Consider the following 72,089-nt stretch of genomic DNA (forward strand, 5'->3'; position numbering starts at 1 on the left):
GGTTGAAGCAATGTCAACTTGAACACCCTATCCTATGGATGTGTGAATTAAGATGGCAGTACAGAAGGAGAACAGCCTTGCTTCATAAATACACTTATGTAGCGGTTACCGGTAGCATGACACAATTACCCTGCACCGGCCGATGACGCAACCGGCGAGCGGTCACGTGTCCGGACTCGCCCGGGCATGTTGAGACTTGCCTTTACCGGGCGAACGCTTGCCTTGCATACCACGCCCCGTTGAGAGGCGTGGCTTATCTATTTGTATACCACGCCCCGCCTGAGAGGCGTGGCTTCTGTGTGTTGAGTTTCTGATATATACACAAAGAATTAAGTTAAGCACCCCTACACAAAGAATTAAGTTAAGCACCCCCTAATATATATTCTTTGTGTATATGTATACATTGGCAAATTGCGAAGATGGTCCCTCCAATAGCCAATCTGGATGAATCTGAACTTGCATTACATCGGGAATGGAACAACCTGCCACAGCAACGCATACGACGGCTTACAGGGTCTATGAGACGTAGGGTTGAGTCAGTGATCCGATCACGTGGGTCCTACACACGTTATTGACGCAAAGATCGCTAGAGGTCTTCTCAGAACAATGACTGTACGTTAGAAAACATAAACGTCATCCACACTGTCCGTGATGGACCTATAGCTCCATACTTAAATTGAGGTGAAAATATGCCTAAAATTCCCAAAAAATTTCACCTTAAATTATTCAGAATAAAATATTGAAAACGGCATGATTGTTATGTTTTTATGTGACCATAATATCACTTCTCCAGAAAATATAGCAATATCATGGGTATATTACACTGTTTTGACGACAACAAACTTGTAATGTGCGAGGTTGTAAAAAAACGGGGGGGGTGCTTAACTTAATTCTTTGTGTATATATTGCCGCCCGTTCGATGGGCTGATTCAGTGCTTTGGAGTTCGTTTGAGTGAGCTGGGAATAAATAGCTCAGAGAAACCTAATTCCTGGCGTCGTCCATTTTGTCCGATTTTATCGTGCGAGCACAGCTCCCACAATTGGTGACCCTTTTCTACGAACACGGCGATGGAGTCAGCTGTAGCTTTGAAGCTCCCGGGCTTTTGGGAATCTCACGCGGCCGTTTGGTTTGCTCAAGCGGATTCTCAATTCGCCCTGCGAAACATTACGGAGGACACGACGTGCTACCACCACGTGGTCTCCGCGCTCAACGCCTCCTCCGCTTCCCGGGTTCTGAGCTTCCTACAGCACCGCCGGACGCCGACAAATACGGCGCGCTCAAAGACCTACTCCTCGGTGCGTTTGGACTCACGGAGAACGAACGCGCACGACAACTACTCGACCTCCCGGAGCTGGGCGAGGCCCGTCCTTCCGAAAGCATGGACCACATGCTTGCTCTTCTCGGTGACCACAGCCCGGACTTCCTCTTCCGCGAGCTGTTCCTCCAGCGGCTACCCCGGCAGGTACGGTTAGCTTTGGCTAATTCGCCCATCACGGACCCTCGCGCCCTGGCCAAGGAGGCCGATAAATTTTGCTCGGCCAGGCAACACGTCGGAGTGGCCGCCTGTGACCCTGGACCGACCGAGGCAACGCCCGCGCCATGACCGGTGCCTCCACCGGCCGAGTCAGCGCCACTGGCGGCAGCGGCCGCCGCGACGCCACGTCGACCGAACCCGACGCGACCGCCGGAGCCTCCACCAGAGCGGACCATGTGCTATTACCATGCCAGGTTCGGGCAGAAGGCCAGAACGTGCCGCCCGCCGGGCACTTTCGGCGGGTCGGGAAATGACCAGGCCGGCGCTCGCTGCCTGCCATGAGCGTCGGCCATTCAGGCAGCCTTCTGTTTATCACGGACACGGAGTCCGGGCGGCGTTTTTTTTTGTGACACCGGCGCTCAGCTGAGCGTGATACCTGCCTCGGTGGAGGACAAACAGGCCACGCTTTGCGGCCCCGCTTTGGTTGCCGCAAACGGTTCCTCCATCCGCACCTTCGGTTCGCGCAGCGTCGCATTCTGCTTCGGGGGCCAGCGCTTCAGGTGGGACTTCATCACGGCGAACGTGCCGATGGCCTTGCTGGGTGCAGATTTTCTTTGCGCGCATGGGCTTTTGGTAGACGTCAAACGGCGTCGGCTCATCAACGCGGAGACCTTCAGCTCGCTCGCTTGCTCATTGAGCGGCTCCGCTCCGACCAAGCTAGCCTGCGCGCTCCAGGCCATGGACGATTTCACCCGCCTACTCGCCGAGTTTCCCGCCCTCACGCAGCCGACGTTTTTGGCCGTTGCCGTCAAGCACGGCGTCGGACACCACATCCCGACCACAGGTCCACCGGTCTACGCCAGGGCTCGCCGCCTCGACCCGGCCAAACTCGCTGTAGCGAAGGCGGAATTCGACGCGCTGGAGCGATTGGGAATTGTGCGGCGCTCGAATAGCGCGTGGGCCTGGCCCCTGCACATCGTGCCCAAACCGGGTGGCGGATGGCGACCATGCGGCGATTACCGCCGCCTCAACGATGCCACCACCCCCGACCGGTACCCGATACCACACATACAGGACTTTTCCACCCGTTTGGCGGGGCGGGTGATCTTCTCCAAGGTCGACCTCATTCGGGGCTACCACCAGGTACCTGTCCGGCCGGCCGACGTTCCGAAGATGGCTGTAGTTACACCTTTTGGCCTCGTCGAGTTCCTCCGAATGCCATTCGGCCTTAAGAATGCGGCCCAGGCCTTCCAGCGGCTGATGGACAGTGTGCTGCGCGATCTCACCTTTCTGTTCGTCTACCTGGATGACATTCTCATCGCCAGCACTTCCCGGGCGGAGCACCTCGTCCACCTGCGCACGCTTTTTGAGCGCCTCGGCCAGCACGGCCTCATCATCAACCCGGCGAAATGCCAGTTTGTCGTAACAGCCGTCGACTTCCTGGGGCACCGCATCACGGAGCGTGGGGCCGTCCCGCTGCCTACCAAGGTGGAGGCAGTCACAAGTTTCCCGCGCCCTCGCTCCATCAAGGCCCTACAGGAATTTTGGGGGATGGTAAATTTCTACCACCGGTTCGTGCCTCGCGCCGCCCAACTCATGCGCCCCCTGTACGAAGCCCTCCGGGGCAAGCCGGCCAAGCACGTCATCGCCTGGACCACAGAGATGGACGCGGCGTTCACGGGCACTAAGCTGGCCCTCGCCAACGCGACCATGCTGGCGCACCTGGTGCTCGACGCACCCATCGCCCTCACCACGGATGCTTCCGACTACGCGGTGGGCGCCATGCATGAACAGTGGGTGAACGGAGCTTGGCAAGCGCTGGCCTTCTTCAGCCGGCAGCTTCGCCCTAACGAGCGCAAGTATAGCGCTTTCGACCGCGAGCTCCTCGGCCTTTACCTGGTTGTTCGCCACTTCCGCCATCTTTTGGAGGGCCGCCCGTTCACGGCGTTTTTTTTGTTTGTTTTTTTTGTTTGTTTTTTGTATACTGAATCGAGGCTCGTGAAAGAGCTAACATTTACTTCACAAACAAATCAACCAGACAAACAAAACACACAAAAAGAGGGAGCGGAAAACAAGATGGGGAGAGAAGGGGAAGCACAAAAACACAACATTTGAGAGCAGGGAGATGTGTGGAAGGGAGAGGGCTTGGGGGGAGGAGGCGTGGGAAGGGGGGGGGGTGGAGGGAGAAGTATAAAACACAAGGACACCAAGGACTTCCAGGACAGAAGTTGGTATTTCAAAAAAGTGGAATTGGGGTGAAATTAGCGGGGGTAGAAAAGATCAAGGTTTTGGATGGGGGAAGATAAGAGATGGTGGTGAACAGCAGTTTTAAAGACCTGGAGGGTGGAGTGGGATTGAAGAGAGTGAGGGAGTTTGTTCCAGAGGCGGGAGAAGAGAGGAATGAAGGAGTGAAGGTGAGCAGAGAGTCTTGATTTTGGCAGTTTGACCATAAGAGGGTTGCAGGCAGATCTTGTGCGACCTGTAGGAATATTTGCGGGACAGAGCCCAGAGAGAGCTGGGGGGGCAAGGCCAGAGAGGAGTCGGTAGAAGATGGAAAGACCACCAACCTGCCTGCGGTGAGTGAGTGAGAGGCCCTTGGAGTTAGCTTCATCGCGGGAGATTCCAATGATTCTGAATGCTTTGGTTTCAACAGCGTGAAGACGAGCGAGGTGTGAGGCAGGAGCACCAGCCCAGAGGGGAGAGCAGTATTCCATTGAGCTGCGGATGAAAGCCTTGTATGTGGTGAGGAGGTCAGGTGTGCCAAGGAAGGACTTTGCACGACGGAGGATGCCCAGTCGGCGACTGGCTTTGGAGGCCAGATTTGAAATGTGGTTTTCCCAGGAAAGATCATGGCAGATAGTGAGACCCAAAAGCTTGAGTGACAGAACTTCTTGGAGAGGATTATTCAGAAAGTGGATGGGAGGGTTGTCCAGTCGGTCTTTTCGGAGAGACATCGTAAGAGTGTGAGATTTGTCAGGATTGAAAGACATGTTCCACTTGTTTGCCCAGTCTGTGATTTTGTCCAGGTCTGCAGAGAGTGAGGAGGCAGCAGACTGCCGATCTGAGGGATGAAGAATGGAGCGACAGAGAGTAGAGTCATCAGCAAAGAGATACAGAGGATTTTCAAGAGAGTCAGAGAGATCATTGATGAAGACCAGAAAAAGCACAGGGCCCAGAACACTGCCTTGTGGAACTCCAGCCTGAACAGGAAGAGGAGATGAGAGAAACCCATTCAGGGCCACACGTTGACTACAACTAGAGAGGAAGTCCGCCAGCCAGGCGTGGAGATTTCCATTGATACCAAAAGAGGAGAGTTTGGTGAGCAGAGCGGGGTGCCAGACCGTATCGAAGGCACGTGATATGTCAAGGGAGACTGCTCTAATTTCCTGTTTGGCATTGAGGACCTCCATCCGTTGTTGAGAAAGCAGAAGCAGCATGTCCAGAGTAGAGTGTCCAGGTCTGAAACCAAATTGATGATCAGAGATCAAGCCATTGGAGAAGAGGAAAGATTTGATATCTGAAGCAATGATGGATTCCATGACTTTGCTGATAATTGGGAGAAGGCTGATTGGTCTGTAGTTGCTGGGATCTGTTTTTGCACCTTTTTTGTGCAAAGCGGTGATGTTGGCAGATTTCCAAGCAGATGGAAGATGACCTTGAGCAAAAGAGAGGGTGAAGAGAACAGAGAGAGGGAGTGAAAGAGCGGAAGAACAGGATTTTAGGACCCGTGGGCTGATGCCGTCAGGTCCAGTTGCAGAATCCGAGTCGAGGGTTGACAGAAACTTTTCCACCTTGTCAGGAGGAAAGGACACAGAGTCCAGGAGCAGCTGGGTACGACTGGGTACGGTGGGTACAGAGAGGGATGGGTTTGGGACAGAAGATTTAGAGGCAAACACAGAGTTGAGGCATTCAGCTTTTTCACGCATGGAGTCAGCCGTGTGGCCATTTGAGGTGAGGGAGGGGATGGAGGGGGAACAAACACCAGAAACAGATTTGACCAGACGCCACCAGGATTTGGAAGAGGGAGACAGATAAGAGAGTTCGGTCCTGAGAACGGAGAGATATTGTTTCCTGGCTCTCCTGAGGGTGGACACACACTTGTTTCGGGCTTTGTGAAAGGAAATGAGATTTCCTTCCGTTGGATTTGCTTTCCAGGAGACGAAAGCAAGTTGTTTCTGGGCAATAGCCTCACCACAAGATTCCGTGTACCATGGACGGGAGGAAGGGTAAGACAACAGAAGACGAGATGGGATAAATCTGTGCATGAGAGAGAGCAGTTTGCTTTGGAAGAATTCATAGGAAGAATTTATGTCAGAGGCAGTAGAGATGGGAGACCAGTCCAGATGATTGATGGCTGCTTGAAGACCGTGCCAGTTGGCCTGAGTGAAATGCCAGACTCGTGGACGCTGAGGAGGCTCTCTGAGAATGGTCAGAGAGATGTCCACTTTAACAAGCACATGATCAGAAGAGCCGATTGGAGCAGAAGAAGAGCAGCAGACATTTTCAGGGAAGTTAGTCATAACCAAGTCCAGAAGAGAAGATGCTCCGTTGACTGAAATCCGGGTCGGGAAATTGACAGATTGTGTCAGTCCCAGTGAGTCACAGAAGTCCTTTGCTGAAGAGCCATGGCTGGTGAGAGCGGTACCCACACCCAGCCAACTGGCATGGTGACAGTTGAAATCACCACATATGAGGAAGAGAGAGTTGGGATGGGTAGATAGAAGTTGGTCCATATTCTCAGACAGCGAGATGTAGATGGAGTCATCACTGTTTGGTGGACGGTACAACACACATATGAACAAAAGGTGGGAGCGAAGGGGAAGCCGTAGCCAAAGGTATTCCTGGGGGTGAGGTGGAGAGAGTGCAGTGCAGGGCGAGTGAGGAAGAGAGTTTTTTATAAAGATAGCAACCCCACCTCCAGGACGAGGCTCAGGTCTATCATACCGGAGGAGGGAGTAACCTGGGAGAGATACCAAGGAATCAGAGACATCATGAAGGAGGAAAGTTTCTGTTAAGCAGATCACGTCTGGTTTGTCAGAAGCAACCTGTATGGAGAGATCAGACAAGTTTGAGCGAAGGCCCCGGATGTTTGAGGTCCATACTGTTAAGGAAGAGGAAGGGGGAGCATCGGATACAGAACAGGGGGGGGGGGGCGGTAGGGTAAGATGTGGAAGAGGAGGAAGAGGTAGGGAGAGCTGTTGAAGGTGTGTCGGAGATTACAGAATAGCTTGGAGAAAGGGAAGAATGGGGCAGACAAAAGGTTTGATGGTGATTGGGAGAGGCGCAGTGAGGTGTTATTTGATGAGGGGAAGAGCGAGGCAGAAGGTTGAGGGAGATGAAGGTGAAAGTTGGAAGGGGGAAGAAGCGGGGAGGTCGCTTTGAGGGGGAGGGGTGAGAGGGGAGTCTAGGAGGGGAGGAGCGAGGGAGAGTCTCGGAGCGGAGGGGTGTGGGGGGAGATTTGAAAGGAATGGGTGATTGGGAAGATTTGGAGGGGAGGGGCAAGGTGGAAGATTTGAAAGAGATGGGTGATGGGGATGATTTGGAGGGGATGGGCAAGGCGGTAGATTTAGAGGGGAGGGGTGATGGGAAATGGGATTTTGGGGTGATGGGATTTTGAAAAATGTACGATTAATGGGAAACGAACATTTATTGCAAAATGAGTTTCTTGAGACATTCGAGTCAAAAATACGTTTGAGGACGCTGGAGGGAGGATGGAGTGCTGGAGAGTTTAGGGAATGAATGAAAGATGCACTATAAGAGATGGAATTTTTTTTTGGAATGAATGGATTTGGTGAGCAAGTCGAAAGCATCCTTTTATAGAAGAAGAAGAAAAAGGTGTTATAGAATATGACAGAATACAGGTCTTCAGGGGTCAGATGAGACATTTTTTAACAACGTGATCACAAACGAAACAACGTGGTCGAAAAACGAACGAACGAACAAATAAGAACGAATAAACGAATAAGAACAGAAGGAAATGTTTTTGGGTTTTTTTTTTTTTTTTGAGATTTTAAAACAAGGAAGTATGGGATGAAAAGACCGTGAAAAACAGAGACCGGAAAATAATTGCAGCGCGATCAGAGAACCGCTGAGACAAAAACGAAGCCTCAAGCCAAGGTTGGACACAGTAGCCTAGTACTACACTTAGGCCTCAGAATACGCGATAAGAGAGACCGACGATTCTGTACACAGGTATGAAAAACCAACGCCAAGAATACTATTCAAGACACCCCAATAGGTACATACAAGACCAGTTTCGACAAAAACACAATTGAGAAAAGTTACTTAACTTCGAAAGCGGGCGTGCATGGACAGCTTTGAAGAGACGAGACCTCCAATCTTGCGCATCAGTTTGTGGACTTTGTGGACAAACAGTTTGTGGACCACAAACCCCTGGTCTTCGCCATGGCCATGGTTACGGAGCCATGGTCGGCCCGCCATCAGCGCCACCTCTCCGCCGTGTCCGAATTTACGACGGACATCCGGCACGTCGCGGGCAAGGACAACGCTGTGGCCGATTGCCTCTCCCGGTCCGGCGCGAACGCCGTCCACCTGGGTGTGGACTTCGCCCGCATGGCGGCCGACCAGACCGCCGACCCCACGGTGCAAGCCCTCCGGACAGCGGATACAGGCCTGCGGTTGGCCGACATCCCCTTCGAGGACACAGGCACAGTTCTCCTGTGTGACGTCTCCCTGGGCCAACCTCGCCCCATCGTGCCCACCGGATGGCGGCGGCACATTTTTGACGCCCTCCACGGCCTTTCCCACCCGGGCCGGAAAGCATCACAGAAGCTCGTGGCAGCGAAATTCGTCTGGCACGGGCTCCGTAAAGATGTCCTCGACTGGGCCAATGCCTGTGTCGCCTGCCAGCATGCGAAGATCCACCGGCACACCCAAGCCCCGTTGGCACCATTCGACGTGCCCACGTGGCGCTTCGACCACGTCAATGTGGACCTGGTGGGACCCCTTCCCTCCTCGCGGGGCTTCACCCACCTCCTCACAATGGTGGACAGGAGCACCAGGTGGCCGGAGGCCGTCCCGCTGGCATCAACAACATCCGCCGACGTGGGGCAGGCCTTCATTGGCACCTGGATTGCCTGTTTCGGTGCCCCCTCGGACATCTCCTCCGATAGAGGCTCGCAATTCACCTCCGAGCTTTGGGGCGCAGTCGCCCAGGCCTTGGGGGTCAAGCTTCACCGCACCACAGCCTACCACCCCCAAGCCAACGGCTTGTGCGAGCGGTTCCACCGCTCGATGAAGGCCGCTCTCAGGGCCAGCCTCCAGGACGATGGTTGGGCCGACAGGCTCCCGTGGGTCCTATTGGGCCTCCAAACGGCCCCTAAAGAGAGCCTCCAGGCTTCCACCACCGAGCTGGTCTACGGCCAGCCACTGCGCGTGCCAGGCGAATTCATCCCTGACGCCACCGGCCCCTGGTCCACGGCTCGCCAACGCTCGGTCCTCCAGGAGGCCGCCAGGAGATTTGCCCCCGTGCCCACGTCCCACCACGGCTGCCCCCAACCCCACGTCCCCCCAGCACTTCGCACTGCGGAGTACGTTTTTATCCGGCACGACACACACCGGGGACCGCTCCGGCTGCCGTACGATGGACCTTTCCGGGTCCTGAAGAGGGACGACAAGTCGTTCACCATCGACATCGGCGGCAAGGCGGACCGCATCTCCGTGGACTGCCTCAAGCCAGCCCATTTGGACCTTGACCAACCTCCACTGTTGGCCCTTCCTCCACGTCGGGGCCGTCCCCCGTCAACCAGGCCCCCCGCCCGACCATCCACCGCCTCGCCACCTACCACCCCCACACGAATCGTCAGGGGTCGTTTCGGCCGGGTCATCAAGACCCCTCTCAAACTGACTCTCCCGGTGCATGCTAATTCTGGGGGGGGCACGTGTAGCGGTTACCGGTAGCATGACACAATTACCCTGCACCGGCCAATGACGCAACCGGTGAGCGGTCACCGGGCAGGACTCGCCCGGGCGTGTTGAGACTTGCCTTTACCGGGCGAACGCTTGCCTTGCATACCACGCACCGTTGAGAGGCGTGGCTTATCTATTAGCGTACCACGCCCCACCTGAGAGGCGTGGCTTTTGTGTGTTGAGTTTCTGATATATATTGCCGCCCGTTCGATGGGCTGATTCAGTGCTTTGGAGTTCGTTTGAGTGAGCTGGGAATAAATAGCTCAGAGAAACCTAATTCCTGGCGTCGTCCATTTTGTCCGATTTTATCGTGCGAGCACAGCTCCCACACTTAGTTATAAAAATTGCTAATGTCTTAAATTTTTCATATTTAACTCCAGATTTCGATACTTATTCAATGTACTGGATCCAATCCACAAATCTGAATCCAGATTTCAATGATATGCTTTAATTAATCTGCGAGAGGTCATCGTGGTTCTAAGGCATGTTTGAATAGGCCGAAACAAAATGCTGCCTTAAGAATCCAGCGATGTCACAGAGGTCTGACCAAGATGGTGCACCACCATTTTGGTAAGGCTTATTTTGTTTTTTGTTTTTTTTGTTATGAGCACTCCGTTAACCATCTTTAAAAAGGGTGTTTCAACACACCCAAACACCCAGTTTTCATTCATGCACTCTCTTGGAGTTTGAGAAGTATGCATGCAAAGTTTGGAGCTGCTAGGTTTCATGGTTTTGGAGTTATGGAGGAGACACACACACTGCCTTTTATTTTATTTATATATATATATATATATATATATATATATATATATATATATATATATATATATATATATATATATATATATATATATATATATGTATATATATCCTTTTCTTTTATTTGTTGTTCACTTGCAGAGGAGCAAAGTACATGGAAATGACAGGTGGCAAAAAATGGTACCTGACTAGACCGTCAAAAGATAACATGCAGGGAAGCATCAAATCCTTTAGAAATTAAAAACATAACTCATCAATCCATACCCCTCGTGCTTACTGTTTCGATCCCGAGGTGTACTGTACTTGTAATTTTATTTTCGTTTCAAAATGATTAACTATTCTAATTACATCCACTGTGTTTTAGTTCCAAGTTCTTCAACAGAATTATTTACTCTCCTTTTAAAAACTATAACCAATAGAACCACATATTATGCAAATTTTGTCAACCCCTTCACCTAAAACATATACAACAGACATTATAGAAATGCATCTCCTTATATTAATTCACATTGTATAAGCTACAGTCTGATCATCACAAAGGTCCAGGCATTTTTTCCATATATACAATGAAAAGTTAGGTTATTTACCTTCCTCCATTCATCTGGAAAAATAACGAATACTGCCATGGCTTCTGGCTCATTTTGAGAACAGCCCTGCTTCTAGATTGTGTTTTGGTTAAAGTGAGAATTTGCAGTTACAATGTTACCAACAGAAGTATTTGATAGTGTCACATCCATCCTGATTGTACCCCCCTGGTCCAAAGCAGGTGCTGATGGGTTTTGTGTTGATTCTGGGTAATATTCAGCCTTTTGCTCTGTTGAATTGTCCAAATCTCTTGATTTCTTTCTGGTAAAGTAAAAAGTCACATCATGCAGTTTGCAGCAAATGTCGCAAAGCAAAGATAATCATGATTAACACATATTTACCAGCAGGAAATGATTTATAAAAATAAAAGTAAAACAGTTAAATAATTAAACACATTCAAAATGTCTAATTTCTATTAAATATGGTATGTTTACATTTCTACATATGGCAGCCTTAGTTGATTGTGTTATGGAATTAATTTGGGGTGGAGGGCTTTGTTTTATTTCAAGAATGGGACAGGGGGCTTTGTTTCAATTGGATGCGCCAAGTCTGGCATATTTGTTGAGAGTGATAGGCCAGAATACGGATGTTTCAGAACAAACCGCTCAACAAACTAAAGAGCTTCATAAAATTGTCATGTAAATGATGCAACAGATGATGGTGAGTGAAGTTGAGGGTCAGAAATATTTCAGATCATGATAAGAATGAGCAAACCTGTATGTGAGGTAAAGTAAGCAGGCCATACTGCCAAGGATGAAATATCCCATTGTCAAAGCAGCCAAGTGTCCTCTACATCCATTAACTTTCACAGAGTTCCAATTTCCTGCTTTCCACACAATAAAAAATTAGGTATGATCAGTATATTGTTGCGGTTTTGAGAACCCACACTTGTAAATAAATATCACATCATTAAAGGTTAAAGATAGCACCCCATAGATAGGCCACAAGCAACACGTAGGTCACCATAGGACATCACTTTTCATTAGTATGTGTATAGATAAGGAAAGGGTTTCCAATAGTTGAATCTGCGTTGTGTCAATCAAATAAGGAGTATGTCCCCTCGTCCATTTTGACAGCCTCCCTCTCCAAGCGACGCCATTACACGCCCTCATGTCTGTGCCCCATGGCCCTCCCAATTTGGTGCGCTCCTTGGCCAGCAGCCACAGCCTTAGCTGCCCGTGAGCTTGCTCAACACCGCCATAAGCCACGAGGTGAGGCCCGGAAAAAGGGGGCGGAGCGCCAGGAAGAAGGTGTGGCCACGTCACCCAGCCGTCAAGGGCGGGGCCGGTAAGCCTTAGCCAGCCAACCAGGGCTGAAGTAACATCGCCTGATAGGCGTGGCTTTTGGGCTGGCGGAGCGATCGCTGGTTCACTTATAAAAGCGCGAGCGCAAAGCCCTTTTACAGGACTTATTGGGAGAGCGCACATGTGAAAGGACTCAGTGGAAGGTTGGCTTTTGAAAGGACTGATGAGGAGGACTCTCGCTACTCACTCGAGTGGAAGATTGATTAAAGAGGACTTGTTGGAAGGCCCTTGGTAAAGGACTTATTGGGAGCGCACATTTGAGAGGATTTACTCGCTGGCGCTGATTAAAGAAGGACGGCCAAGGACTGTCGTGATTACGAGGACATCTCCAAACGAAGAACGCGAGAGTATGTGCGCGTGATCAGAGAGGGCTCGCTGGCATTGGGAGTTCAAAGAAGGACATTGGAGATGGGGCGTTTGGCGCGGGTTGTGCGCCTATTACGTACGATAGTACCAGCCCCCCCCCCCCCCCCGTCATTATAACTGTCCGTTCGCATCATGCTACACGCAGAGCTGCCTGCCGGGTTTCGTCCGCTGGAGCGGAGCCTGGACCGAAGCCGGACTGGAGCCTGGACGCGCTGGTGACCATCAACCTACCATCCCAGCAATCCCCGTGTGAGTGCCTGTGTGTGTGAGACGGGCCCGTTTGTCCAGGGAGTAAGTCAAGCCTGTAATTAAGACTGCCCTGTGTGCTTCTCCTTCCTCTTCCTTTCCTGTACATTTCTTTCGTTTCCTCTTCTCCTTCTTGTACATTTATAATAAATTGCTTTGTTCTTCCTATTTTCTTGGTTTCCTCTCCATCCGATCGCATCAGTCTTTTCTCCAATTGGGTAAGCGTGGCACGATCGCAACCACTATAATCGGGTCTAGTCATTTGTTAACAGCTTGGATCGCGGATTGCTATCCGCTCGGCACTTTCCATCCATATCCGTGATTCGAGCGGGAGTTATTCCCTCGTTTCCGGTCGGCATTAGTAATTAGGTAGTAGCGAACCCCTCGGCCTAACAAACCCTACCTAACGCCGCGCCGGGAAGGATGCTATAACTTCCAGGACTCGCGTCGGCCAGACAAGAGGACAAGGGGATTAACCCCCCCTTTATAAGGGGAGAGCCAACGTCGGAGATCCGCAACAATTGGTGTCAGGAGTGGGATTTGGACCCGAACCAAATTTTTTATATTTTGGATAAATCTGGTCAAAATTACGAGCGGCCGAAATTTTAGTAGAAAACCAAATTAAATCGTGCCATGGATAGCCAAGGCGATCGGTTGCCAGTGGGGGTAGAAGAGGAGGAGGAAGGGTTAGAGGCAATCCAGGACCCCTGGGAAGAAGTGGGACAATTGGGAGAGATGAGGAGGAAATTAATGAGGATGCAGCTGTAGGGGTTGCAGGCGCACAAAATGGCGGCGCCTCGCACATGGCGACGAGGGCCGCGCCTGCTGCGCAAATGGGAGGGATGAATATGCAGGACCTCATTGCGCAGCTGCAGGCAGCCATACAACTGGGGTTGGAAAATCAAATTGGGGGATTGAGTAATGAGATCAGGCTGAGCGATTGGGAAGCCAAATTGGGGGATTGAGGAAGGAGATGGGAGAAATGAGGGCCAATAGTGAGGGAATGGAAAACAGAATGGGGGAGCAATTGGGAAGTCAAATTGGGGGGTTAGAAAGTAAATTGGGGGGATTAGAGAACAAATTAGGGGGCCAGTTGGAGGACGTGAATGGCCAAGCCAGAGAAATCAACGAGGGGTTAGCGAGGGAGGAAGCCAGGTATGAAATAAAAGCATTGGGGAAGGATATTGACGGCAGGTCAAGCGGGAAAGGTACAAAGGTATGCGAAGGGGTAACGTGACTTGAGAAGCGCGGGGGAAGCAAGTTGGAGCAAAGCAAAGTCACGTGGACTGGTATAGAAATCGCGACACGGGGGATAGAAAAGCGGACGACCGCAGAATTAGAAAATTTTATTTTATTAGCGCCAGCGGCCGTCAAGCTGAATGAGGAAAAAGAAAATGAAATAATCGTAGTGGAAATTGGGTTTGAAGAGACAGCGGACCTAGAAGAGCAATCGCGGGAGGAAGAAATGGAATATGTACAAAGTCCGTGTTCGCATCATGATGCCATACTTGCTAATCCCAATAAAGATTTGCAGGTGCGTGTGGAGAAGAGGATCCCGAAGGTAAGCCGGGCTGTATATGGCGCGAAGAGGTTTGGCGTGAAAAGTTTTTTCGCGCGCTTGGGATCCCGGCGTCACCTGGGCGCTTGTGGAAGGTCCGTGGTGTGCTGCGTGAGAGCGAATGGCGCGCGTGTAAGAAAAAAGTGTGCACCGAAGATTGAGTGTGAAACAGAGTGTGATAGGGAGAGTGAGAGCGACACAGAGTATGAGATGGATGAGGAGCGTGTGCGGGGATGCACACCAGAGCGGCTGATTGGGTGTGCAATAGAGTGCACACCCATGGTGGTTACGGAGTACGTAACGAGGGAGAGTGCGCCAGGATGTGCGTGAGAGAGGTGTGTAACGGAGTGTGTGAGTGCACCTGAGTGTGGAACGAAAGAGAATGCACGGAGAGAGAGTGCAGTAATAGAGTGCAGGGAGTGTATGGAGATGCCTCGATGTGTGAGTGTAGAACTGGTCGCGAGGTGTGGATGTGAGAATGCGATCCGAGCATCGACGCTGACCGGGGCAGCGCTTAGGCTGACGTATAGCCGATGCAAGCTATCGGGGCGTGGTGCGTTTTGTGTGCTGCAGTGGCCGGCGGGGATCGTTGCCGCGGCGCTCTGGCAAGGAGCGCCGTGCACGATTCGGGCCGGGCCCCGCCCTGTATGGTCGGTGCCGCATCGTAGCGGCGACCGGCACGATTCCGGGGGAGAAAGGCCAGGTCGGACCTTCGCCCCCTGGCGAGTACGGTGCACTGACAGGGGGAGGTTGGGTCATCGGGCGGGAGACCGAAAGGCTCTGCGCCGAGATGGACCTTGGAACCTCGGTCCGAGTATGCCTCCTCCCCAGAATCGAAAATGCCGGATGGACCCAACCTATAGGCAGACCACCATATGCATTGCTTGGCTTTTCGAAGCCGAGCTGTGAAAATGCATTACCGCACCCGAAGAGGCTCGTAGTATAGTGGACGATTGGTAATAGCAGTAGTGATGGATGGTAGTTTTACCATTCACGTTAATCTTTGGGGCGAAGGAGCTATAGGTTTATGGGGTTGGCGGTATAAACTAGCCAGGGAGGGCTTGGATAATCGTTAGGGATCTAGAGATGACTTTAGGAGACTTGAGAGTTAAGTAGTGACATTGTACAAGTATTGGGGACGTAGAGAGATTAGATGGATAATAATGACGAGGGAGTGCTTATTATAAGGGATGACGGGGAGCACTAGTATTAGAAGGGAGTAGATAGCTAGATGGTGCTGTTTGTATGAGCTTGAGGTTTAGGCGGAAATGAGGAATTGAGAGGCAATGCTCGAGAAGGATGTGCGTGTGTAATTGTGGGAACCACCGTGTGCATGGGCTTGAAATGAGGAATTGAGAGGCAATGCTCACGAAGGATGTGTGTGTGTGTGTGTGTGTGTGTGTGTGTGTGTGTGTGTGTGTGTGTGTGTGTGTGTGTGTGTGTGTGTGAAAGTGTGTGTGTGAAAGTGTGTGTGTGAAAGTGTGTGTGTGAAAGTGTATGAGTGGAGTATTGAGGATGTGTGTCATTGTGTATTGAGTGATTGCCTTGCATAGGGTGCAAGTGAATAAATGGTCTGGAATGAATGGTGTGGAGTGAGTAGTGTGGAATACGTGGCGTGGAGTGTATGGTGCGAAGGAGTGGATGGGGGAAGGATGGACCCCTTCACGAATACCCGGGGAGGGTAGTTTAAAGTTAGGTCGAGGGAGTAGGTAAATTTGTTGGATATTGACATCTGTGGTGCGAGTAGTTGCAAAGTAGTGTTTTGTTGGGTGCATACGTGAAGTGGAATGGCTGGGCGTGTGAGCCTGTTAGTGAGTATGGTTATTGGAGCACTCCGCCACTGGTAGTCTGTCGGCCAGGTGAGGCCACAGGTAGGCTCTGGGAGCCAGGTAGAGTTGTGTAGAGTTCAGTGGGGCCCGAGGATCCAGAGGAAGGACCCGAGTAGCCCGATGCCAGAAGGGGCATTCATGGGGTGAGAGAGCCAGGAGGGCCTTCCCCAGGTTAGGGTAGTGAGGAGCTCGGGTGGCGACGTTCAGTGGCGGAGGTGCGTAGGTAAGTAGACCTGCTGGTAGAGCCACATGACCCAGCCCCGAAATTGTGCGAGGGCACAGATGGAAAATTGGGGGGGAGGGAGACCCCAAAATTGGGAGAGCACCACAGTATGGGCAATGGGAATTGGTTTTTAGAACCACATAGTGTAATGATGGCCAATGGATTGGCAGGGCAAGACCCCGGGTAGAGTAAAGAGTTAATGTTATAAGAGTATAGTTAGGAGAAAATCTCTTCGCACCATCCGCATCCGCTCACCGAGGTGATAGAACTCCACACCAGGTTTTGCAAATGTTTGGAATGGAAGACGCATCAGGACGTGGGTGAGACATTGTGTTATTCCATCCCTTCCTTCTTGGGAGGGATTGGTAACGAATTTGGCATTAGGGGAGATATGGGGGACAAGACGGTAGAGACGAATTGGTAAATTTGTAAATTGTATAAATACGGGGAAGGGCAAGGGTAGTGTAGATGGACATGGGGGGTGATGAAAGAGTAGGGATGAGCTTTTCTCAGCTCGCTCTCCCGCGCCCTCCATGTCGCATTGCCTTGTATTGACGTGTACCCTTGCGCCCTTGCCCCCCGCTACCCTCTGCTTGTCTGCCTCCCCACTCATGGACCATGGTCTTTTGTGCGAGGGGAGTGTGCAGGTGCCTGGAATTGTGCGGCCGCACTCTTGCTGCCTGCACCCTTGCTGCCTGCACCCTTGCTGCCTGCATGCTTGCCTGCACTGATGCACCACATGGACCACACGTTCTGTGGCTTGGCACCTTTGGACCACACGTTCTGTGGCCTGGCACCTCTGCTGGGACAGACCATAGCTGCCAGCAGTATCTGGCTTGCGGACCACTGTTTTAAGTGGCATCAATGCCCAGCAGTCGGACCACCTGAGTTGGCCCTGCTGGCCATAAATAAAAAAAGCGGACGTGGTTTGTGCCCTTTTTTACATATTAATTAACATCAAGCAAGAAGACAGCCAAGATACATCGGCCCAGCAGAGAAGCACCAGAAGACATCATTTATTATTTTAAAATGTTTGTTTTTGTGCATTTTTGGTGCTGGTGCTTTTCGTGTATTTTTTTTATTATGGTGCATTTTAGTACATATGGGTATGGTGTATCGGTGCAGTGCATTGCAATGGCATTTTCCTCTTCTCAAAAAGTCTTCTTTTTCCCACAAAAGACAGGTCCTGGGTTGCAGTTTTGTAAATAATTAATAGTAGTCTTGTAAATAACATGCTCCCCACCGGCTTTATGTTTAGTTTGAAAACAATTCCGTAATTCGGTTAATTGTGGGCGCGAGTCAGTTAGATAGGACACAACGCAGCAGGGGGGGCATATCTAGTGTTAAAACTGTCGCACTCAGGGTAGTAGGTTAAATGTAGAGGGAAACTACACCTAAGTGTCACATGTAGAGGTAAAAGATAGTCCTGATGTTTCGGCTCCGGCCGAGCCTGGCAAAAGGAGGGGTGCAGTGTTGCGGTTTTGAGAACCCACACTTGTAAATAAATATCACATCATTAAAGGTTAAAGATAGCACCCCATAAATAGGCCACAAGCAACACGTAGGTCACCATAGGATATCAGTTATTTCATTAGTATGTGTATAGATAAGGCCATGTTTCCAATAGTTGAATCTGCGTTGTGTCAATCAAATAAGGAGTAGGTCCCCTCGTCCATTTTGACAGCCTCCCTCTCCAAGCGACGCCATTACGCAGGTTCCTCCAAGTTAAATAAGACAGGTTCCTCCAAGATCCTCTCTAACGATGTTCTAATCATTTGCCCCTGAGCTGGTGCACCTGATTCTAATTTTAGTTATTTGAAGTAGTGATAAATGTCGGGGTGTACTTACTTTTTCCACATGCGAAATTTGCAATTATGTATATTTAAATTATACAATGGACTACAAAATGTAAATGTTTCATGATATTTGTTATATTATATCACCTTTATCTGTCAATATTGTTGAAATGAAGATCAAATAGCTGTATGTTGAAATATGTTGAAAAGGTCAAAACTTTACATGGGGTGTACTTACTTTTTCACGTGACTGTAAGTGGGCTGGGGGTGGAGGTGAAGGGGGTGGAATGAATGAAGGAAATAATGTGGCTGCCATGTTGGTTTTCTGGTAAGTCTAAGATGTCTTCGGAAGTCTCATATTCACAATTTGAATTATCCTAGCTATGCTATGCACATTATCCTAGCTATGCACATATAAGCAGTGAGCATGTTTTTGCTTCATGTACTTATGCCAGGTTATTATTATTATGGGGGCAGTCGAAGCAGTGGTCTGGCCAATACACCGCCCAAATAAAGGGATGAGCAATTTGTAAACCAAATGAAGATTATTTTTGAATGTAAAAAAAAAAAACTGATGCTGGTAGATGGGACTGGATTAATGTCACATCTGATGTATGGGCCACACATTGATGCAACGCACTGCCTCTGAAGCTCCTGTCTCACAGTTTATAGTCCGGTCGGAATCAAACTCACAAGGGAACTCAAACGTGTGTATATGTTACCTATGAGCTATCCTTACCTTGATCTGCATTGGTAACAGGTGATGGAACACCACCTATCATCGTAGGTTCTACTGTTGTTAAAATGCTCATCCGTTTTGTGATGTCTTTCTGCCAATGAAATCTTGTAGTTAGATAACAATACCGAAGCAGTATTTTTAATTAGTCAAAAAAGGATACACATGGTGCATTTCTTACCTTGATTTCTTTGCTTCCTCTACCACAATGGCTTTCCTGAGTTTCTGTGTAATGTAAAAATCATAACCAATATTACAATGGATGGGTTCACATATAATATTACAGAAAAATCTCCTTTTATCTCAATAACTGCACGAGGAGACATGAACCTTGACTCCAAATTGACTCATTAAAAGAAAATGCATAAGGGTGCTTCATATCTAACCTGGACCTTTTTACATTCATATCTAAACTTATGTTACAAATAAAGTAAACAGCCCCAATTGTGAACAAACTATATTTTATCAATTTGAGACATGAACAGCAATGAAGTAGACTTGCATACATTAATATATCATGTCATGTCCTTTGGTATAAAGTGCTTAAACCCGTGAAGGCAACAAATCAATGATTTTCTGGATGAGATCCTGATTCAGATGTTTCCTAATGTGGAGTAGATTTTGTTGCAGCTCTTGCGTATTGTTTAGCTGGTGTCTGCTTTTCCGCAGCTCCTGATCCATAAGTTCTCGGAGATGTTCGATAGAGTTCATGTGGGAATTGCGGATTACAGGGAAGAAGTTGCAGCCCACTACGTTGCTTCTCGGGAGAGGCGATTCTTGTCCTCTGGATGTATGGTATGTGGCATCATCTCCCTGCAGTAAATTATGTTCCATACTGCAGAGTGCTTTGTGGGTAAAGTGGAAAGAAGATTTCTTGGTTACCAGCAAGGCATTTTGTAATATGGAACACCTTATGCGTCATGAGAGAAAAAAGGAGATGGGCGGGGGTCTGCGAGCGGCAGATGTGATTTGTCGAGATGATGTAAAATTCCGTAATATTTTGTCCAAGTACTGCTAAATGAATGGTTTTGAAAGATATGTTCCACAGTGTTCAAGTATATAATTCAATTGAAATAAAATGACGATTTCGAAGGTTGTAGAAAACACTGTTTTTCGGAAGTTTACCGCCATTGCTGCAACGTCTTTTACACATTAGTTATTCGTGCCTGTTGTTTGTGTCCTTTATGACGTCGCTAAAATAAATGTGTTTCCTGTTTGGAATGATTTTCAATTTTCTTTGACTGCCAGACAGGTAGACATGGTAAAACAAGAATGACTGCACACAACCTGTGACACAAAAATGTATATTTTCGCCTCCTCTGTCCACTCAACTCCCTCATCCTAGCTGTTGAAGGTATTATGCAATTCATCTCCGAGGGTCTTCATGGTTTGGTTCAATATCAATTACGAGTCAGACAGACAGCTTAATCTTGTTTCACACTCCTTAATACATTATGTATCACTTGAAATTCTCCCCTTTCCCCCACTTCCAATCAACACTTGATCAAAACAAAGCCGATGGAAATCTGACGCAACAAACCCAGTCAGTGTATAATCAGCGGAGGCCTACAGGCATGATGTCTTTGGCCCACCAGAAAACCAAGATGGCGGCCATATTATTTTGTCTGGCTGTCATGGTGGGTGGAGTCAGGGACAAATGTGTGTGGGGGCCGGCATCTGTCCGACCAATAGATGCACATTTGAAAAATCGACCCCCAACAAGAACCACAACACCAACAAGTAACAACAACTACCTGGAGATCTTGTAAACCTCGAACACGTCATCACAGGTAAAATAAAATCTCACTCCTCTCTGCTCATGCATGATTGGGACAAATTCAGAGCCAAGATACTACTAAACAATAGGTTCGTTTTCCGATTCATGGTCTTATTTGTGTTCAAAATATAATATTGTTACGTTTATGGGGGTAGGTAAGAGAATACAGTAGGAAAGGTAGAATTGCATAGGAAATAGTATGGACCATGTGACACATAGGAACATTTCGATGTACATAAGTAGGGAAAATGTAGCTTAAGGTTGTGTTCAAATGGTCATCATATGAGGGATGATGATGTGCTAATTAGTAATAGGGTTTAAGGCTAATTTCCCCTGTGCATGAAACCCTCTGTCGTCATTCCAAACATTTCGGCAAAGTATGACACAGCGGCCGTTATGCACGCTCCCTGGATACGATACAGCGAAGACCCACCCAGGATAGGCGGAGCGACCATGATCCGGTGGGGGAAGGAGGGAACAGGGCTAGCAGGTCCTGCCTCCCGCGTGACGTGGGCAAGCTTGAAGAAGCAGCCCCGCGATTGGTTCGGTGAGCGAGAGCGCGAGCGGTAGATAGAGGCTTCACGATTGGCTCTCGCCGGAGAAGGAGAAGTGATTGGTTCTTGCTGGACAAGAAGCTTGAATTGTTTGGTGTTCCTGACGAGAGCGTTTTTGGGTTTGGTGGTGACCGAGATGGGGCTTGTGCTGCAGGACGTGTTTCTTTATCATGCAAAAGAACGGAGGATTTTTGAGTGTTGGACAACCAAAGAGAAAGAGGGTCGTCTTCCCTGCTCGCCTCACCCCCAGGAACCAGCAGCGCCTTCGACGCGCAGCTTTGGCCACCATAATTATCTTTCCGGTTTCCTGCCTGGTGGACCCACATGGTAGGTGGTGGCTGCAGACACCACCATTACCGACCTCACCAACAGGACCCATTTTGGGGACATCTAAGTGCCAGTGTGAATTGTTATTTTATTACTTTTCCCCGTGTGCATGGTTTATGTCCATGTGAGACGATCCTCGAAGTAGAATTTAGTTACCTCAACATTTATTTTCGTCCGCGCCTCATTTTATTATCAATCATTATTGTTGCATTTTTGTTGTCACGTTTCGGTTGAGTTTCGGAATAAGCCGGTGTGTTTTGTGTGGTTAAATGCCTCGTGTCTCTTCCATCCTGCGTGCACAATTACCGCCGTATTGGGAGGTCACCTCGGGAGTTAAAGCCGGTTCGGCTCATCCGTCAAGGCTGGTGTTATCTAGCTACGGACACGACAATATTCAATCTAAATGGAGTAGTTCCTCGATCATAAACTGACGTTTGTGGACAGACAGGCAGACAGACAAACTCAACCAATTGAAAACCACGCTATTCGATTCATGCACGCAGGGCAAAAACAATACCATACTTACATTTACTTTCAAGTATGTGTCCAGCTGAGGTGCCGCGGGATATGAATAAGCACTGTCAGAGTGGATGCTTTCACATGCATCTCATGGAGAATGTATTGGATGTGTTTGTAACCAGTGCTGGACATCATTTTTAATGTGGCCTCATTCCTCAAAAGTTTCTTGTCTGTCTCTCAGGTGCTCTTTAATACATGGACATTATTATAACGCTCTACAGCCAATCATCTGTATATTTCGGCATGCCTGATATTTTGGTTTACAAGAAATATCATAATTATTCGCTGCCCCCCCCCCCCCCCTCCCCTCCTCACTATTTCTCTCATTTTCTGCCATCTTGATATTCAGCAATAGCATTAAAGCATGAAACACTGCATGGTTATGGGTATTGGTTACTATCACTATGAACACTAATTCCAGTAAGCATTATTAATCTATTCATAATTCATTTGCTTTTTATAAACAAAGATCCAGGTGAAATTTGAGTCACCCTCATAAATCAATAATATGCGGGAAGAAAAAGGTGAAGGAAAACCACCTTACCATTCGATGCCGATGCAAACACAGTTTCACTCCAAGAACTCCACAGACGACCCAATTCCTCCCGAGCACGCACTTGGAACAGATGACATGCATTGTTTCTCACATCCATGATCACGTATTTTAATTGTTTTGCCTTCACCTGATGACAGCAAATAAAATCTTACCAAACATCTGAGAGAGGACACTGGCACACACACACACACACACACACACACACACACACACACACACACACACACACACACACACACACACACACACACACACACACACACACACACACACACACACACACACAGTTGGAAAAGAAAGTACCGGAAGAAATTAAATGTCACAGACGTAGCTTCAGAACGATATTTTCAGAACAAGATCCTTTTCACCTTTCCATCTCTCATATTGACAAATGCAGGCAGTGTATATATATATATATATATATATATATATATATATATATATATATATATATATATATACACACATGTATGACTGTATGCATGAATATGTACATGTGCATGTTTATATATGTGTATGAGTACTGTATATGCTCCTACGGTACATTTTCGTTGAGAAAGGTAAGAGCCGTTACGGAACCTCCATCCTTTTGGTATATAGTTTAGGTCCCAGACATTCGCGGGGGATGCGTGTGTTCCTGAAAAATGCCGTGAATGTCGAGGCATTGTGTCAATGGGAAAAAGGCGGATAGGTTCCGGGCGGTTCGTGATTCATAAGGGTAAATTAAAAAAAAATCCGAACACGAATGCACATCACTGCAGTCTCATTTAAAATGCTTTCAAATAAAATAACAATAGCAGGTGCTGTTTACAATTTTTCCTGAAGATATGGTACATACAGCATGAAGTATCTTTTGATGATGATGCTTATTATCTATCTATAATTCCAGTAATCTCTGTGTGTCTGTGTGTGTGTGTGTGTGTGTGTGTGTGTGTGTTTGTCTGTGACCGCTGTTTCTCGACAACTACCGGTCCGATATACTTGAAACTTGCCAGGTATATTGCTGGGGACCTGAGGATGTGCCTTTTCAAGGTTTCATATTAATCGGAGAAGTAGTTACCGAGCTTTGGCGATTTAGCCGTTCGCCGTTCGCTTTGGCTTTGCGAATGGACCAAACCATTTCATGTAAATAGAGGGGGGGGGGTTCTACCGTACTCGCAAGCCGTTCGCTTTGGCTTTGCGAATGGACCAAACCATTTCATGTAAATAGAGGGGGGGGGTTCTGTGGTCGTTACTGCCACGTGGTTTCAAAGTTTTTTTTTGTTGTTGTTGTTTGCACGCATGTTTTTTTGCACCCACGTACGGGCACGCCCTAGTTATTGAAAATCCAATAAACTCAATGAACTCCTCTGAAGAGAACGCAGGTGAGGATGCTGATGTGTCGTCTACCAAATTGAATGTAGGTGAGGTTGCTGATGAAGATGCAGGTGAGGGCACTGAAGGTGTTGAGGTGGAGGGGCCTGGGTGAAGAAAATGAGTGATCCTGAGCTGTTTCGCTGAGTGCTGCAGGTTTCTGTGTAGCTCTTTGTACGGCAGCAAAACATCATCCAACCCCCTCTTGAACCAGAGGTACCGCTCCCTCAATGGATCAGCATCTTTCCACCTGTCAGCGACTGACCTCATATCCCGCGGCACCTCAGCCAGGAACTTGATGATCAGGTTGGGCCATGCCACCTCTTCTTCCTCTTCACTGCCCTCCTCCTCCTCAGAAGCCTTAATGATAGCCTCCAACTCATCCTCAGTGAGCTCCTCACCATGCGAGGTGATGAACTACTCCAATTCTTCAGGCTCCATGTCGTCGAAGCCTTCCGCTCCCACCTGCCGTGCCAACCCGGCAATCGTCCGCCTGTCTTCCGTGGTCGGTAAAGCCCCTGAAGTCATTGACTGCCTGTGGCTCTAGATTGTGCCAGCACGCGTTGATGGTGGAGGCTTTGGCCTCGTCCAGAGAGTCCTTGATGGCGCTGATACAGTGCGCAATGTTGAAGTCCTTCCAACATTTCCCGACGCTAAGTTCTGGGGTGAGCTCAATAGCATCCAAGATGTGATGGAAGGTGTGGCAGGTGTAATACATTTAAACATTGAAATAACACATCGGTCGAATGGTTGGATCAAGGAGCTGAATAATTCGGTCCCTTTTTGGTGTTGGCGCAGAGGAGAAGAGACAACCAACCGGTCCTTCACAGCCTTGAAGCACGATGCTGTCCTCTCTCGCTTTGTTATGAAAGTCCTCGTGGCCATTGTCTTCCAGAAGACGCCGGTCTTGTCTGCGTTGAAGACCTGATCTGGTACATATTCCTTCTCCTCGATGAGCTGCGCAAGTTGAGCAGGAAAACTTTGAGCTGCCTCATGGTCTGTTGAGGTATACTTGCCTGTGAGTGTGAGCTTTACATTGTGAAGACTGCACCGCTGCTTGAAGCATTCAAACCATCCCCTGCTGGCTTGGAAGGGACTGGGGCCACTCGTACCCGCATCGTTGCAGCACCACCCACGCTAGCCAGACGATCATACATTTGTTTTGCCTTTTTACAAATCAGAGATCCACTTAAAGGAATGTTCCTCTGGACGTTGTCCTTTATGCACACGTTGAATGCCAACTCCATTGTTTCAATGTGAACATCTCTGAAATGGGTATTACCACTTTGGTGCTGGGTAGGCTAATGCGCTCACCGCGACACTTTCCTGAATCGCCTTCTCGTTTTTCTTTACTTAGCGCACAGTCGACTTGTTCATGCCATCGTGCCTGCCCACAGATGCCGTGCTCTCACCTCTTGATAGTCGATCAAGCAGCTTCACTTTCTGGCTCAGGTTCATGATTTTTTTTCTGCCTCTTGGGAGCAGACACATCTGCACTACTCATACACTTAGGATCCATGATTGAACGATGTGCACAGACGTTCATGAGCACGAGGAGTCAAGACAGTGGGACCAGTAGAAAAATTGAAACCCAGGACATACTGCGCATAAGTATGTCCTCGTGCAGGTGTTGTGGGTAGATGGAGGATGGGTGGGTTGTGTGACAATTGTTTATGGGGGATGGTGGCGAGGGATGGTTTATGCGCACGTACAGCTGCTTTATGCATGATGTGTGAAGATGCTTTTAGAACTGTTATGTGCACGGCTGCAGGGAAATGGTTTATGCGTGCCTGGAAGTGTTTTTATGCATAGAAAAAGCAGAACCACCTTTAGAGGCCATTTTTCCCCACAGAGCAGGGGTTGGCCTTTTTCGGGCACCGTGGTCCCCTTTTTGAAGCAATGTTTTATGGCCGGATGCCATTCCTGCCACCAACCCTGTTAGTCGCCTCTTGCGACACGCAGGGAATTACAAGTGAACTGGTACTCAATTTGCCGACCTCAGAAGGATGACAAGCAGTCAACCCCCCTGGCGTTAATTCATCGATCGACCGGGATTCAAACCCAGGATCCTAGGATCCCAAGCCGCACCCAAACCGCTGAGTCAACACCAGTCTTCAAGGTTTTTATGCATGACGTGTTGGAGCTGCTTTATGTTTATGGGCTCCTGACAAGTTTTTCTTTTAAATATTTTTCTAAGTACTTTTTAACAGTAATCTAAAGCTCGCAGAGGAGCTTGTGCCATAAATCACATGCAGGACAAATGCATTAGGAGACATCATTGTACTTTCTCATGAATTACATGAACATTCATAGACAATGACAATGAATAACAATGATCGATTCATGAAAATGAACAAACACCTATGGTATCTGGAATTTTTACCTCGGCGCCCAACATTAGGAGCCAGTGCTTCAGATGGGAGCTTTCAACATCAACCGACCAACCCACATTTCAAAATGAAAAACATTATTGATCATTTTGTCAAACTAGTACAAACCTTTTTGTATTCCGTTTCTCCCATCGCTTTGTATTGAATCTGAAATACAAGATTGTATCCTTCAGAAGAACCAGTCCATCTATGTGGGTATTTCCAAGAGAGGCTAATAAAGTTGGTATGCCCATCTTTCACTCTAGCTTCCAACTTGATGGGAGGGTCTGGAATGACTGAAAAACAAGACCGGTAAATGCATGTCTGAGAGAGGGTAGAGGACGTGTTCAACATCGGGTTTTTTACAATTAAAATGGCTGCCGGTCGGCCATCTTTGATCGCATTGTGAAACAAAATGCTGTGCGTATGTATACCATCATGTGTTGTCTTCGTGCCAAGTATGGACAAAATCGGTCCATGCATCTCCGATATATGGTTGCGGACACATGCATGCACAGACGGACGGATGAGACCCAATCCATGAGCTCACGTTTCCGAACAAGTCCAACGGGGGCTAATAATACCAAACAAATTGGCGTGGGATCATCATCTATATATATATATATATATATAAATGCAAGTTGTCTGTGTGTGTGTGTGTCCGCATTTTATTCAGAGATGGCTGAACGGATCTTCATCAAACGTTCGGAGGTTCATAAATGAGTGCCGGGGAGTGTTTTAAGCCCAAAATTTTTTTTTGAAAAAAAAAGTCCGTTTTTATGGAGTAAAAAAAAAAAAAAAAAATCGCTCGATAGTGCCGAAGCCTTTTAAAATTAATGACAGTTATATACAAGTACACATTCGCATGAACATATACAAAACAATCACCAGACATTTGAATACAAATAAATCAAACAAGTCCGGAAGTGTACGAAGTTGGTAGTACGGCTTCTTCTTCTTCGTGATCGGCAACACACAACTCAGAAACGATGAACGCCACATTCACCCACCAGCATATATATGAACCCCCTTCCTCTCCTGCCTCCCTTCCCCTCCCCTTCCCCCCTTCCTCTCCCCTTCTCCCCCTTCCCCTCCCCTGCCCCCCACCCTTCCCCCCCTCTTCCCTCCCTCCCCCCTTCCCTCCCTCCCCTTTCCTCCTCCCCTACACCTCCCCCCCCCCACTTCCTTTCCGCCATACGCCAAAATATGCCATTTGTGTCTCTCTGATGAATTTTTGACGCCAATACATTCTGTCCTTACTTATCCAATCTCAACCAAACTTGACAGGATGACGAAGCGTTACATTAAATGAAGGTTGTAGCGCATTCATTCCCCCTCCCCCCCAACCCCCCCTCCCCTCCACAAGGGGGTTTTCTCCCCCGAGCAGGTTTACCCCACCATTGCCGGCAATGGGTTGCATGTTGAGGTGTATAGCCATATTAAGTTAGCTTCATCGTGGCGTTTTTCCAAGGCCGCTTCGAATAACAAAACTAACCAATGGGTTGCATGTTGAGGTGTATAGCCATATTAAGTTAGCTTCATCGTGGCGTTTTTCCAAGGCCGCTTCGAATAACAAAACTAACGATAATAGCGTAATATTAATGTTATTACAAAACAATATTAATACCAATAATATCCCACCTCCCCAAGGGGTTTTTCTGGCGAGTCAACGTATATAAATAGCTTATCATGGTGTTTTCGTGGGAGCAATGGCCTCTACCAGGGGTAATGAACATTAATGAACAGTAATGAATACTAGTACCCGACTGCAAAGCCGCAATGAGCCGGCGAAGCCAAAGCCTCTTGCCACTATTTTACCCATCACTGTGGCATCAGTAGGTTTGGTAGTAGGTAGCGTCGGTGTAGTAGGTACCGTTGGTGTAGTAGGTACCGTCGGTGTAGTAGGTACCGTCGGTGTAGTAGGTACCGTCGGTGTAGTAGGTGTAGTAGGTGTAGTCGGTATCATTTGCATTGTGGATGTGATTTAAATTGATAAAATTTACTTCTTGATTAATTCGGTGAATTCCGTCTCAACTTCGGATATTTCCGGCTGTGAAAAACTATCCCCTACGGCCGCGAGATTTCTAAAAAACAATTCTTCATCAATTTTAGAATATTTGACGCCGTTTTCAGCGTCCGAAACGCGTAATAAGGTTTTAAAAAATATTTCTCAAATGCTCGAATCTCATTGGTTCCGGTGTTTGGTGACGATTTTCGTTGAAGATAACGAGGTTGGTCTTAACGTATTTTAATTACAAATTAGAGGTGCATTAGATTGTGAATCAAACAAAGACGGGTGAAACAAACTCCTATTGAACTTTTTCACAATTGTTTTATGCAAACTTCTGCATCCGGTCGATGGCGGCCTCCATTGCGTGATTTGGTTTTAGAAATATTTTTTCAAATGCTCCAATCTCATTGGTTCCGGTGTTTGGTGACGCTTTTCGTTGAAGATAACCAGGCCCGTGAGGGCCGAGGTTGGTCTTAAAGTATTTTAATAATACATTGGAGGTGCATAAGATGGTGAATCAAACAAAGACGGGTGAAAGAAACTCCTATTGAACGTTTTTCAATTTGTTATGCATACTTCCGCATCCGCAAGATGGCGGCCTCCATGGAGCTTCGGAATTCTCAAGCCAAGGCATAATCTGGTTTTCGACATAATACGTACGCGTTTATTGCAAACACCGGCTTTGCCGGCTATTATGAACCACAAACACGTATGATTAGCTTTTTAAACAGTCGCTAATGCTGTTTATAACACTAAATGAAGAAATTTGGTGGAATCCCGACATCCGTGAGGTAAGTTTTACTTACAGAACTGAGCGAAGATCTACTGTACTCTATATACCCCATAAGTGTTGTGTTAATAACATGACCCGATCTGCCGCTAACGTGACGTTTTTCGTAGTGAACTTTTGAAACTCGCTGCTGCTATTTAACACGAAACTGAAAGGGAGGGAGCCCGGGTTGTGCTTATTTACCAAGCATCTAGCTAGCTCTGCTTGCCAAGCAAGTCGTGTGCTTGCTCGGATGCTGAAACCACTTGACGATCTCTCCACAATAAACTTGATAAATGAACACACACCCAATGTTCTTGAGACCCCACCATATATCGACTGTAATATATGTACCCCAAAGAGGAATGACCCTTCCTGCCCCTCCCGTAGTTAGCGGGTGTACTAGTAATCTATCTATAATTCCACTAATCTCTGTGTGTGTGTATGCGACCGCTGTTTCTCGACAACTACCGGTCCGATATACTTGAAACTTGCCAGGTATATTGCTGGGGACCCGAGGATGTGCCTTTTCAAGGTTTGAAATTAATCGGACAAGTAGTTACCGAGCTATGTCCAAAAAACGATTCGACCAATCAGAGAGCAGCGAGCTACCGAGCTATGGCGATTTAGCCGTTCGCCGTTCGCTTTGGCTTTGCGAATGGACCAAACCATTTCATGTAAATAGAGGGGGGGGGTTCTACCGTACTCGCAAGCCGTTCGCTTTGGCTTTGCGAATGGACCAAACCATTTCATGTAAATAGAGGGGGGGGTTCTACCGTACTCGCAAGCCGTTCGCTTTGGCTTTGCGAATGGACCAAACCATTTCATGTAAATAGAGGGGGGGGGGGATATAATTTTAGATATATATATAGTACGGGCATGCCCTAGTATAAAGCAATTAAAATATTATCACCTCTTCATTAACTCACCTTTATCTTTCAAGAAAAACCTCAAGGTGTTGCTGGGTTTTGATCCAAGCAAGTTGGAAGCTGTTACGGTGATGATGAAGTTGGTAAAATCCATGTCTTTGACAAGGATAAAGCAGCTGTTCATGTTGTCTATCTTCTTAAAACACTTCAAGGTTTCGCCACTATAAAAATGGGTGTTAAAATGTTTCAATACCATCACAATTCAGCATCATATTGAAAAGTTATTCGCACTTCATTTAAGTTGATGACGTATGTTTATACCTGTACGAAGCATTTACTTGGTATGTTGTGGGAAGATGTGTCTCTCTCCCAGCAGTCCAAGTACACGTTATTACAAAAGGGTTTTTAGCTTCACACGAAAGTTCTGGCTTGTCTGGGTCATCTGTTTGAAAAATATATATACAGTATATATATATATATATATATATTATATACAATTAAATGTTTCATAAAACCCACCTTTCCGCTACTGGAGAAATGAAGAGAGACCATTTCACTCGAAGTACTTTGTCTGCATTAGACAAATTGTGATTTTGGCCTCATTACTTGAACCATTACACTGAATTCATCATAAGTGGTTTCATAATAGATATAGCCATCACTTTCCATAAACAGTCCAAAACTCAAATGCATGTGAGGTGTCCTTGACGTTTCACAGAGTGTTTTGAGTGTAACTTACACGCGATGTGTAACGTCGTGCTGGACAGCATCTCACCGAAGGGGATGGTGTGACAAGTGTACGCACCACCAGAGTCCTCACCGGCCACGAGAAGTGTCAGAATTCCTCCTCTGACCACATACTGATCACTCTCATTTAGCAGTTGGGCGTTCCATTTCCATGCCACTTGTATGTTCTCCGATCCCATACAATGCACTGTGACGTTTGTACTTCCTGCTCTTATTACCTTTTGTGTTATAAACTCGGAACTCATCCATTCAGCTTCTGTTCATGAAACCACACACAGGAAAAAACTGTTAGAGAAACTCCAATATGGTGGCTTTTTGCATTCGAAGCAAAATAATTGATTTGCCTTTTTTTTCTTTTTCTTTTTTTGTGTACAAGATCGAGGCTCGTGTAAGAGCTAAAATTAATCACAAAAAGACAAACTGACACATAAAACATAAGACAAAGGGAGCTAGAGGCAAGATGGGGAGAGAGAGGGAAGCACACAAGTACAACATTAGAGAACAGGGACAACGGGAGATCTGTGGGAGGGAGAGGGCTTGGGGGGAGGAGGCACGGGAAGCGGGGGGGGGGGGGGGGGGGTGGGAGAGGTATAAAACACATGGACATTATTGCTAGGACTTCCAGGAAAGAAGTCGGAATTTCAAAAAAGTGGATCTGGGATAAATTAACGGGGGTATAAAAGATCAAGGGTTTTGATGGTAAAAGTACAAAGTAAGCATTAAAGTTAACAATACCCAGACCGGCATTGCATCATCGAACATGCCGCCATTGAAAGGGAACGCAAGCCGGCAATCTCATCTCCAACATGGATGGTAAAGGTCCCATCCATTGTGTCTTTCACTTGAGGGAGTCTTCATGCCGTTAGGATATCTTACAAATGCCTTGTTTGTTTTACCACATGGCCTTGTGAAGAAGAAGAGTCCTGCAGCAAATATGCTGTGGCAGCTCCATGAGGTTAAACAAATGTTAGATTCTAGTGTGAGAATGAAATACATCTGATGATACATTACCATGACCATGTCTCAACAAACATGACTATAAGAGGTATCACGAAGATGTTCATTAATCAGGACGGTTCGAGTTTATACACAAGTTATATGTTTCGCGAGCACTGTCCCTGCAGAAATATTTAGGCCTGCACAAGAAAACTTAAAACGCAAAGATCAGGCTATTTTATGATAAATAAGGTCATGCCTGGCATGATAAATGGGGCAATGCCCGTCATTGCTCTCCCTTCTGAGCGCACCTTTGGAAGAGGCTGAAGGAGTAAGGTGGGGGTAGTGTTGTGGAAATGACTTGTAGTGGATTAAAGACACTAAATATAGTGTAGTTATCTCCTTATATTGCATGTCCAGCATAAGAGTAAAAGTAATTAAATGTGTTATTAGACATACGTTACTTTTATGTTACAGATAGAGACGTCCAACCCATCCTTATGTTTACAAAAGTCAGACATGCTTGGACACTGTACTTCTGTACTACCCGGGCCTTTCCGAAAGGATTGGCAAGATAGTACGCAGCGAACGGATTGGTGTAGCCGACAAGAATCTATACACCATCCGTAATGTCATTTCTAAGGTGAAGGACACAATGTCAACAAGAAAGAGCAATCAGAGATTGCAAACCCTCGCCAGGATGTATTTTCAGTGGATTTTAAGGCTTTTGTGTTAAAACAAATATGGCGGCCGAACCACGTGACCGATGACGTCATCATTATTTTTTTTCTAAACTCATTTATTCCTACTTTATTATTTATTTCTGTATAAAATTATTTATTCCTGAGACCAAATTATGCTCAAGAAATTTCATCTTGATCGGATGAAGTTTTGTACTTGTCGAATTATGACGTCATAATGGAGGCACCTATAACATCATCATTAACATATTTTATTCTCCATGGAGAGTTCTTTACAACGAGCCATCTCTCAATTTTTTCTATGCAGCGCCTTCGGAGATATTGAGGTGCAACGTTTTTCGGTTTTTTTCAAGATGGCGGCCGAACCACGTGACCTATGACGTCATAATGAACATGAAAACATTCTACAGGTGGAGTTGCACCTATGGTGAAAATTTCCTGTCGATCGGACCAACGGTTGCAGAGAAAATCGTATTTATTCTGTGCGGACAAACACAAACAAACAGACAAACAAACAAACGGACTCAAATGCAATACCTTCTCCTCTGGCGAGGGTAACTAGTGATAAATCTCAATGAAAGGGGGTTCTATGGTAGGAGACCCAGGAGGACCCCACTGCTGAGAGAGAGACATAAGAAAGCCTGACTGGGGTTTGCCAAAACACACCTGAACAAGCCAAAATCCTTCTGGGAGAATGTCCTTTGGACAGATGAGACCAAATTAGAGCTTTTTGGTGAAGTACATCATCTCTATGTTTACAGAAACAAAATGAAGCCTTCAAAAAAAAGAACACCTTCCCTCCAGTCAAACATGGAGGAGGTTCCGTGATGTTCTGGGGTTGCTATGCTGCCTCTGGCACTGGGTACCTTGAATGTGTTTATGGCATCATGAAATCAGGAGATTACCAAGACATTTTGGAGCGCAATGTTCAACCCAGTGTCAGAAAGCTGGGTCTCCGTCCAAGGTCAGAACTGGGAGAACTGGAGCAGTTTGCACAAGAAGAGTGGGCCAAACTACCAGTGGAGGAGAGGTGTAGAAAGCTCATTCATGGCGATAGGAAGCGCTTGACTGCACTTATTTTGTCCAAAGGCCGTGCTACCAAATATTAAGTCTCGGGTGTCAATAATTTTGTCAATGCCATTGATTTTTATTTCCTGATTTAAAAGGACAAGAGAAATACCCGTGCGACGCACGGGTGGGAGGCCAGAAGCAAACAGGCAATGCAGATACGGGGAATGCTAAAGCATGAAACCAAATAAATTCCACATTCCTGCAGCACCTTCAGTCGCACGTCAGACATGGACAGCAAGTTCGTGAAGGACTTCCATGAAAAACGTACCCGTTCGCGAACAAACGGTTGCGTTCACTTAGAGAAACATCGATCGTGGGTCCGTGGCGAATCTGCATATGGCGATGGCAAAATATCAGAAATTGAAGGGTTTTTTTTTTTTTTAACGATTCATATAAACATCCGTCACGCGTCACAATGAACGTAATGCAAACGCGAATGTTATGCGGGAGTCCAAACCTGAGAATGCTGGAGACCAAAGCTGAAATTGGGAAAACTAAATAGCCTATTTTACTCCTGGGGATCCCAGGATTACCCACCCAAAATATCTTTGCGATCGGTTCAGCAGTTTTTATGGTACCTTCGAACAGACAGACAGACGGACATTTGGTGAATTATAGTCAGATGTATTAAGTTCTGAATCAAAAACAAAGATTCTGTAACATTTACAGTGAAATAAAGAATTGTGGAGACCAATTATTACTTTGATCAATTTCAACTTATTTTTAGAGAAAATTGCGAGTTATTTGAAAAAGGTGCAATGGTGCCAATATTTTTGGCACCAATATTACAGAACCAATATTACAACCAATATTACAGAACCTTTGTTTTTTTTTATTCAGAACTTAATATATCCTTTTAAATCAGAAAATAAAAATAATGCCATTGACAAAATTATTGACACCCGAGACTTAATATTTAGTAGCACGGCCTTTGGAGAAAATAACTGCAGTCAAGCGCTTCCTATAGCCATGAATGAGCTTCCTACATCTCTCTACTGGCAGTCTGGCCCACTCTTCTTGTGCAAACTGCTCCAGTGCTCTCAGATTGAATGCAGCGGTTAGGGTGCAGGCTTGGGATCCTAGGATCCTGGGTTCGAATCCCGGTCGATCGCTGAATTAACACCAGGGTGGTTGACTCGGCCTGTCATCCTTCCGGGGTTGGCAAATTGAGTACCAGCTTGCTGGGATGAATGATCCCGGTGTGTACCCCGATTTAGAATGGGTACACCGCATCCCTGCGTGTTGTAAGAGGCGACTAAAGGGTTGGCGTCAGGAAGGGCATCTGGCCATAAAAACATTGCCTCAAAAAGGGAACCATGATGATTGCAACGGGGCCCGCAAGGCTAACCCCCGCTCTTGCAGTGAAATTGGCCTTAAAAAGGGAAATATATATATATATATATCTGCATTTTTCTCTGAAACAAAACATCAGAAAAACTCATTACTCAAGTTGAAAGTTTCACATGTGCAGAAACATTAATATTTAAGCTTTCGTTTCACTTTTAAAGGTTAGCACCAACGTCTGAAGGTCTGACCTTGATGTCACACAGACTATTGTGGTTTGAAAGAGCTATATTTGGCACTCTGAATGTGAGTCATAACTGGACCATGAGTGATGAAACAAAAACTTCCTTCTACTTCTTTCGCATGTAGCACAAATCCGTGGGTATCATTCTCTTTTGGGGGTGCAGCTGTGCCGCTTATGTTGTGCCTCTCTGTAGGTATTAACAGTAAAACTGGAATTTGTTCAGGGTGTCAGCAATAAGTCACCTACTCTTCACGAAGGACAATGTGGGAGGTTTAACGTCCACAAAGGAATGCTGACAGACGAGACAACGTCCATCTGAGGAGCAGCACAAACATTGATTAATTCATCCTGCTTGCGAAACACCAAGATGACCGTTTATACCTGGGCCAAGATTCCATCCCAGGCTGCACAACTTGAGATATTGTGTCCTTGGTTGTGCTTTAGGCCCTTTTTTGGATGCAGTTGGGCCTTCTCTTACTCCACCACCGGTGAGGCTCAGGCATACCGAGCAGGGTGAGTAGACTCTACGTAGCTAGGAGCGGAGCAGCAAGAGAGAACGAGAGCTGCCTCTGCGTTTGTAACTTCCCGTCACAATCCCCTCCGCTCAGGATCATGCCAGCTGACTCCATCACAGCGGCCAATTTTTCCACCCCACGTGTCTGGTAGCAGCCAATGAGGTCCACCATGGTGCGTGCCTACCGGTAGTGACCCCCTGCGCATGCGCACACAGAATCAATCAAAGCCTTGTGTACTGGTGCAGTTCTCCACCAATCGCTCGCCTTTACAATGGGTCGCCACGGAGCAGCCAATCGCATGCCCTCATCTTGCGGCCTCATCAGCAAGGCTCAGTGATGCAGCCATGAAACCTTTACCCCGCCACAAATTAGTTTTAGATGAGGGGGACACCGGTTGGGACATCCTTATCCTGTCTAAGCACTACACTGGACAACAGAATCCCCCCAGCAGTGGTACTAAGGACAACTTCACACTAAGTTTTGACCTTAATACAGTACAGGGAAATGGTGCTAAATCCTCAGCACAAACATAACTGGGGTCTTCGTCTTAATTAGATCTCGGACACCCCCTGCCTCTCGGACAGGACCTCTCGGACACAAGTTATTACTTACGAAAATCTAAGATTTTCAAGTATATCAGTTGGTTGTGTGTTTGCCTGTCCGCTCACTTATACTTGCCTACAGGTCACACTTTTAAACCGATCTTCACAAAACTTCGCCAAATGGTAGATTTCATGCTCCGACAATATCCTATATATTTTTGAGGTCAAAAGGTCAACATAGGCCAAAGGTCAACCACTTTTTTCAAATTTCTAAAATTCTCAATTTTCATCCAATTGACTTGAAATTTGAATAGTATTTACATATCTGATCTGAAATCGACCACCAACTATTTTTGAGATCAACATAGACCAAAAGGTCAACATATGCCAAAGGTCAACAACTTTTTTTCAAATTTCTAAAATCCTCAATTTTCATCCGATTGACTTGAAATTTGAATAGGATTTTCATATCAGCAAACTGAATTCAACCACTAACTATTTTTGAGATCAACATAAGTCACAAGATCAACATAGGCCAAAGGTCAACCACTTTTTTTTTCCAATTTCTAAAATCCTAAATTTTCATCCAATTGACTTGAAATTTGAGTAGGATTTTCATATCAGCGAATTGAATTCAACCACCAACTATTTTTGGGATCAACATAGGCCCAAAGGTAAACATAGGCCATGGGGCAACCACGTTTTTCAAACTTCTAAAATCCTCCATTTTCATCCGATTGACTTGAAATCTGAATTGTACTGCGACTCCTGCACTGCGACTTCTACAAACATTCTGATCCTACACTGCGACTTCTACAAACATCCTTATTCTGTACTGCCACTTCTAAAAATATCCTTATCCTATACTGCGACTTCCACAAACATTCTTATCCTGTAGTGCGATTTCTACAAATATCCTTATCCTATATTGCAATTTCTACAAACATTATTATCCTGCACTGCGACTTCCACAAACATTCTTATCCTGCACTGCGATTTCTACAAATATCCTTATCCTGCACTGCGACTTCCACAAACATTCTTATCCTGCACTGCGATTTCTACAAATATCCTTGTCCTGCACTGCGATTTCTACAAACATTTTATCCTGCACTGCGACTTCTACAAACATCCTTATCCTATATTGCAATTTCTACAAACATTATTATCCCGTACTGCGACTTCTACAAACATTATTATCCTGCACTGCGACTTCTACAAACATCCTTATCCTATATTGCAATTTCTACAAACATTATTATCCCGCACTGCGACTTCTACAAACATTATTATCCTGCACTGCGACTTCTACAAACATCTTTATCCTATATTGCAATTTCTACAAACATTATTATCCCGCACTGCGACTTCTACAAACATTATTATCCTGCACTGAGACTTCTACAAACATCCTTATCCGATATTGCAATTTCTACAAACATTATTATCCTGCACTGCGACTTCTACAAACATCCTTATCCTGCACTGCGATTTCTACAAACATCCTTATCCTGCACTGCGACTTCTACAAACATTATTATCCTGCACTGCGACTTCTACAAACATTGTTATCCTATATTGCAATTTCTACAAACATTATTATCCTGCACTGCGACTTCTACAAACATTCTTATCCTATACTGCGATTTCTCCAAACATTCTTATCCTGCACTGCGATTTCTACAAACATTCTTATCCGAAACTGCGATTTCTACAAACATTCTTATCCTGCACTGCGACTTCTACAAACATTCTTATCCGACAGTGCGACTTCGACAAACATCCTTATCTTATGATGCGACTTCTACAAACTTCCTTTTCCTGTACTGCGATTTCTAAAAATATCCTTATCCTATACTGCGATTTCTACAAACATCTTTATCCTATATTGCAATTTCTACAAACATCCTTATCCTATACTGCGACATCTACAAACATTCTTATCCGACACTGCGACTTCTACAAACATCCTTATCCGATACTGCGAATTCTACAAACATCCTTATCCTATACTGCGACTTCTACAAACATCCTTATCCTACACTGCGACTTCTACAAACATTCTTATCCTATACTGCGACTTCTACAAACATCCTTATCCTACACTGCGACTTCTACAAACATTCTTATCCTATACTGCGACCTCTACAAACATCCTTATCCTACACTGCGACCTCTACAAACATCCTTATGCTATACTGCGACTTCTACAACCATCCTTATCCGATACTGCGACCTCTACAAACATCCTTATCCTACACTGTGACTTCTACAAACATCCTTATCCGATACTGCGACTTCTGCAAACATTTTTATCCGATACTGCGACTTCTACAAACATTCTTATCCGATACTGCGACTTCTACAAACATTCTTATCCTACACTGCGACTTCTACAAACATTCTTATCCTACACTGCGACTTCTACAAACATCCTTATCCTACACTGTGACTTCTACAAACATTCTTATCCTACATTGCGACTTCTACAAACATCCTCATCCCATACTACAACTTCTACAAACATTCTTATCCTATACTGCAATTTCTACAAACATTATTATCCTGTACTGCGACTTCTACAAACATTCTTATCCGACTTCTACAAACATTCTTATCTGAGACTGCGACTTCTACAAACATCCTTATCCTATACTGCGACTTCTACAAACATCCTTATCCTCCACTGCGACCTCTACAAACATCCTTATCCGACACTGTGACTTCTACAAACATCCTTATCCGATACTGTGACTTCTGCAAACATTTTTGTCCCATACTGCGACTTCTACAAACATTCTTATCCTACACTGCGACTTCTACAAACATCCTCAGCCCATACTACTACTTCTACAAACATTCTTATCCTGTACTGCGACTTCTACAAACATCCTTATCCTGTACTGCGACTTTTACAAACATCCTTATCCTGTACTGCGACCTCTACAAACATCCTTATCCAACACTGCGACTTCTACAAACAACCTCATCCTACACTGCGACTTCTACAAACATCCTTATCCCACACTGCGACTTCTACAAACATCCTTATCCTGCTCTGCGACTTCTACAAACATCCTTATCGTGCACTGCGACTTCTACAAACATCCTTATCCTATACTGCGACTTCTACAAACATCCTTATCCTGCACTGCGACTTCTACAAACATCCTTATCCTATACTGTGACTTCCTCAAACATCCTTATGCTAAACTGCGACTTCTACAAACATCCTTATCCTAAACTGCGACCTCTACAGACATTCTTATCCTATACTGCGACCTCTACAAACATTCTTATCCGATACTGCGACCTCTACAAACATCCTTATCCGACATTGCGACTTCTACAAACATTCTCATCCTATACTGCGACTTCTACAAACATTCTCATCCTATACTGTGACTTCTACAAACATCCTTATCCTATACTGTGACTTCTACAAGCATCCTTATCCTATACTGCGACCTCTACAAACATCCTTATCCAGCACTGCGACTTCTACAAACATTCTTATCCTTTACTGCGACTTCGACAAACATTCTTATCCAGTACTGTGACTTCTCCAAACATCCTTATCCAGTACTGCGACTTCTACAAACATCCTTATCCAGTACTGCGACTTCTACAAAGATTCTTAACCTTTACTGTGACTTCTACAAACATTCTTATCGTATAATGCGACTTCTACAAACATTCTTATCCTTTACTGCGACTTCTACAAACATCCTTATCCCATACTGCGACTTCTACAAACATTATTATCCTATACTGCGACTTCTACAAACATCCTCATCCAACAGTGCATTCACAAAGTATTCACACCCCTTCACTTTTTTCACATTTTGTTATGTTGCAGCCTTATGCTGAAATCGTTTAAATTCATTTTTTCCCTCATCAATCCACACTCAATACCCCATAATGACAAAGAGAAAACAAGATTTTAGAAAGTTTTGCAAATTTATTAAAAAGAAAAAACTGAAATATCACATTGACATAGATATTCAGACCCTTTGCTATGACACTTGAAATTTAGCCCAGGTGCCTCCCATGTCTCTTGATCATCTTTGAGATGTTTCTGCACCTTGATTGGAGTCCACCTGTGGTAAATTCAATTGATTGGACATGATTTGGAAAGGCACACACCTGTCTATATGAGGCCTCACAGCTGACAATGCATATCAGAGCAAAAACCAAGCCATGAGGTCGAAGGAACTGCCTGCAGAGCTCAGAGACAGGATTGTGTCGAGGCACAGATCTGGGGAAGCCTAAAAAAAAATTCTTCTGCATTGAAGGTTCCCAAGAGCACAGTGGCCTCCATAATTCTTATATGGAAGAAGTTTGGAACAACCAGGGCTCTTCCTAGAACTGGCCGCCCGGCCAAACTGAGCAATCCAGGGAGACGGGCCTTGGTAAGAGAGGTGACCAAGAACCCGATGGTCACTCTGGCTGAGCTCCAGAGATCCTGTGTGGAGATGAGAGAAACTTCCAGAAGGACAACCATCACTGCAACACTCCACCGATCTGGGCTTTATGGTAGAGTGGCCAGACGGAAGCCTCTCCTCAGTGAAAGACACATAAAAGCCGCTTGGAGTTTGCAAAAAAACACTTATAGGACTCTCAGACTGTCAGAAACAAGATGCTGTGGTCTGATGAAACCAATATTGAACTGTTTGGCCTCAATTCTAAGCGTCATGTCTGGAGGAAACCAGGCACCGCTCATCACCTGCCCAATACCATCCCAACACCAACAGTGAAGCGTGGTGGTGGCAGCATCATGTTGTGGGGGTGTTTTCAGCAAAAGGGGACTGGGGACTGGTCAGGGTTGAGGGAACAATGAACGGAGCAAAGTACAGAGATATCCTTAATGAAAACCTGAAACAGAGCGCTCAGGACCTAAGACTGGGCCGAAGGTTCACCTTCCAACAGGACAATGACCCTAAGCACACAGCCAAGACAACGTAGGAGTGGCTTCGGGACAACTCTGTGAAGGTCCTTGAGTGGCCCAGCCAGAGTCCTGACTTGAACCCAATCGAACATCTCTGGAGAGACCTGGAAATGGCTGTCCACCAACGGTCCCATCCAACCTGACAGAGCTTGAGAGGATCTGCAGAGAAGAATGACAGAAAATCCCCAAATCCAGGTGTGCAAAGCTTGTCATACCCAAGAAGACTCGAGGCTGTAATCGCTGCCAAAGGTGCTTCAACTAAGTACTGAGTTAAGGGTCTGAATACTTATGTCAATGTGATATTTCAGTTTTTTCTTTTTAATAAATTTGCAAAACTTTCTAAAATCCTGTTTTCTCTTTGTCATTATGGGATATTGAGTGAAGATAGATGAGGGAAAAAATGAATTTAAACGATTTCAGCATAAGGCTGCAACATAACAAAATGTGAAAAAAGTGAAGGGGTCTGAATACTTTCTGAATGCACTGTATACTGCAATTTCTGCAAACATCCTTATCCTTTACTGCGACTTCTACAAACACCCGAAGCGACAACTTTGTTTCAACCTTCACCACATCCATCAGATGAAGCACATATAAGGCGTGCCTTGCTCTTTCTCTTCTTCGTTCCATCCACAATAACCAGCATGGTTGACATATCCAAACTTTTGGTTTCTGCACGCATGATGTATCCAAACAAAGTATGACAGTTTCTGTTTTAGCATTCGTGCATCTGATGTACGTGGTGACCTAATTTCTTGAATCATCACAGGTCTATCATCAAGTTTGCAGTCGTTCTGCTTGCAGTCCATGGAATTTTTAACATTCGTCTACAACAACACATTTCAACGCTTTCAACCTTCTTCCTTTCCTCCTTTTTCACTGTACACGACTCACATCCATACTTTGCAAATGGAAAAACCAGAGCATTCACACCAACCTCCTCTTTGTTTGTGTTGTTATTCTTCTTCTTGTTTGTATGCAGCACAAGGCTGAGGGTGTGGCGTCATCGGCTGAGGGTGTGGCGTCATTGGCTGGGGGCATGGCATCATCGGCTGAGGGTGTGGCGTCATCGGCTGAGGGTGTGGCGTCATTGGCTGGGGGCGTGGCATCATCGGCTGATGGTGTGGCGTCATTGGCTGGGGGCATGGCACCATTGGCTGAGGGCGTGGCATCATCGGCTGAGGGTGTGGCGTCATTGGCTGGGGGCGTGGCTGTGGTGCTGATGCAGTACCCCCTGCTGGTTGGAGCAGGAATTTGTAATTTGTTCAGGATGCCGGTGATAGCTCGCCTACTCATCGAAAGGGACACCGTGGGATCTTTAACGTTCACCAACAAATTCCGGCAGACATGACGCCAGTTTAGCAACAGAGTGATGTCATCAGCATACCTTAGATTGTTGATAAGTCTTCCTTCAATCCTGACTTCAGCTTCTTTGTCATCCAGGTTTGATTTTTAATCAACATTTTATAACCACAAATTCATCAGCCAATTCTGTCCGATGATAATGGCATAATTAAGATGGCATAATAATATTATTAATTTAAACTGCGAGCAGCGATGCCCCTGGGACCAAGGAGCCCCATTCTGATTGGACGAGTGTGTGACGACGTCATTGACAACGGTAGTCTGGACAAAGTTTGAACTGAATCGATCGAAACAAAGAGGAGATGCATTTTAGAGGTTTTTCATGAAATCAAATATGGCTGCCATGCCTCGTGACCTATGACATCATCCTTAGGTTTTACATTAAGTCAAGTGGCATACTATAAGTGGTCCAAGTTTCAACTCAATCGATCAAAACATGAAGGCGGAGATGCATTTTCAAGGTTTTAATGAAATCCAAAAATCCCCTTTCACGTGACCTATGACATCATCAATTTTGTTTTATTACAGCGTAGCCCGTAGGGCAAAGCCGTCTAGAACAGTGTTTGTCTGTCCGAATGTCCCCTCAAACATATACCAATCAGAGCTGAGGATCTGGTCACATGACAGGGTCTGATGTGTCATCACAGGGCAGATTACGTCTGATGTCATTACGGCGGTGCAGTGGCTGACTCTCCACACGCCGCCATTTTGATTTACATGCCGTTCAGGCCGAACATATCGTCGAACCTGTCATATATCACAATCGCCATGCTCTACGTTTACGGTTTTCATTCAGTGTGAAACACAAACAAACCGATTGTTAAAATGACCATCGAATATCGAAAGCATTGATGTTATGTCTCTTCCAACAAAATGTTACGTATAGGCCTTGGGCGTTATGCTTCACCTTCGGACCGCTTCGGACAAATTAAGCCGAGGTTTCTTAATACAGTGGCGTATCGTTTCAGTAGTATCGTTTTCGTAATAATAATACAGTAAATATAACCAGAACACTTTAATCCCAATGTCGTGAATGGAAAGTTAATGGATTGAAGCGGTGTAACTGCGGAAGTAAGGAATTGGCCTCGTTTTCACCCTTCAGCCCAAATTGGGCTCAGGGGCATTGTCGTCCGGGCGTCGGTCAACTTTTGGTTTCCATCAATTTCAAGGAGAATGGCTTGTCCGATGAAATCCATTTTTGCAGTGTGTGCTAGGATTGAGTAGAGGAAGGTTCATGGGTGCGCTGCGATTTTTCATGCTGCGTTCATGGCCGCCACGGCATTCATCTTGAAATTGGTTTCCACCGTGCATGGGCTGAGGGGTTAAGCCCGCTTTGCGGTGCTATTTATTTATATAGTAATATCATTTTTGTAATAATGATAATGTAATGTTAATATTAAAATAAATGTAATCATAACACTAATCCCTTCGTAGTGACTGCAAAGTTACTAGAGGTTAAAATATATCTTCGATAAATTAAAGTAGCGGCAGTTTTGTGTCACGTTACGTCATGACGTCTATCTTCAACTAAAGTATAAAAACAAGCCCGGCTACGCCGTTGTTAGACTTTCGGTCTTGTTTTTCATTGCCAGACCATGTGACTGATCAAAAAATAATCATATTCAAGTTCTTATTGATGTGTAGATGCCACAAAAAATGTTTCGTGTTAATCAGAGAAATTGTCCTTTTTTTCCTCCACGTACCTGCCAAACCCCTTCACTGATGACGTCATCTTGAACAACTTTTTTTGCACCATGAGTCGTTGATCATAACTTAAGAACCGAATCGATAGAATTTGCGAATTCGGAAAAAAATGTTTTTAAAGTTTTCGCTTAAATCAAAGTTGGTTACCATAGTGATGGCAAAATCAAAATTCGGAAAAGGATGGAATCAATTTTCATTGGCTCCAATATTCCTGGAAAGTTTAAACTTCATCGGAGCAGCAGTGCCGACGCTTCCACAAAATTCGGCGTGAATAATAATCTATCTATAATTCCAGTAATCTCTGTACGTCTGTACGTTTGTACGTCTGTACGTTTGTCTGTGACCGCTGTTTCTCGACAACCACGGGTCCGATATACTTGAAACTTGCCAGGTATATTGCTGGGGACCCGAGGATGTGCCTTTTCAAGGTTTCATATTAATCGGACAATTACTTACCGAGCTATGTCCAAAAAACGATTCAACCAATCAGAGAGCAGCGAACGATCGCGTGTGCCGAACGTGGAGGACACACTCTGCCTCGGATGGCACATTTGAGAGCGTATTCATTTATTTCACGTTTGCAAACTATGTTGGCGTTAAACTATGTTTTAAAACTAATAAAACCGAATTTGCGATTCATTCGCTTTCCTGCGCGTTTGTGCACGCGATGGCGATTTCTTTACCAAACTCCGGAAGCCGTTCGCTTTGGACCAAACCATTTCATGTAAATAGAGGGGGGGGATTGTCACCGTACTCGCAAGCCGTTCGCTTTGGACCAAACCATTTCATGTAAATAGAGGGGGGGGATATAATTTTAGATATAGATATAGTACGGGCAATGCCCTAGTAATAATAATAAGTCCAATAACAAAAGGAGACCCGGTCTGTGTATTGTGGGTCCGCGAATAAGAATATGAACACAAGGACTGGCAGAATGTTATTTGAACTGTCAAGCCTGGGTTCGAATCCGGACCAGATACCGTCATTCTGATGTTTCACATGTGAGGGTTCGAATCCGGACCAGATACCGTCATTCTGATGTTTCACAGGTAAGGGTTCGAATCCGGACCAGATACCGTCATTCTGATGTTTCACAGGTAAGGGTTCGAATCCGGACCAGATACCGTCATTCTGATGTTTCACATGTGAGGGTTCGAATCCGGACCAGACACCGTCATTCTGATGTTTCACAGGTAAGGGTTCGAATCCGGACCAGATACCGTCATTCTGATGTTTCACAGGTAAGGGTTCGAATCCGGACCAGATACCGTCATTCTGATGTTTCACAGGTAAGGGTTCGAATCCGGACCAGATACCGTCATTCTGATGTTTCACATGTGAGGGTTCGAATCCGGACCAGACACCGTCATTCTGATGTTTCACAGGTAAGGATTCGAATCCGGACCCAGCGATAAACCGTTACCCTGATGTTTCACATGTGAAGGTTCGAATCCAGACCAGATACCGTCATTCTGATGTTTCACAGGTAAGGATTCGAATCCGGACCAGACACCGTCATTCTGATGTTTCACAGGTAAGGATTCGAATCCGGACCAGACACCGTCATTCTGATGTTTCACAGGTAAGGATTCGAATCCGGACCCAGCGATAAACCGTTACCCTGATGTTTCACATGTGAAGGTTCGAATCCGGACCAGATACCGTCATTCTGATGTTTCACAGGTAAGGATTCGAATCCGGACCAGACACCGTCATTCTGATGTTTCACAGGTAAGGATTCGAATCCGGACCAGATACCGTCATTGTGATGTTTCACAGGTAAGGATTCGAATCCGGACCAGATACCGTCATTCTGATGTTTCACAGGTAAGGATTCGAATCCGGACCAGATACCGTCATTGTGATGTTTCACATGTGAGGGTTCGAATCCGGACCAGATACCGTCATTCTGATGTTTCACAGGTAAGGATTCGAATCCGGACCAGATACCGTCATTCTGATGTTTCACAGGTAAGGATTCGAATCCGGACCAGACACCGTCATTCTGATGTTTCACAGGTAAGGATTCGAATCCGGACCCAGCGATAAACCGTTACGCTGATGTTTCACATGTGAAGGTTCGAATCCGGACCAGATACCGTCATTCTGATGTTTCACAGGTAAGGATTCGAATCCGGACCAGATACCGTCATTGTGATGTTTCACATGTGAGGGTTCGAATCCGGACCCAGCGATAAACCGTTACCCTGATGTTTCACATGTGAGAGTTCGAATCCGGACCAAATACCGTCATTCTGATGTTTCACATGTGAGGGTTCGAATCCGGACCAGATACCGTCATTCTGATGTTTCACATGTAAGAGTTCCAATCCGGACCCAGCTATAAACCGTTACCCTGATGTTTCACATGTGAGGGTTCGAATCCGGACCAGATACCGTCATTCTGATGTTTCACATGTAAGAGTTCCAATCCGGGCCCAGCTATAAACCGTTACCCTGATGTTTCACAGGTAAGAGTTCCAATCCGGGCCCAGCTATAAACCGTTACCCTGATGTTTCACAGGTGAGGATTCGAATCCGGACCCAGCTATGAACCGTTACCCTGATGTTTCACAGGTAAGGATTCGAATCCGGACCCAGCTATGAACCGTTACCCTGATGTTTCACATGTAAGAGTTCGAATCCGGACCAGATACCGTCATTCTGATGTTTCACATGTAAGAGTTCCAATCCGGGCCCAGCTATAAACCGTTACCCTGATGTTTCACATGTAAGGGTTCGAATCCGGACCAGATACCGTTACCCTGATGTTTGACAGGTAAGGATTCGAATCCGGACCCAGCTATAAACCGTTACCCTGATGTTTCACATGTGAGGGTTCGAATCCGGACCAGATACCGTCATTCTGATGTTTCACATGTAAGAGTTCCAATCCGGACCCAGCTATAAACCGTTACCCTGATGTTTCACAGGTAAAGGTTCGAATCCGGACCCAGCTATAAACCGTTACCCTGATGTTTCACATGAGGATTCGAATTCGGACCCAGCTATGAACCGTTACCCTGAGGTTTCACAGGTAAGGATTCGAATCCGGACCCAGCTATAAACCGTTGCCCTGAGGTTTCACAGGTAAGGATTCGAATCCGGACCAGATACCGTCATTCTGATGTTTCACAGGTAAGGATTCGAATCCGGACCCAGCTCTAAACCGTTACCCTGATGTTTCACAGGTAAGGATTCGAATCCAGACCCAGCTATAAACCGTTACCCTGATGTTTCACAGATAAGGATTCGAATCTGGACCCAGCTATAAACCGTTACCCTGATGTTTCACAGGTAAGGATTCGAATCCGGAACCAGCTATAAACCGTTACCCTGATGTTTCACATGTGAAGGTTCGAATCCGGACCAGATACCGTCATTCTGATGTTTCACATGTGAAGGTTCGAATCCAGATCAGATACCGTTACCCTGATGTTTCACAGATAAGGATTCGAATCCGGACCCAGCTATAAACCTTTACCCTGGTGTTTCACAGGTGAGGATTCGAATCCGGACCCAGCTTTCAACCGTTACCCTGATGTTTCACAGGTGAGGATTCGAATCCGGACCCAGCTATGAACCGTTACCCCTATGTTTCACAGGTAAGGATTCGAATCCAGACCCAGCTATAAACCGTTAACCTGATGTTTCACATGTGAAGGTTCGAATCCGGACCCAGCCATAAACCGTTAACCTGATGTTTCACATGTGAAGGTTCGAATCCCGACCCAGCTATAAACCGTTACCCTGATGTTTCACAGGTGAGGATTCGAATCCGGACCCAGCCATAAACCGTTACCCTGATGTTTCATATGTGGGGTGATGGATGCATCAATGTTCGTCTCCACCAGAAAAATATCCTGATCATAAGCCAGATGATCACGCAACCTCGCTGCGAGCACCGATTGTCGGTGGATGTCAAGGATTCAATGTCCACGGTGTTTTTCGCGAAGAGTACACGAGTTATCGCGGTGCAGGCTTGGGATCCGAGGATCCTGGGTTCGAATCCCAGGTCGATCATTGAATTAACACCAGGGGGGTTGACTCAGCCTGTCATCCTTCCGAGGTCGGCAAATTGAGTCCCAGCTCGCTGGTAGTTGGGGCACTGCATCAGCGGCAAAAAACGTGCTTCCAGAAAAATGATGCAACCAGCAGCCACAGGTCAAAAATATGTTTCTTTTCTGATGAATCACTTACGTGCGATGCTAAAGGCAATGAAAATCAATGCAAAGCAGAGGAGCATACCTTTTATGTTGCACACAAACGAAAATCCACCAGTGATGCAAACCCAGAGGCACGTGATCAGATTCACCATGACGGTATCAAACAATGACGTCATGATCTAAACTCCACAACTCCGATTAAAATGTAAAACTGATCGATCATGAACCCGACACCACTCGTCTGCTTCTCTTAAACAAAACCATGGACAGTCTAACGTCAAATAGATCTGAATACCAACTTAAGTATAGAAAAGGGAACTTGCGATCTTTCTTTTATGTTTGGGTTTATTTTAAACCAGTGATGCACGTTGTGGTTAAATCTCCAACAGGCATCTGTGTTTTTTTGCTGAGCATTTAGATTTCTTATGTAAACATCTCAACATCCCCTTTTTCTCAAGAACCAACTGTCTCGATCATCATATTGAATCATGTCATTTTTTATTCTTTTAGATAAATATATTTCTACGAATCAGTCACCATAGTCGAAAAAAAGAGTGGAAAATAGGGGAAAAAATACATAATTTTTTTTATCCCTATTTTTCTGCAAATGAAAAAATATATTTTAAATAGAGTTTTGAAACAAAAAATATGAAAATAAATAAGAGAAAAATATATTTAAAATTGTGAAATTTGGAACTAAAATAGGAAAAAAATAGGAGAAAATTACATTTTGAATAGCAAGATTTGCAACAAAAATAGGAAAAAACTAAGAGAAAAATATATTTTAAATAGACAGTTTTGAAACAAAAAATAGTAAAATAAACAAAAAATAGGAAAATAAACAAAAAATAGGAAAATAAATAAGAGAAAAATATATTTAAAATTGTGAAATTTGGAACTAAAATAGGAAAAAAGGAGGAGAAAAATATTTTAAATAGCAAGATTTGGAACAAAAAATAGGAAAAAAAGAAATTTTAAATAAGATTTGGAAATTTTAAAAAGTAAAAAAAAACAGGAGAAACATTTTAAATAGCAAGATTTGGAACTAAAATAGGAAAAAAGTAGGAGAAAAATATTATAAATAGCAAGATTTGGAACTAAAATAGGAAAAAAGTAGGAGAAAAATATTTTAAATCGCAAGATTTGGAAAAAAAAAAAGAAAAAAATATATATTTTAACCCTTTGAGTATGGATGACGTCCAGTGCCGAAACCCGTGAAAAAGCTTTGTGTACGGATGACGTTACTACACGTCATCGACTATACCTATAAATAGATCGTCAGTATGTGGTTGCATTCCCGTACCAAAATGCCAAACTAATCCTGTATCGGGGGTATTTTTATCAAAAAAAATCCCGTACTCAAAGGTTTCAATAGCCAGATTTGGAACTAAAAAAAATAAATAAAAAAAATAGGAGAATCATAATTTAAATAGCAAGATTTGGAACTAAAATCAGAAAAAAGTAGGAGAAAAATATTTTAAATAGCAAGATTTGGAACTTTAAAAAAGTTTTAAAAAAGCAAGTCATGAAAAACTAGCTTTGAAATAGATTTTTTTATTGGGTTATTGAACCTATTTTACTTATATTTTTGAAACACGGTTTTATTACAAATAAATAGCTAAAACTAGATTACTAGATGGCGTTCATAGAACACTTACCTTGCACAGTCAACTTGGTGCAAACCAACTCTGTTGTTGAAGGGCTTTTTTCTTTGATCCCATATGATTGCCAAACCACATGAACGATTACATTATAAATTTATATTCTCCAATATAATTGTTGCGTAGATCATGCTCAATAAATTACAAACTGATCAGACTAAGCGTTGTCCCTGTCGAATTATTATGTCATAATTAAGACACCAATGACGTCACCATTAACACTAACAGCACTTGTTCCCCATGTGGAGTTCCTCACAGTGAGCCACGTTTCAATTGTTTCCATGGAGCGGTTTCGGAGATATAGAGGTGCAACGTTTCTCCAAGATGGCATCCGTACCACATGACCTATAACGTTATAATTATGAATTTAAAAAAAAATTATACCGGGGGAGGCCGATGGTCCTATGGTAAAAATTGTGTCAATCGAACCAACGGTTGCCGAGAAAATAAGTATTAAAAATGAAGACAGACACGTACCGAACCAATCGCCGAACCTGATTTTCGCTTTGTGAGTGCAGGGTAAAAATAGTGTACAGTACAATGTACAAAACTAAAATAGCTTTGAAATAGATTTTAAAGATTTTTCCATATTTCAATCATCTGTCGGAGAAAATGACAGAATATATATATATACATATGTATGTATATATATATATATATATATATATATATATATATATATATATATATATATATATATATATATATATATATATATATATGTATGTGTGTGTGTATATATATATATATATATATATATATATTTATATATATATATATATATATATATATATATATATATATATATATATATATATATATATATATATATATATATATATATATATATACATATATACTGAAACGCAAAAGAAACTTACCACCTTTGAAACCTTTAAATATCAACAATAACACTGCGTGTAGTAAATGTGTGAACTTATTTGTGGACAAAAGTGTCCTCACTGTCAGACAAAACGGTCACGGATGGTCACTTGAACCTTCAATGGTCACTTCGTAGCACAGCTGTTGAACAGCCGTTTTGACTGTCAGTGATTAGCCAAGGGGTACGGGATGATTTTAATGAGCTGCACATGATGTCTTGATATTGGCTTTAAAAAGGCCAGTGCAAAATGGGCATTTCAATCAACATGCCACGATTGTCAAGGGATCAACGGCAGCGTGCCCTGGGCATGCTGCAAGGCGGACTGAGCTACCGTGAGGTGGCACGTCACCTTGGCTGTTCACACCAGACGATATCGGCCCTGGTGGACAGAGACACCCTCCACAACTCTGCAGATGACAGCCCTCGATCAGGGAGGCCAAGAGTCACCACTGCAAGGCAGGACAGGCAGATGGTCCGAAGTCACCTGCGGGATCGATTCCGTCCAGCATCCCGCACTGGGGCAGAAACTCCGGGGCGTGCAAACCCACGGATCTCCAATGATACTGCACGAAGATGACTGCATGACTATGGTCTGACTGCCAGAAGACCATACAGAGGCCCCATGATGACGGCTGCCCATCGCCACAACCGACAGAGATGGTGCCAGCAGCATCAGCGGTGGACCTTGGCGCAGTGGAATGAGGTCGCTTTCAGCGATGAGTCAAGGTTCTGTGTGGACAGTCCTGATGGGCGTGAGCGTGTCTGGAGAAGAACTGGCGAGCGATATGCCGATTGTTGCGTGCGTCAAGCCAACAGGTGGGGTGGCCCAAGTGTGATGGTGTGGGCCGCCATATCAGGCCGGTACAGGACACCACTGGTGGTTGTGGATGGGAATCTTAATGCCCAGCGGTATGTGGATAACATCCTGCGACCTCATCTGCTGCCATTCCTGCTAGACCACCCAGAACTGAGAACCTTTCAGCATGACAACGCTCGTCCCCATGCTGCTCGCTTTACCACTGCATTTCTCCAAGGCGAGAACATCAACACCATGCAGTGGCCTGCGCTCTCCCCTGACCTGAATCCCATAGAGCACCTGTGGGATGAGCTTGGGAGATGCGTAGTTGGCAGGGCCAGGACACGGGCAGAGCTGCTTCAGACATTGAGGACTGAGTGGTACAGAATCCAGCAGCAATCCATCCAAAGACTGGTAGGCAGTATACGCCGACGATGCACTGCCTGTATCCAAAACAATGGTGTCCACACACGCTATTGAAAGGGGACTGACATTGCACCCTGTGCTCTTCTGTACTGTAGAACAAACTGATGAGATGGTGTATCTTGGTCAAAAACTTGACATGTCATCAATAAAATGCCAATGTTTCAATTAGCAATTGTTGGTTTGTTTTATTTTGAACTGTTACAATTTTAATACATTTCAAACAAGTGGTAAGTTTCTTGCATGACTGCAATAGTCATGGAGTCGTCTTCGTGCAGTATCATTGGAGATCCGTGGGTTTGCACGCCCTGGAGTTTCTGCCGCAGTGCGGGATGCTGGACAGAATCGATCCCGCAGGTGACTTCGGACCATCTGCCTGTCCTGCCTTGCAGTGGTGACTCGTGGCCTCCCTGATCGAGGTCTGTCATCTGCAGAGTTGTGGAGGGTGTCTGTCCACCAGGGCCGATATCGTCTGGTGTGAACAGCCAAGGCGACGTGCCACCTCACGGTAGCTCAGTCCGCCTTGCAGCATGCCCAGGGCACGCTGCCGTTGATCCCTTGACAATCGTGGCATGTTGATTGAAATGCCCATTTTGCACTGGCCTTTTTAAAGCCAATATCAAGACATCACGTGCAGCTCATTAAAATCATCCCGTACCCCTTGGCTAATCACTGACAGTCAAAATGGCTGTTCAACAGCTGTGCTATGAAGTGACCATTGAAGGTTCAAGTGACCATCCGTGACCGTTTTGTCTGACAGTGAGGACACTATTGTCCACAAATAAGTTCACACATTTACTACACGCAGTGTTATTGTTGATATTTAAAGGTTTCAAAGGTGGTAAGTTTCTTTTGCGTTTCAGTGTGTATGTATGTATGTATGTATGTAAGTATGTATGTATGTATGTATGTATGTATGTATGTATGTGTGTGTGTGTATATATATATATATATATATATATATATATATATATATATATATATATATATATATATATATATATATATATATATATATTGTTACGGATCGCGGATTTGATGTTATTTACCGAGCGGTGGTATTGCCGCGACCTAACAATTCCCCCGATTCTTCCCCAACTCACCCGATTCCACCCAACGTTGACCTGGTCGCGCTATGCTAAATCAATGATGGAAAAGACACAACGACTGGGATAAATGAAACGACACAAGGGGTACAGTTCTCAAGACCTCCGGAGGAGGATATAATTGGTGGTGGAGAAAAGGGGTAGATTACAAGGTATGAGGTAAAGCACAGAAAAGATGGGCACTTAGTTACAGTCTTATCTTATCCCCGACAGACCACAGACAAACGGAACAAGACTGACTTACACAGGGATTGATGGCAGGGAAGGACAGGTCGGTTGATAGCACAAGGTGCACCTTGGCTCAGGGACAGGATACAGCTCAGTCTTTGGGAGGTCTCTCGGCGCTCGGAGGGTGCGTCCTTTCTCCTTCAGCTCTCCGCGCATCTGACGTCACCTCCCTCTTCCTGCGCATGCTCAGCGGGGAGTGACACGCCCTCGGCTCGTTGGCTCCGCCCATTAGATGGGATCGGTCCGCCGCTTCTATTGGGTGCGGGGGGTTACCGGGCTCCGCCCTTGACGAGGAGCTGACAGCGAGCCCCTACGTGGTAACCCCGTCGAGCACATGCTCGATGGCGGCTCGTTGGAAAGGCTTGGTGCCCTTTCAACACCCCCTACCAACCGAGCCGGAGTGAGGACGCACACTCCCCGCGCCGCCGCCGCTGTTGTTGTTGTTGTTGTTGTACCATGAGGAAGAGCTGCGGGGAGGTATTGGGAGGTCCTAAACTTCCTAACGGTGCCATACAATCACATTCTGGTGCAACGAAGAGTCAGAATTAATGGAAACGAGTCCTTAACTGACATGAACTAAGAATAACTAGCAAGATGTCCTATAGTTGTCTACGTGAGATGCGGTGGACCTGGATGCGACATTTAATGGGGGAAATAGGGGGAGGTCGGGTCTACAGAGTGTTGTTTACAGGAAATGGGACTAGGGAATGGGGGATTGGGGATAGTTGGGAAGTATGGAGGAAATAGCGGAATATTTACAAGCGGATATGGATGGAGGCCAATCTCATATCCGCAACAATATATATATATATATATAATATATATATATATATATATATATATATATATATATATATATATATATATATATATATATATATATGTAAGTACACCCCATGCAAAGTTTTGACTTTTTCAACATATTTCAACATACAGCTATTTGATCTTCATTTCAACAATATTGACAGATAAAGGTGATATAATATAACAAATATCATGAAACATTTACATTTTGTAGTCCATTGTATAATTTAAATAAACATAAATGCAAATTTTGCATGTGGAAAACGTAAGTACACCCCTACATTTATCACGACTTCAAATACCTAAAATTAGAATCAGGTGCACCAGCTCAGGTGCAAATGATTAGAACATCATTCGAGAGGATCTTGGAGGAACCTGTCTTATTTAAACCTCAGACATTTAGTTTGGTTTGCTCTTTGTTGTTGAAGTGTGCAGCGTCACCATGCCTAGATCAAAAGAGCTCTCTGAGGCCTTCAGAAAGAAGGTTATAGATGCCTACGAGTCTGGGAAGGGATTTAAAAAGATCTCCAAACAATTTGAAATCAATCATTCGACTGTCCGGAAGATCATCGACAAGTGGAGGAGATTCCAAACAACTGCCAACTTGTTCAGGCCAGGCCGCCCCAGCAAGTTCAGCCCGAGAGCAGACCGCAAGATGCTGAAAGAAGTCTCTAAGAACCCCAGAATGTCATCAGTGGACCCACAGGTAGCTCTTGCCACTGTTGATGTCAAAGTGCACGAGTCTACCATTAGAAAGAGGCTGCACAAATTTGATCGACATGGGAGGTGTGCCAGGAGGAAACCTTTGCTGTCCAGAAAGAACATCAGGGAAAGACTAAAGTTTGCCAATGAACACCAAGGCAAAGACCAGCTCTCCTGGAACAATGTGCTCTGGAAAGATGAGTCAAAGGCAGAGCTATTTGGCCACAGTATCAGAAGACATGTTTGGCAAAAACCAAACACAGCATTTGACCACAAGAACCTGATACCAACTGCAAAGTATGGTGGTGGAAATATTATGGTTTGGAGCAGCTTTGCTGCATCAGGGCCTGGGCAGCTCACCATCATATAATCCACTATGAATTCTTCATTGTACCAGAGGGTGCTTGAGGATAATGTGAGGCCGGCCATCTGCCGGAGAGTTGAAGCTCAACCGAAGGTGGACCTTGCAACATGACAATGACCATAAACATACCAGTAAGGGATGGCTGAAAAGAAAGAAATGGAGGGTTCTGGAATGGCCAAGTCAAAGCCTGGATCTAAATCCCATCGAGATGTTGTGGGGGGATTTGAAACGAGCTGTGCATGCAAGAAACCCCTCAAACATCGCACAGCTGAAATAATTCTGCATGGAGGAGTGGGCAAAAATTTATCCCTGTCGATGTCAGAGACTGGTAGACAGTAATATGAAACGCCTACTTGAGGTTGTTTCTGCCAAAGGGGGCAATACCACCTATTAGAGCCAAGGGTGTACTTACTTTTTCCACATGCGAAATTTGCATTTATGTTTATTTAAATTATGCAATGGATTACAAAATGTAAATGTTTCATGATATTTGTTATATTATATCACCTTTATCTTTCAATATTGTTGAAATGAAGATCAAATAGCTGTATGTTGAAATATGTTGAAAAAGTCAAAACTTTACATGGGGTGTACTTACTTTTTCACGTGACTGTGTGTGTGTGTGTGTGTGTGTGTGTGTGTGTGTGTGTGTGTGTGTGTGTGTGTGTGTGTGTGTGTGTGTGTGTGTGTGTGTGTATATATATATATATATATATATATACATACATATATATATATACATACATACATACATATATATATATACATACATATATATATATACATACATACATATATATACATACATACATATATATATACATACATATATATATACATACATATATATATATATACATACATATATATATATATACATACATATATATATATATATATACATACATATATATATATATACATACATATATATATATATACATACATATATATATATATACATACATATATATATATATACATACATATATATATATATACATACATATATATATATATATATACATACATATATATATATATATACATACATACATATTTATATATACATACATACATACATACATATATATATATATATATATACATATATACAGTATATATATATATTGTAACGAATGTGAGAAGTATGGTTTTGTTGTGTGTAACTGACCCTCGTAATGTAAAGAAAGGTCGAAGCTCGTCCTCTTAGTTAATTCCATAAACCTACACACAGGACACCATATATCCTTTTAAATAGTTAGTCCCTTATTCTATGTAGGCTTAGGATGTGTTTCCCAATAGGTTGACTCTTCATTGCACCGAATTAAATAAGAGTAGGCCCCTCCGACGCCCCATGGCAGCTTCCAATTGCCAGGTTTGCTGCAATTGACTCTTTAGGCACTTTGCTGCATTTTCATCTGCCGTCCACTTTGCTGCATTTTCATCTGCCGTCCACTTTGCTGCATTTGACTCCATTACGCACGAGGTAACGACAAAGAAGAAAGGCGGGTCTCCACCTCGTCATAGAGGGGAGGAGTAAGTCGGCCCCGCTCATCCAACCCAGAACGAGGGGCTTGGCTTGAGAGGGCGGAGAGAGAACGCTTGGGGGAGGTTCGCAAAGGCTGAAGGGCGGGGCCTATATAACCCGCCGCGGGACGCTCCCCACAGAGATGAGCTGAGAGGAGAGATGAGTTCTGAGTCCAGGAGATGCGCTGGAGATGAGCAGGTGTGACCAAGCCGCCGTGAGACGTGCCGCGCTGCAGGAAAAACGGACCGAGGCAACGCAAGGAGCGCGCGAGGCAGCAGTACGGAGAAAGGAACTTCGCCCACGCAGTTTGGGACCAACGACCGCGGCTCGGCTTCTTGACGGCGGTGCCTTCTGGCCCGACCGTGCCCAGTACCCGCTGAACCTTCCTTGCCTCTCAAAGCCACCCATCTCCAAGCCATTCATTCCTGCCTGCATTTCCCCGTGTAAGTGTGGTCGTCCGTCTGTCTTTAACGTTGTCCTGGGGTTTATTAATTAAGCTTGTATAGGTAAGCTAATGATTTCACTGTGTTTCCTGCTCCTTCCATTTTCTGTATATAACCTTGACTGCTCTCTTTGCTTTGGCTTGTGTAAATAATTAATAAATCCTGTTATTCCTCCGTACTTCTTCTTCTTCATTCTTGTTCGGTCGCTTTAGTGGTTTCAATATTGAGTGTACGTGGCGCGATTCGGCCAACGTTCAGGATCGGGTTTAGTGAAGGCTAATGACTCGAACTTCGGGTTGCTAAAAACCGCTCGGCAACTAACTAGACCATCCAAACCGGGGTTCGAGCGGTACTTGTCTCCCTAGTCTGCGGAGGGACGGATAAAGGTATTCGGGATAGACCCTGGGCCCATAACCCTGATCCGTTCCATCCCGCGGGATAGCGTTACAAGTACCAGGACCGGGGAGACGCCCAGCTTAACAGGACAAGGGGCTAATCACCCCTTGCTAACGGGAGAGCCGTCCCCCGTATCCGTAACAATATATATATATATATAGTTGCGGTTTTGAGTTTGTACAGTTAGTATAATAAAGGTTAAATTTCCCCCTCATAGTTAGTCACACGAGCAACATGAGCCTCGCGATAGTGTAGTTATTTCTTGGTATTTGTGAGCTTAGTCCTTTTCTATGTTAGTTCTGCGTTTAGTAGAGTCAGGAGAATAGGTCCTACTTCTACTGACTCTCCAGCCTCCCTAGCCTCATGCCCCTTTGCTCCGACTTAGGTTCATTTTGGGCGAATTAACACGAGGCAGGCCCAGGAGGGTCGGGCGGAGCCGAATGAGGGGTGGCAGAGGAGCTGACGGTAAGCACGAGCCACCAATCAGGGCTCAGAGGTTGTGGCGGCAGCACTGCGTCACAGGGCGTGGTTGGAAGGTTCGAGAGGGTTCAAGAGGGTTCGGGGTGTATCTATATAACCCATCGCGCAAAGCCCCCAAGAGGACTTGCACCAAGAGGACAAGCGCGGAAGGACTGCCCGAGAGGACTCGTTGAACAAAGGACTCGCGCGGGAGGACTGGCTGATGAACTGAGGGACTGATGAGAGGATTCGTTGACGAGCAGGAATTGAGAGATACGCGAGTGGAGGAAAACGCGCATGAACCGGAATACGCACTATTATAAAGTGACGCTCAGTTGAGCTGGAGGCCGAGCCGCATACAGTGGATTAAGTCACGCGAGTGATAACGACTGTATAACCGCCAGCCGTGCTGAGAGACGTGCACTTTCCGTTCTACCTCATCAACTGCTTTTGTTCGTGAGACGGGCTCCAAGGTTCCTTCCATCGCCTGCTTGCCTTCTTCGCGGGACGTGCTGGGACCGTGGAGAGCCGGACGGGGCCGTTCCTGGACGACCACGTCGACGCGTTTGGCTGGAACATCAACCCATCTGCAATTCCCTGTGTGAGTGTGACAGGCCCGTGTCTGGGTGTTAAGACTAAGACTGTTTAAGTGCTGCTCTGTGTCTCTGCGTCCCGATCATTGTACATACGTGTGGGAATAATAATTAAACCTGTGTTCCTCCTTTTCCATTCGATCGTTGCTGTGATTTCCTCATTGGCTAAGCGTGGTACGAATAGAACCGCTCGAATCGGGTTCCACGACAAACACTGCACGGACCACGTGGGACTCAATCCGCTCGGTGTACCCAAATCACACGTGGCTCGTGCGAGGCTTGCTTCCTCGCTTCCGTGGCGGCGCAAGGATTTAGGTACGAGCGAGACTTGGTCCCGAAACCCTACTTTGCGTTTTGCCCGGAAAAGGCATTTCAAGTCTCTCAGTTCCGCCAAGCCCAGAAAGAACAAGGGGATTAATCCCCCCTTGGTAAGGGGAAGAAGGGTGGCGGAGAACCGTAACATTTGGTGTCAGGAGTGGGGCTGGGCCTGGAGTGCGCTTCGCGCACTCAAAATTACGAGTGGACTAAATTTCGTTTTTAAAATCCAAAATTGTATATTCGTACCATGGCTAGTCAAGGCGGTCAAATGCCGGTGGGGGTAGATGAAGAGGAGAAATTGTTGACCCAGGACCCACATGAAGAGCTGTTAGACGAAGGGAGAATTGATGAGGGGGCGGTAGCTGGCGAAGAAAATGGCGGCGCCTCGCACGTGGCAGCGAGAGCCGAGCCCGCGGCGCCAATGGATATGGGCCTATTTATGACTGAAATGATGGCATTTATGGTCAAGTTTAATGAAGACATAAAAGAAATGGGGGGGGGGGCAAAATGGACACCCAGAGAGACAAAGCAAGGTGTAACATGGATGGATTGGAACGCAAAATGGATGCCCGAAGTGACAAATACATCTGGAGAATAAAAGAAATGGGGGAGGACATTGGGCGCAGGTTGAGCGAGGAGGTCGCATTGGGACACGACGAGGTGACACGGTGTGAGGAACACGTGGAGAGTGAGCTTTGGCAGAGCACGGCTAAGTTGACCGAGGGTATAGAAATCGCGACATGGGGTGTAGAAAAACCGACGGCCGCCGAATTGGACGAAAGTTTTTATGCGCGCCGGCGATCGTCGAAGAAATAATTCAAATAGAAGAAACAATTGGGGCCGAAGAGACGGCAGAATCAGAAATTAAATCGAGGGAACAAATGGAATGCACACAAAGTTCGTGTTCGCATCGTGTTGTCGTGCTTGCTGACAAAATGAAAAGTTTGCAGGTACTGCTGCCGGAGAAGAAGGTCCCCAAGGTGAGATATAATGGCGCGAGTGTGTTTGGTGCGAAAAGGGTTTTGGCGCGCTTGGGACATGGACGAAACCCGGGCGGTCGTGGAAGGGCCATTGTGCGGTGTACGAGGGTGACTGGCACGCGTGAGAGAGAAAAGTGTGCACCGGAGCGTGAGTAGAGTGTGTTACAGAGTGTGCGAAGGAGTGCACACCCGAGAGTGGGGAAAAAGAGTGTACAATGATTGGGTGTGCAACAGGAGAGTGCACACCCATGGGTGTTACAGACTGTGTGCGGGAAGAGTGTGTAACGGCTTGTGTGGAAGGTATGAGTGCGCCTAGGTGTGCAGGTGCGAGTACGGTGTGCGAGGGAGAATGCACACCAGTGGACGTGAGAGGAGTGTGTGCTGTAACAGAATGTATGGAGTGTATGGGGGCGCCGCGGCCCGCGTAGAGATGGGGCCCTGAACCTCGGCCCATCCATACCTCCTCCCCTGGATCGAAAATGCTGGAAGGACCCAACCTACAATAGACCAACCCCCCACACGGATCGCTCGGCCTTTTGAGGTCGAGCCATGATGATGTATTCACACTTGGAGAGGCTCAAGTGTAGTGGACGAATGGGAAATGGTACCCTGCGTGGGGGAATGGTAGTTTTACCATTCCTCACTCCGGGCCCATGAGCATTAGATTAGGGGGATGGCAGTGTTAGGCACATGGGGGGCCAGCGATGGTTACCTCCATGGGGCACCGAAGCTAGCCGAGGGAGGGCGTGGATAATTGTTAGGGAATTAGAAAGCCGACTGTAGAGACATGACAAATAAGTAGTGACATTTGTACGGTAGTGGGGACGTAGAGAGATTAGATGGTTGATAATGACGAAGGGTGTGCTTAGTGCAAAGGGAGGACGGGAAAGCACAAGTTTTAGGGGAAAAGCAGATAGACAGATGATGCTATGTGTGTGAGGAATTGTGTATTGAGACCAATGGAGTTGTGTTGAGGTGTATGGGAAGTAGTGTGCGAGATAAAAAGGTGTGTGAGCACAAAAGGGGTGCGAGACAAAAGGTGTGCGAGACAAAAGGTGTGCGAATAAATGGTGTGGGATGCTTGGTGTGGAATAGAAGGTGTGGAATAGAAGGTGCGAAGGAGTGAATTGGGGGAGATGGAACCCATTCACGGACACCCGGGGTGGGTAGTTTAAACCCAGGTAGAGGGCTGAGGTCAATTGTTTGGATATTGACACCTGTGGTGCAGGTAGTGGCAAAGTAGTGCTTTGGAGGGTGCATGAGTCAGTGACATGGCTGGGCGTGTGGTTTAATTGGTGAGTATGGTTATTGGGGCACTCCACACTGGTAGTTTTTTCGGCCAGGTGAGGTCGCAGGTAGGCTCTGGGAGCCAGTTAGGGTAATTGTGAGTTGTTCAGTGGGGCCCGAGGATTCAAAGGAAGGACCCGGGTAGCCCAATGCCAGGTAGACTAGGCTAAATTTCTGATTTTTTTTTGGCAGAGGCATTTCTGAGTAAAAGTTGGTATCCGGGCGTTTTAGGTGGATATGAGAGTGCTGATCACGAAAAAAACGGATACCAAGCTGAAATGTGCATATTTAGGGCCTAAATCAGCAAAAAACAAAATGGCCGCCAAAAAAGTTTATGCGATATTTGTTTTTTTTCTTCAGAAAAGTGGAATGTCGTAGTAATACTTGGTATCCATGCTTATTAGCTGTATATGAGGGTGCTGATCACGATAAAAAATAATACCAAGCTGAATATTACATATTTAGGGCTTAAATCAGCCAAAAAACAAAATGGCCGTCAAAAAAAGTATACGCGATATTGACATTTCTAATTTTCTTTTAAAAATAGGAATGTCATAGTAGCACTTGGTATCTATGCTTATTAGCTGGTGAGCGTGCTGACCACGAAAAGATAGGATACCAAGCTGAATTGCAGGCTTTCAATGGAAGATGTTTCATACACCATATTGGCTTTTATTGCCGTTTTACCTTGATTGGCATTACATTGCTTTCAGATCACTGTCAACTGTATTTTCTAGTTAAGGTTGTTATCATGTCTAGTTAAGGACGGTTTATTTACCGGGACGGTGACATGCAACCTCTCTTTCTTTTATTTTCAGACTAAATCAAGATGGATCCTGTTGCTACTCTGAAACGACCATCATCGATTGACTTCGCCTTATGCATTTTATGCCAAACAGATGGGGATTTGCGATCTGCCAGCAATCAAGGTCTAGCCACACTCGCTAAGGCTTACGAAACCAGAAAGAAATTACGCGACCCAAAAAACCGCAATATAATTGAGCGTCTGGATCTGGCGTTGGGTTCGAATACCACCTCAATCGTATGGCACAAAAACTGTTATGTCCAATTCACCGATAAAAATAAACTTCTTCGCCTAGAAAGACTGGAAGATCATCATCAGGACCGAGAAAATGTACCAACATGCAGCTCAGTTGTTGGGTCTACCCAAGGAGGACCATCCGCAGACGTGAAGTGGGACAGCATGGTTCTTTCTAAAGACCGAATGCTGCATGTCCCAGAGGTCATGGACACCTTAAATGCTGCAACTATGCCTGCCGTCAGGGCCGAACCATCTTTCAGTGGCCAAGTGGAAAAAACTTGGTATCATCAACCGTCCAAGGACACTGATTGTGCAGCAAGGGCCCAATCGGTGGATTTAGCGTTCAATTTCATGCGACTCAACTCAACAACGGAAACCAGTTGGACAGTATTCAATGAGTCCCTGACACAAAATGATCCTCCACAAACTACAGTTGGCTATATGCCCATAATCCTGGCACCAGCGCACGAGTTTGATACACTCAAAACAGTCGTGGAGCGATGTTTGGAAGTTTCATCTCGCTTCAGACAAGAATACACGGTACTGAGTGTGGATCAAGCACTTTATTGCAAGCTCATGGAGTTGAAGTGGTGCAATCCGGAGTACAAGAAGAGACTCATTCCACGTCTAGGAGGGCTACACATTTCAATGAACCTTTTAAAAGTTATTGGAGAACACATGCACGGATCTGGATTGGCAGAGGCCTGGGTTGAAGCTGGTCTAATGGGACAGAACACCATTGAAGCAGCATTGGCTGGCAAAAAGTTCAACAAAGCCATGCGAGCACACAAAATTACATGCCAGGCCCTATGGCGACTATTAGGACCCAATCTACTAGACTATGTGAAAGAAGCCGACGAGCAACTGCATATTCAAATATCCAAGGCTGCATCCGACCTGGCAGCTGTTGAGATCCTTGTCACCTTGCTGACAAACCCAACGTTTTCATCATTGATGTCAGATTTCCTGGAACGCAGAAAGGAGGACAATGTCAACTTCTCTTTCTGGTGGGGATACCTGGAAATGGTAGCAATTCTACTTATGTTCACAAGAGCCCAACGAGATGGACTTTGGGACCTTCACATCCATTCATTCACCTGCATGCTACCTTTCTTTCTCAGGTATGACCATGTAAACTATGGACGCTGGGGTCCTGTCTACTTGGCTGAAATGAGAAACCTACCAGAGTCAGTTCTCGAAGAATTCAAAAAAGGAAATTTTGTGGTCAAACGGTCGGCGCGTAAGTTCAATCAGGTTGATCCCGACCAGGCACAAGAGTGGTTGAATGGAACTGGTAAAAGGGCCGGAGGAATCGTTGGTATCACCAAAACCAATACAGCCTTGAACAGATGGGCATTGTCTTACAACCTGAGAGCACATATTGCAGCAGATACGCGTGAAATGTTGCAGATATATCCAAAAGACTTGCTCAGCCATAACGAATCGAAACCAGCAAGACAACAACGTGACAATGCAGACGAGAACATTCTGCTCAGCATATTGGAACGCTTCCATGTGTTTGCACCTGATACGCATCACGCTGCGCTGCAAAACATTGCAACAAAAGACGTTGCTAGCGAAGAAATCCAAACATCGCTACTGAACGCACGAGTCATGGGTCAGAAACAACTGGATGAATTTGTGGAGGATAGACTTGTTGGAGACGCAGAAACCTCAGTGCCTCAGCACTCATTGTATGACACCATCAAGAAGAACAATGCTCCAACATTCGACGATCTTTATAAGGTAGTACAACACAGTGCCGAAAAGAACAAACGCACTGTTCTGAAAGCTGATCAAAACTTCCTCCAACGTTTGGTAACGGCATATGCATCTGGCCGCACGATCAACTTGGACAACGTGTTGAACCACGAACTTCTTCGAGTACCAGTCTCGCTGGCAGAGCTCAATGGCAATTTAAGGACAGGAAACAAATCGTTGCTGGCTGATATGTTGACAGCAGATGTTCCATGTCCTGCTACGCTCGATCTGCACGGGAAATCAGCTTGTCTTGTTATAGATGGACAGGCTCGAGTCGTGGCCATTGGGAAACCGGTTGCTGCCAAGACATTTGGAGACTTGGCAGACGTTTTCACAAGATCAATCTTCCAGTCAGGAATGCAATATCTTCGCATAGACGTTGTATTTGACAGATACCGAGATGAGTCGATCAAAGCAGGAACAAGAACCAAACGAACAAAGACAAGTCGTCCAATACGTCGTATTGTAGAAGGACAGGAGGTGCCACTGCCTAACTCCTGGATAAACTTCATTGCCCTTCCAGAAAACAAGGCAGCCCTTGCTCGCTTCCTCTCGGAAGAACTTCTGGCACATGCTCCTGGTGATACAGAGATTGTGGTTGCAGGGGGGTTTGACGATGAGCGTGAAATCAGGTCATCACGTGGCAATACTGACCTCACTCCACTAAAAGCAACACACGAAGAAGCGGACACACGCATAATTCTACATGTCATAGATAGTCGGCTGGACACTGTAGTTGTATGTGCGAGAGACACTGATGTCATGCTGTTGTTGGTGGCACATTTTCCGCGTGTCAGTTGCAGAAATCTATGGATGATGGCTGGTACTGCCCAGAAGAGAAAGTACATACCCATAGGTCCATTATATCACAACTTGCCATCAAATTCAGTCCAATCACTTCTGCCATTTCACGCTCTTACGGGATCGGACACGACATCGCACATCTGTGGACACACGAAACGTTCAGCATGGAAAGTCTTCCTTGAGTATCACCACCTTCTTGTGGGTTTGGGAGTAGGGAATTTGACCCCTGAAGTGTCAAAATCGACAGAAATATTTGTCTGCAAAATCTACGGGATGAACAATCTGGAGACAACAGATAGCGTTCGTCGGGTCATGTTTGAGAAGGCCTGCAAACCAGAAGCGATGCCACCCATGAGCGATGCTCTCAAATTCCACATCCAGCGTGTGCATTACCAATCTCTGATATGGAAGGAGGCACACTGCCCACTTCCGAACCTGCCAAATGTCACGGAGTTGGGATGGAAAAGGGTCGCTACCAATTTGCAACCAGTGCTGATGACACTCCATCCAATTCCTTGCAGAACTTGTTTCTTGCAGTTGCAGGTCACGGTGTCGTACCATGCGCTGTAGCTGCCGTAAAGCAAAACTTGGCTGCACAGCTGCATGTGTATGTCGGCAAGAAACTGACCAGGACGGTTGCTTTAATGACAATGTGTAATGTGTTAACGACATTATTCAACTTACCGTCGAGCCTGCATATCGTAAAAGACGTCATGACTGTGCTACCTGTATATAGTTAAACGTTCATATGTGATTGTTCACTGCATGTAATCGTATTAATCAATGAAGATCAAAAGTAAAGTTGTATTGCCTTGTAATCGTGTTGTTTATTATATGAGCTGTGTGGCACAAGGGTCCATGTGTAAGTGTCTGTAGATATCATTTTAGCTGCAGTTAGCCGATATTTAGAGCTATTTTGTGAGCAACCACCTTGAATGTGTCCTGTTTCAGTATATAGCTTTGGTCCAACACTAATAATAGTGCGCTCATATGCTTCCTTGACCTCGATAACCTGGGGCTAGACATCAAAATAATGATTCTATGTTCACTAGAACTGGAGATATCGTCAATATAAGATTTGATGGCGGCCATCTTGGAAAATGGCCGAAACATCGATTTCTGCTAAAATAGTATATACAAATTTGATTGCCCGGAAATATTCATCTTGTTTCACGTAAAGTGTACTTGTTGAAATGTCTTCCTGTGTGATTCTGAGTTCAGCGGCTAAAAGTTAAATATTTTGGCGGCCATTTAGTTTTTTCCAGATTTGAGCATCAAATACCAAAAATTCAGCTTGGTATCCTATTTTTTCATGATCAGCACCCCCAAAATAGGTTAAAAACACTTGTTACCAACTTTTACTCAGAAATGCCCCTATAACTTGTATTAGATGCATTTCTGGAAATTTAGCCTAGTCTAAGGGTGGGCATCAGGGGGTAAAGTGCCAGGAGGGGCCTTCCCCAGTTTAGGTAGTCGCAGGAGCAGGTAAGCTCGGGTGGCGACTTCAGTGGCGGAGGTGCGCAGGTAGTTGGACCTGCTCGTGGAGCCACACGACCCAGCCCCGAAATTGCGCAAGGGCACAGTATGAAAAATTGGGGAGTGAGACCCAAATTCATGGGCACCGCAGAGTGGGCAATGGGGATTCGGTTTTTAGAACCACATAGTTTAAAGATGGCCGATTGGCAGGGTACAACCCTGGGTAGTTTAAAAGTAAATGTCAGTAGAGTAGTTAGGATGAGAGAAATCCCCTTCACACCATCCACAACCATTCACCGAGGAGGACGAAGCTCCGCACCAGGACCAAGTGAACTGTTGGGTGAGTAAGACGCGTCATGACGTAATGGGACATTGTGTTTGTTCCATTCCTTCCTGGGAGGGATTGGGAGACTAATTTGGTTTAGAGGGGGATATGGGAGACAGGACGTAGTGACGAATTTGTAAATACAAGGAAGGGCCAGGGTCGTGTAAGCTGACGTTGGGGGGGCACGGACGGTTAGGGACGAGCTCGCTCTGCTCGCTCTTCCGCGCCCCTCATGCTGCATTACCTTGTATTGCTGTGTACCTTTGTGCCCTTTCCGCTTTGCTGGTCGTGCTTTGTCTCTCCCCCCACCCCAGGACCATTTTGGATGTGGAACTGTGCAGCACCATCGACCTGTGCAGCATTCCTGCTGCACTTTGCTCCATCTGTGTAACCAAACTGCGCAGCACTTTGCTGCCGTATCCTTTTCATTTGTCATAACTTTGCTGCACATATTACACTTATGGACCACAAGTTGTGTGGTCTTACACCTCACCTGTGTAGCACTTTGCTGCAAATTCACCTTGCATCTTCGGACCACTTGTTTTGAGTGGCATAAATGTCACGGTCGGACCACATTGGGTTGGCCCTGCTGGCAGAATACAATAAACACAGTTTTGTGTATTTTTATTATTGTGTGCTAGGGACGAGAAGATTGTAAGTTTATGTAGCCCTGAAGAGCAGGAATGGCCTGTATGCTGGTTCGGGGGCTAACCGGTTTGATTTGTGCACACAGAAGATGCAAGCAGCGAGAAGCAAGAAGCAAGCAGCAAATGTGAATTGACTTTTTAGTGTGTTTGTGTACTTTCTCTCCCCTCCAATCTTCTTTCCAAAAAGAACAGGTCCTGGGTCATAGAACTGTAAATAGGAGTAGGTTTTGTGCTTGTATATAAAATGCTGCCCACCAGCTGTATGTTTAGTTTGAAAACAATTCCGGATTCGGTTAATTGTGGGCGTGATTCTGTTAGAGTAGCGACTCAACGCAGAAGGTGGGACATATTTAGTGTTTTAAAACTGTCGCATACACGGGTTAGAGTAAATGTTAGAGGGAACCACATCTATATGTCACATGTAACAGTAAAAGTTAGTTCCCAGATCTTTCTCAAAACCGGTCGTTCCAATTTTTGTAGGTTCGACTCGGGGACGAATTTGACGAGGGAGAGAGTAGTGTTGCGGTTTTGAGTTTGTACAGTCAGTATAATAAAGGTTAAAATTTCCCCCTCATAGTTAGTCACACAAGCAACATGTAGCCTCGCGATAGTGTCGTTATTTCTTAGTATTTGTGAGCTTATGTCCTTTTCCTATGTTAGTTCTGCGTTGAGTAGAGTCAGGAGAATAGGTCCTACTTCTACTGACTCTCCAGCCTCCCTAGCCTCATGCCCCTTTGCGCTGACTTTGGTTCATTTTGGGCGAATTAACACGAGGCAGGCCTAGGAGGGTCAGAGCGGAGCCGAATGAGGGGCGGCAGAGGAGCCGACGGTAAGCACGAGCCGCCAATCAGGGCTCAGAGGTTGTGGCGGCAGCACTGCATCACAGGGCGTTTGAAAGGTTCGTGAGGGTTCAAGAAGGTTCGGGGCGTATCTATATAACCCATCGCGCAAAGCCCCCAAGAGGACAAGCGCGGAAGGACTGCCCGAGAGGACTCGTTGAACAAAGGACTAGCGTGGGAGGACTGGCTGATGAACTGAAGGACTGATGAGAGGATTCGTTGACGAGCGGGAATTGAGAGATACGCGAGTGGAGGAAAACGCGCGTGAACCGGAATATGCGCTATTATAAAGTGACGCTCAGTTGAGCTGGAGCCGAAACCCTACCTTGCGTTTTGCCCGGAAGAGGCGTTTCAAGTCTCTCGGTTCCGCCGAGCCCAGAAAGAACAAGGAGATTAATCCGCCCTTGGTAAGGGGAAGAAGGGCGGTGGACAACCATAACAATATATATAAACAGGAATTGAATTCCTGCATGGGGCTAAATGTGGAAAATTCTGAGGAGATTTCGGCTGGCTCAATAGCTCAGTGGGCTGTTGCCACGAAAGCAATGGAGGTCCTTGGTTTGCGTCCTGTGTTGTCACAGTTTTTCACACTTAGCCCCACGCAGGAATTTAATTCCTGTTTATATTAATGCATATATATATATATATATATATATATATATATATATATATATATATATATATATATATATATATATATATATATATATATGTATGTATGTATATATATATATATATATATATATATACATATATGTATGTATGTATGTATGTATATATATATATACATATATGTATGTATGTATGTATGTATATATATATATATACATATATGTATGTATGTATGTATATATATATATACATATATGTATGTATGTATGTATATATATATATATATACATATATGTATGTATGTATGTATGTATATATATATATATATATATATATGTATGTATGTATGTATGTATATATATATATATACATATATGTATGTATGTATGTATGTATATATATATATACATGTATGTATGTATGTATGTATGTATGTATGTATGTATGTATGTATGTATGTATGTATATATATATATATATATATATATATATATATATATATATATATATATATATATATATATATATACATATATATATATATATACATATATATATATATATATATTAAAGCGCGGCGTTACGCGCGCTGCTTGTGAGCAAGGAGGAAGCGGACAAGCGGTAACATATAAACGTCTTTATTGTAAGACTACACTGTAACACTCAAAATGCTCCGGGCTGGTCGCCCGGTGTATATCATGAGGCCACGCCTACCCCTCGGGCGTGGCCACCGCCCACTTGGTGCGTGGAATGATGTCACCACGCCAGTGGGCTTTTGTGTCCGCCACACGCGCCCCCCCAGAATTCCCGCGCACCTGGAGGGCCAGTTTGCGGGGCAGACGAATGACCCGGCCGAAGCGCCCCCTGGCGATCGGCGGCGTCCGGGGTGCAGGGATGCCAGGTGGGATGCCCCTGGCTGCCCCTGGGATGGGTGCAGGACCGGGGGGCGGCGTGGCGGCGGGGCTGGGCGGTGCCGGGGGTCCGCCCGCAGGAGGGCGGCCCCGACGTGGGGGTCGGGCCACTGGCGGTGGATGGTCCACATCGAGGTGGGCCGGCTTGAGGCGGTCTACCGAAACGCGGTCAGGAGTACCGCCGATGTCCAGGGTGAAGTGCTTCGCCCCGGTCTCCAGCACGCGGAAAGGCCCGTCGTACGGGGGCCGCAGCAGTGGTGTCCGATGGGCATCGTGGCGGACGAAGACGTACTCCGCCGTGCGAAGCTCCGGGGCGACGTGCGTCGGTGGGTGCCCGTGGCATGCCGTTGGCACCGGGGCGAACCTCTGGGCGGTCTCTTGCAGAGCGGAGCGCTGCTGTGCCATGGTGCTGTGGTGCTGTGGTGCTGTGGAGTCGGGGAGGAACTCGCCCGGCACCCGCAGCGGTTGCCCGAAGACCAACTCCGCCGCGGATGCGCGCAGGTCCTCCTTGGGCGCCGTCCGGAGGCCCAGCAGGACCCAGGGGAGCCTGTCGACCCAGCCGCCGTCGCGGAGGGTGGCCCGGAGCGCGGCCTTCAATGAGCGGTGAAATCGCTCACACAGGCCGTTAGCCTGGGGGTGGTAGGCCGTGGTTCGGTGCAGCCGGACCCCGAGCCCCTGCGCAACCGCCCCCCAGAGCTCCGAGGTGAACTGGCGGCCGCGGTCGGATGAGATGTCTGAGGGGGCGCCGAACCGGGCGACCCAGGTGGCGATGAAAGCCTGCGCGACATCGGCCGCCGTTGTCGACGCCAAGGGCACGGCCTCCGGCCACCGGGTGGTGCGGTCCACCATGGTGAGGACGTAGGTGAAACCCCGCGAGGGGGGCAGAGGTCCCACCAGGTCCACGTGGACGTGGTCAAACCGGCGTTCCGGCACCGTGAACGGGGCCAACGGGGCCTGGGTGTGCCGGTGCACCTTGGCGCGCTGGCACGCGAGGCACGTCCTGGCCCAGCCGCGGACGGCCTTCCGGAGGCCATGCCAGACGAACTTGTCGGCGATCAGCCTTTGGGAGGCCCTCGCGCCCGGGTGGGACAGGCCGTGGATGGCGTCAAACACCTGGCGCTGCCAGCCCGAGGGCACGATGGGGCGAGGACGCCCGAGGGAGACGTCGCACAAGAGGGCCACGCCTGCGCCGTTGAACGGCACCTCGGTGACGCGGAGGCCCGTGACGGCGGTCCGCAAGGCCTGGACGTCGGGGTCAGCGGCCTGGTCCGCTGCCATCCGGGCATAGTCGATGCCGAGGTGGACTGCGTGGGTGACGGCCCGGGAAAGGCAATCCGCCACCGGGTTGTCCTTCCCCGCGACGTGCTGGATGTCCGTCGTGTACTCGGACACGGCCGAGAGGTGACGCTGCTGCTGGGCCGACCACGGCTCGTTGACCTTGCCCATCGCGAAGATCAGCGGCTTGTGGTCGACGAAGGCAGTGAACGCCCGGCCCTCGAGCAGATGGCGGAAGTGCCTGACCGCCAAGTGAAGTCCGAGCAACTCGCGGTCGAAGGTACTGTAACGGCGTTCGGGCGGGCGAAGCTGCCGGCTAAAGAACGCCAGCGGTTGCCAAGCTCCACGCACCCATTGCTCGTGCACCGCGCCCACCGCGTAGTCCGAGGCATCAGTGGTGAGGGCGATCGGTGCATCGGGCGCCGGGTGCGCGAGCATGGTGGCGTTAGCCAAGGCGAGCTTCGCGCCCGTGAACGCCGTGTCCATCTGCTCGGTCCAGGTAACGTCGCCTTTGCCCGGCTTACCTCGGAGAGCTTCGTGCCGGGGGCGCAGGAGCTGGGCGATACGGGGCAGGAACCGATGGTAAAAGTTCACCATGCCCAGGAACTCCTGCAGCCCTCTGATCGTGCGGGGGCGCGGAAACCCCTTCACCGCCTCCACCTTGGCCGGCAGGGGGACGGCTCCGTGCCTGGTGACACGGTGCCCCAGAAAATCGATTGTGGCGGCGCCGAACCGGCACTTTGCGGGGTTCACAATCAGGCCATGCTGGCCCAGGCGTTCGAAGAGCATGCGGAGGTGGCGTAGGTGCTCTTCGCGGGACGCGCTGGCGACGAGGATATCGTCCAGGTAGACGTAGACAAAATCCAAGTCGCGCAGGACGCTGTCCATCAGTCGCTGGAACGCCTGAGCCGCATTCTTCAGACCGAAGGGCATGCGCAGGAACTCGAAGAGTCCGAATGGCGTGATGACCGCCGTCTTCGGGACGTCCTCCGGCCTGACGGGGACCTGATGGTAGCCGCGTATGAGGTCCATCTTCGAGAAGAAGGACCTGCCCGCCAAACGGGCGGAAAAGTCCTGAATGTGGGGGACGGGGTAGCGGTCGGGAGTCGTGGCGTCATTGAGACGGCGATAGTCCCCGCACGGTCGCCATCCCCCGCCGGGCTTCGGCACGATGTGCAGCGGCGACGCCCAAGCGCTCTCTGAGCGCCGAACGATGCCGAGTCGCTCCAGGGTAGCGAACCCCGCTTTTGCCACCGCCAGCTTCGTCGGCTCGAGGCGGCGTGCCGGGGC

The 72,089-nt window shown here is 46.3% G+C and overlaps 1 protein-coding gene across 4 annotated transcripts; it reads right to left on the bottom strand.

The window, feature by feature from the left end:
* Positions 1–10,265: 10,265 nt before the first annotated feature.
* Positions 10,266–48,440, bottom strand: LOC137431320 (interleukin-6 receptor subunit alpha). Of its 4 annotated transcripts, none has more exons than XM_068122534.2 (10): positions 48,216–48,440; positions 30,650–30,913; positions 30,232–30,352; positions 29,971–30,131; positions 26,391–26,557; positions 22,528–22,666; positions 18,988–19,031; positions 18,810–18,900; positions 11,463–11,571; positions 10,266–11,009 (listed from the first exon to the last, which is right to left on the bottom strand). In XM_068122534.2, exons 1-10 carry the CDS (start codon positions 48,307–48,309, stop codon positions 10,823–10,825), a joined length of 1,377 nt encoding a protein of 458 aa, XP_067978635.1. In that variant the 5' UTR covers positions 48,310–48,440; the 3' UTR covers positions 10,266–10,822. The 4 variants fall into 4 exon arrangements, with proteins under 4 accessions (XP_067978635.1, XP_067978634.1, XP_067978636.1 ...); XM_068122533.1 differs by having other exon boundaries at positions 11,463–11,574; positions 48,216–48,417; XM_068122536.1 differs by lacking the exon at positions 10,266–11,009 and adding an exon at positions 18,309–18,331 and having other exon boundaries at positions 48,216–48,417.
* Positions 48,441–72,089: the final 23,649 nt, after the last annotated feature.

Source organism: Myxine glutinosa, chromosome 7 (genome assembly GCF_964187855.1).
Source record: "Myxine glutinosa chromosome 7, kmMyxGlut1.1, whole genome shotgun sequence".
Lineage (NCBI taxonomy): Eukaryota > Metazoa > Chordata > Myxini > Myxiniformes > Myxinidae > Myxine > Myxine glutinosa.

Coding starts and splice junctions, on each gene's coding strand:
- LOC137431320 (XM_068122533.1), bottom strand. CDS start 48,309: ATGACGTCATTGTTTGATACCGTCATGGTGAATCTGATCACGTGCCTC. Junction 30,914..48,215: donor GTTTGTGTGCAACATAAAAG/GTATGCTCCTCT, acceptor TTTCATGAACAG/AAGCTGAATGGATGAGTTCC. Junction 11,010..11,462: donor TTACTTTACCTCACATACAG/GTTTGCTCATTC, acceptor TTACTTTACCAG/AAAGAAATCAAGAGATTTGG.